Genomic DNA, 72,089 nt, shown 5'->3' with positions numbered 1-72,089 from the left:
GTCTAGGAAGACGTTTCAGACGCCGTCTATGTAAAAGTAGAGAAACCATCGGTCTGAGACTCCACTTATCTCCAGTTAACAATGCTGCCCTTTCATCCCTTCATTCAAAAATCTAACCTCAAAGAACAACTGTTCACAAATGTCCTCCTGTGACTCCAACGACGGTCGTTAAGACTCGATAGAGCACTAACAAAGTCCAGACCTACTTCCATCCAACAACTGGAACAGTACCAGGACCAGGACCAGGACCAGGCTGGGACTGGACCAGCACTAACGAAGTCCAAACCAACTTCCCACCAACGACTGGACCAGGACCAGGACCAGGAATAGACACATAACAATGACAAAAAGACAAAAAACGACACAAAAAGACACAAAGCGACACAAAAGACGACAAAAAGACACAAAACTACGACAAAAAGACACAAAACGGTGACAAAAAGACACAATAAGGCACAAAACGACGACAAAAAGACACAAAACAACGACAAAAAGACACAAAACGACGACAAAAAGACACTAAAGACACAAAACACAACAAAAAGACACTAAACGTCGACAAAAAGTCACAAAAGACAACAAAAAGACACAAAACGACGACCAAACGACGACAAAAAGACACAAAAGACGACAAAAAGACACAAAAGATGACAAAAAGACACAAAAAGACACTAAAGACAAAAACACACAAAACACGACAAAAAGACACAAAAAGACACAAAACGATGACAAAAAGACACAAAAGACATCAAGAAGACACAAAACGACGACAAAAAGACACAAAAGATGACAAAAAGACACAAAAAGACAACAAAGAGACACAAAAAGACACAAAACGACGACAAAAAGACACAAAACGACAACAAAAAGACACAAAACAACGACAAAACAACGACAAAAAGACACAAAAGACGACAAAAAGACACAAAAAGACACAAAGGACGACAAAAAGACACAAAACGATGACAATAAGACACAAAAGACGACAAAAAGACAATAAAGACACAAAAAGACACAAAACAACGACAGAAAATCACAAAACGGCAAAAAAAGACACAAAAGACACAAAGAGACACAAAACGATGACATAAAGACACAAAAGACGACAAAAAGACGACAAAAAGACACAAAACGCGACAAGAAGACACAAAAAGACTACAAAAAGACACAAAACGACGAAAAAAAGACAAAAGACGACAAAAAGACATAAAACAACGACAAAAAGACACAAACCGACGACAAAAAGACACAAAAAGACACAAAACGACGACAAAAAGACATAAAGCAGCGACAAAAAGACACAAAACGGCGACAAAAAGACACAAAACGGCGACAAGAAGACACAAAAAAGAGGTTTTTGTGCGTCTTGTTTGAATCTTTTCATCGACCAAATCTGCAGTAAACACTCCACCTCCGCATCACACCAACGTGAACTTTTCACCGCCATTGTTTTAAATGTCCGCGCATGGTCCCTCCTTCTTTTTTCTACGTCCCAACAGGCGCACAGGAAATGACCTCAGAACCGCCGTAGGCCTCGTACACGTGCGCACGCTCTTGCTTGTACACGTGCAAACGTGCTTTACAAAAGCCCACCTCTCCCAAACGGGCCGTGGACGTCCAGCTGGCCGCAGCTATGCGCGGAGCGGTTGCACTCACACTGGTCAAACGCACTAGGCTTTACCTGAAAAACCTGTTTCGGCCCGGTGCGGATATATATATATATATATATATATATATATATATTTACTTATCTTTCCTCATCTCATCTCATCGTCCTCAGTTCCCAAACACTAATTTAGTGTTGTTCACAGGAAAGGTGATGTAACAAAGTGGTAAACACGCCCCTGTCACAGCTTTTTAGAACGTGTTACAGGCATGCAATTCAAAATGAGTGGATTAAAAAAAAAAAAACAATAAAGTTTATCAGCTAGAAAATGAAATATCTAGTCTGTGTAGTGAATTCAATTGAATAAAGTTTGAAATAGATTTGCAAATCATTGTATTCTGTTTTTATAACGTCCCAACTTCATCTGCATTGGGGTTTGTACAGTCAAAGGTCGCCAACACAACGTGTGAGTGTAATAAGGGCTGTGCGATAATTCCGTAGAATCATTCAATATCTTGCTTTTAGGATGTTCTGCCATAGGTGCTGGCAGCACAGGCAGCCCACTGTCAGAGGAAGCAGGACCCACGTGTTAGGGTGCACTCACACTGTCCATCCGTACCGTGCCCCGTGCTTTAGGGTCCTTGTCCCCCCCTCCAGGCCGCCATTGTCTTAAATGTCAGTGCATGGTCCCTCCTTCTTTTTTTCTATGTCCCAACAGGCGCCTATAAATTGAACCGCCGTAGGCCTCGTGCTCCTACACGTGCGCAGGCTCGTGCTCGTACATGTGCAAACGTGCTTTAAAAAAGCCCACCTCTCCTAAACGGGCCGTGGACGGTTGCACACAAACTGGTCAAACGAACTAGACTTTACCTGTGAAACATGCTACGGCACGGTACGGACAGTGTGAGTGCGCCCTAAGTCACTGTGTCAGGCTTACTGAATGGACAAACTGGGCAGACATTTGGCATCAGACCATCATAGTTGAAGGGACTTTTCAAGGCGAGAGAGATTTCACACTTGTTATTTTAAGTGATCTCTAAAACAGTTAATTTGTCTGCAGGTCAAGGCAAACCTGAAACTCGCAGATTAGAGAAGATTGATTATTCCTACCAGAAGGCTCTGGAAATGTTTTTCAAGAACCCGCCGGAAAATCCTGTGCTGCAAAAAAAAACTTTGCACAGTGTGTAAACAGACCTCTTCATGCTCACAGAGTGCAACAACTTTAGGTTGAAAGATGGATTTGAAATAATTATGAATGTACATTACTTTTTATTTCTAAATCAACACCAATGCTATGAGCTGATCACAGGGAATTTAAATGACTCCTTTAATTATTGTAATTCCTCTTCTTAATGCTCATATTACATATTAGCTATTACTTCACTTAAATGTGGGATACTTAACCTTACACAAAATATGACACTTTTGTTTTCAGATCTTACCTCACGTGATATGTGAACGTGTGTGTGTGTGTGCGTGCGTGCGTGCGTGCGTGCGTGCGTGCGTGCGTGCGTGCGTGTGTGCGTGTGTGTCAAATTTAGGATGAACTCTTGGGTGAACAGTTCATTATTACTTGGACAAAGTTTGAATCTTAATAGCACATCTTTATTTGCAGTACAGTTAAGCACATGAACACAGCCTTGAATGGCATAAATCAGACAAATTCTAGTAAGGATTTACAGACAAACATTCCAGTAAATATGACCAAATCTAGAGTGAAGAAAAGAAAATCGATATAACGTGACCATTAAAAATGTTAATTGTATTTGAAATCTGAACTTACACACTCAATATCTGCTGTTGGTCATTCGAAAAAAATGCAATAAGAACACTAAATGGTAATGCGAGAGTATGATATGAGTGACTTAGCTTTACTAACATACAGAATGAAGCTCTACATCGACAAATAAAATCACCATTACCATCATTCACTCAGTTAATGTGGATGTGAATGAAATATAATATACTGTATATATGAATATGTGTGTGGTATATAAATATATATTCCTGTGTGCGGTTCCTCCGAAGTTTAACCACCTGAACCACTCAAAACATTCCACTGAAGAATCCCCTAATTGCCTTTCCCAGTTTTTTAACAGCCTTAACTGCTAGTTCACCAGCTTCTACCAGATGATGAAAAGGATTAGCGTCCTCAGCTTCCCCCCTGGCTTGACTTTCATGTCTGTTCTGCAACTTTTCTCTTTCCTCACTCAGTTCTCTCTGATGCTGTTGCTTTATTGTGTTCAACACGTTTGTCACCTCCCTCTCTTTCTCCTCTCTCTCTCGATTTCTCTCCGCATTCCTATATTCCATCTCCCTCTCCCTCTCCTCTTTCTTTGCTTTCCTCTCCTCTTCTCTCTCTTCCCTCTCCTCTTCCCTCGCCCTCTCCCTCTCCTCTTCTCTCTCCTTCATCTCCCTCTGTCTCTCAGCCTGGAATTTCTCATTCATTTTCTCCATCTGTTTTTCAAATTTCTTCTGTAATCGCCTCTCCATTTCCTCTCTTTCTTTGTGTATTTCTTCTTCTTTCTCTTTCAGGATGCGTTGTTTCTCTGCTTCGATTGCCCTCTCGGCCTCTTGGAACATCTCGTTGGTGTAGTGGCTTCCTCCGTTCTTCTGGGTTATATCTCTGATCTTCTGGAGCAGCTCAGTGACCTGAGAGCGATCCTTTGTCTTATTATTGAAGACATGGTACTGACCATTACATCTAGCTATGAGTTCTTGTAGTTCTGGGGAATCCATCAAGAAGTCCTCAATAGTTGTGTCCTCAAGAAGGTCACCATGAGTAAACAGAACCATGCTGTATCTGTCTGCAGCCTGGCCAAAGATTTCTTGAATCCTTTGCACCGTCTGCTTTTCCTCTTCAGTGTATCTGTTCAGCCTCATGACCACCAGGAACACATGGGGTCCAGGAGCAGTGTAAGAGATGCACTGGCATAGATCTTTAGTTGTTTTATCCAAGCCAAACCTGGTGTCAAACAGGCCCGGGGTGTCGATAACAGCAACCTGTTGCCCATCCACCACAGCTTTGCCCTTGGAACAGTCGACAGTCATAGACTTTGCACTGAACTTTGATATAAAGCACTGTCGTCCCAGAATGGAGTTTCCAGTGGCACTTTTCCCAATTCCAGTCTTCCCCACCATCACTATCCTCAGCTCCTCGTTATTGTGTGTGCTACATCCTGTGTAGAAGACAAATACAAAATTAGGAGAAAAGAAACATTTGTTGTACTGCTTAGAAACTGCCAAAACAGAGGTTTGTTTAGGGGTTTCCAATTACAAATGTAATGGACTTCACAAGATTTCTTTTGTAGATCCATTTAAGACCAGTACATTTACTCAGTAAATGGCTTTCTTTCCATGATCTTATATGGCTTCTGTATACTGTTCACATCTCAATTTACAGGAAATGCCAGCAGGTCTTTGAAACTACCTCCTCTGTCAGCTGAATGTGAAACTGTATTTTGGAAACCTGTCTACCTAGATTTTAAAAATGTGCCTTAACAAAATAATAATGTTACTAATACAACAATTTCTGTGATATCACCCAATACATCTGAAAAGATGTTCAGCTTAATGTTAAACCATATCCTCATATCCTGTCAACAGATTATGATTGTTGAGGTAAAAGTTTTTATGAGAAACAAAATCATGCATATTTGCAGTTCTACCAAGTACACGTCTATAGAAGTATTTGTCTGTAAGAGCCACAGAAGTGCATTAAATAAAATTATATTCAGCAGTGAGCACTGTTACACTACCATAAAATAACAGTTCTTTAAAACATGGATGCAGTAACATGACTTACCTAAGTTGCTGGCCATGTTTGGGTTACAGAGTACAGAGTAGATACCGCAGCTGAAGTGAAGACAGAGAACAGAGGGAGCTCCTTTATAATGGCCAGACCACACCCACACGCCGCTGCACACAGTTAAAGTGAAACTGAAGCTATACATGGTTGTTTCACTTATAGGGTTATTGATGGAGTAAATGATAACATATTTAAAGCACAACATGCGGCCCAATATTTTTTGAATCAGTACATCTAGCCTTGGCTTAAAAAAAGCGAACAGGAGACACATACTAGGCGGAGGCCAACCCCCACCAGGAACGAATCTGACTTTGTCCAATCTAATTAAGTGGCCTTTCTAGTATTCTGACTACTACTCAAGGCACTGTCACAGTTCACCCAGTCACTCACACTGATGGCAGTGCACATCTACATACCATCTACAACTCACTCTGCCACTGAACCACAGTCGCCCCTGGGAACTCCCTAGCTATGTCTCAAACTTCCCCTTCCCCTCCCAGACCATTTACAAGAAATGATAACACTTCTTCAAAACTGCAGACAATGCTGCACAAAAACATTGACATATGTCAGGGTACTCAGGGTAAAATATAATATGTTATAATATCTTTAATATGGGGGGTTACATGTGTCAGTGAGGTAGACTCTGAGGGTATGTTTTATTATGTTGGGGCCATAGGCAAGGCATGGCAAGTTTATTTGTATAGCACAATTCAACAACAAGGTAATTTGAAGTGCTTTACATAAAACATTAAAAGCATTGGAAAGAGAAAACACATAAAACATATAAAACATTTAAAACATTTAAAAGGTCATTTTTATAACATAGAAGATGGTTACAGCTACAGAAGTTACAGTGCAGTTTACTGAAAAGCAGCAGCAAATAGAAAAGTCTTCAGTCTTGATTTAAAAGAACTCAGAGTTGCAGCAGACCTGCAGTTTTCTGGGAGTTTGTTCCAGATATGTGGAGCATAAACACTGAATGCTGCCTCTCCATGTTTAGCCCTGACTCTGGGGACACAGAGCAGACATACCCCATGTTTAGTCCTGACTCTGGGGGACACAGAGCAGACCTGTCCCATGTTTAGTCCTGACTCTGGGGACACAGAGCAGACCTGTCTTATGTTTAGTCATGACTCTGGGGACACAGAGCAGACCTGTCCCATGTTTAGTCCTGACTCTGGGGACACAGAGCAGACCTGTCCCATGTTTAGTCCTGACTCTGGGGACACAGAGCAGACCTGTCCCATGTTTAGTCCTGACTCTGGGGACACAGAGCAGACATGTCCCATGTTTAGTCCTGACTCTGGGGGACACAGAGCAGACCTGTCTTATGTTTAGTCCTGTCTCTGGGGACACAGAGCAGACCTGTCCCATGTTTAGTCCTGACTCTGGGGACACAGAGCAGACCTGTCCCATGTTTAGTCCTGACTCTGGGGACACAGAGCAGACCTGTCCCATGTTTAGTCCTGACTCTGGGGACACAGAGCAGACCTGTCCCATGTTTAGTCATGACTCTGGGGACACAGAGCAGACCTGTCCCATGTTTAGTCCTTACTCTGGGGACACAGAGCAGATCTGTCCCATGTTTAGTCCTTACTCTGGGGACACAGAGCAGATCTGTCCCATGTTTAGTCCTGACTCTGGGGACACAGAGCAGACCTGTCTCATGTTTAGTCCTGACTCTGGGGACACAGAGCAGACTTGTCCCATGTTTAGCCCTGACTCTGGGGACACAGAGCAGATCTGTCTCATGTTTAGTCCTGACTCTGGGGACACAGAGCAGACCTGTCCCAAGTTTAGTCCTGAATCTGGGGACACAGAGCAGACCTGTCCAAAATTTAGTCCTGACTCTGGGGACACAGAGCAGACCTGTCCCATGTTTAGTCCTGACTCTGGGGACACAGAGCAGAACTGTCCCAAGTTTAGTCCTGACTCTGGGGACACAGAGCAGACCTGTCCCGTGTTTAGTCCTGACTCTTGGGACACAGAGCAGACCACTCCCATGTTTAGTCCTGACTCTGGGGACACAGAGCAGACCTGTCCCATGTTTAGTCCTGACTCTGGGGACACAGAGCAGACCTGTCCCGTGTTTAGTCCTGACTCTTGGGACACAGAGCAGACCACTCCCATGTTTAGTCCTGACTCTGGGGACACAGAGCAGAACTGTCCCAAGTTTAGTCCTGACTCTGGGGACACAGAGCAGACCTGTCCCGTGTTTAGTCCTGACTCTTGGGACACAGAGCAGACCACTCCCATGTTTAGTCCTGACTCTGGGGACACAGAGCAGACCTGTCCCATGTTTAGTCCTGACTCTGGGGACACAGAGCAGACCTGTCCCATGTTTAGTCCTGACACTGGGGACACAGAGTAGACCTGTCCCATGTTTAGTCCTGACTCTGGGGACACAGAAGACCTGTCCCATGTTTAGTCCTGACTCTGGGGACACAGAGCAGACCTGTCTCATGTTTAGTCCTGACTCTGGGGACACAGAGCAGACCTGTCCCATGTTTAGTCCTGACTCTGGGGACACAGAGCAGATCTGTCCCGTGTTTAGTCCTGACTCTTGGGACACAGAGCAGACCACTCCCATGTTTAGTCCTGACTCTGGGGACACCGAGCAGACCTGTCCCATGTTTAGTCCTGACTCTGGGGACACAGAGCAGACCTGTCCCATGTTTAGTCCTGTCACTGGGGACACAGAGTAGACCTGTCCCATGTTTAGTCCTGACTCTGGGGACACAGAAGACCTGTCCCATGTTTAGTCCTGACTCTGGGGACACAGAGCAGACCTGTCCCATGTTTAGTCCTGACTCTGGGGACACAGAGCAGACCTGTCCCATGTTTAGTCCTGACTCTGGGGACACAGAGCAGATCTGTCCCAAGTTTAGTCCTGACTCTGGGGACACGGAGCAGACCTGTTCCATAGGATCTGAGAGGTCTGGGTGGTTTTAGAAGAGCAGAAGATCTGAAATGTCTTTTGGTCCTGTAACATCTATCTATTAAAATTTAGTTTCGTTAATTTCGTTTATCTTGAACATGTAACTTTCTGCCTGACTTTATTTCAACAAAAATCAGTGATTTAATAAAAAATCCTGTAGATATTGTCGTGGTGCCCTTTTTCTACACCTGCATGTTTTAGGTTTCTCTCGGCTCAAACACACCTTATTCTAATGATGAGCTCGTTATCAAGCAGCTGAAGCTTATCACAGGTTTGCAAATCATTAGAACCAGGTGTGTTAGAGCAGGAAGAAACCTAAACTATAAAACACAGCCGTCCTCCAGGACCAGAATTGGGCACCCTTGATCTGGAAGGATCAAGATTCAATTCAGATTCAAAATTCAAGAAGCTTTATTTATCCCAAGGGATTTATCCCATGTTTTCTTCATCAATCAATCAAGCAATCAATATATATTTTTATATATATATATATATATATATATATATATACACTGTATATTGTAAACATTGATCTAAAATGTGATATATTTGCTTTCATTACGCACACCTGTAACAGGGAAAATGATAAATATCTACAGACTTCTGTCCCACTATATTAGAAATGCCCTAAATCCCATTTGCCTTCTTGATATATGGCAGATAAACAGAAAGAGAAAGAGCCTCAATGGCCAGTTGCTTTGAGAGTGTTGCATTCTGGGCCTGCTAGCTATGTTGGTGCTGGAGAATTAAAGCAAATAAGAATCACTCTCATATGTTAGCGCACTATTATTACAGTGAAATAGATCACTGTAAGTGAGCTCTCCAACATGTTAAATGCTTAGGGTACTGTGGAGGTTTTTAAACATGAAGTGTTTATTTTTGTCACAATATAATTAAAGTTGTGTTATACTTATTGTGCACATACAGTATAGAATTAATAGAAAATTAATTAAGCATGCTTTCACGTAATTAGTAATCTAACACAGACGGCACAATGAAGGAATGTTGCAGTCAACATCAGGATAGGCAAAAAAACAATAGTATTGGGAGTAGAAATCTGATACTGAAGGAATAGGTGTGCTTCCATTTTGGTCGACTACCCTGAGTAGTCGATCAGTAGTAATGAAACGCCCCAAATTTGCATGTGACTCGCTCAGGAGGTCATTTGACCAAGTAGAAAACGGCCCTATTGGAGAACAGGGCCTCTTTTCTCCCCTGAGATATACCTGATCGCTGATTGGATAACGCTAAGCAGGTTGTGATGTGTTGTCGTACAGACACCACAACAACACGGCAAAGTAGAGTAGACACTTTTATACAGTGGTGTAGAGGAACACAGCACAGAAAATGATCTGTGCATGCACTGGTGCAACACTTTGCTGCATGCTCCCTCCCCGTGTGAATCATACGGGCCACCTTAAATCAAACTATTCTGTGTTCATCACTTTGAGAAAGTGGGGTGCAGCGCTGCATCACTGATCAGCTGATCTTTGCTGTTTTTATAATGAAATTATATATCATATGAAGTAGTATGGCTTTCCTTATAAAAATGAACACAATAGTAACATACATAATTACTTAATTATATATAAACATAAATAAAATTGGCATGTCATTTATGAAGTAATTAATTGCTTGCCACACAAGTAGTTCATTGTTTGTGATCTGATATGAGGACATAAAATAATAAAAGGTATTGAACCTGGATTTTAAAGGTACTCAGTGATTTGATCGGATCTAATTTGCAGCACAAAGTGCAAATTCTCCCTCTTATGAATTGAAATAGTTTGATAGTTCACTTCAGCACAGTGACATACAAATACAAAGAACAAATTAGAGAATTGTACAATCATTATCACTCTCACGTTGGTATTGTTGCCTTGTCAAAGATTCTCTTTGCTCTTCCAGTTGTCTTTGACGCTCTTCTTCTAAACGTTTCCTCTCCACTGCCTCCCTCTCCCTCCTCATAACCCATTCCCTCCTCTCCCATTCCTCTCTCTTCCTTGCTGCTTCTTTTTCCTCCCTCTCCCTCCTCATAACCCACTCCCTCCTCTCCCATTCCCTCTGTCTCTCCTCTTCCTCTCTCTTCCTTTCTGCTTTTCTTTCCTTCCTCTCCCTCCTCATCTCCCTCTCCTCTTCTCTCTCTTCCCTCTCCCTCGCCCTCTCCTCTTCTCTCTCCTTCCTCTCCCTCTGTCTCTCAGCCTGGAATTGTTCATTCTTTTTCTTTAGCCATTTTTCATATTTTTCCTGTAATTTCCTCTCTTTCTCGTGTATTTCTTCTTCTTTCTCTTTCAGGATGCGTTGTTTCTCTGCTTTCTCTGCCTCTTGGAACATCTCGTTGGTGTAGTGGCTTCCTCCGTTCTTCTGGGTTATATCTCTGATCTTCTGGAGCAGCTCAGTGACCTGAGAGCGATCCTTCGTCTTATTATTGAAGACATGGTACTGACCATTACATCTAGCTATGAGTTCTTGTAGTTCTGGGGAATCCATCAAGAAGTCCTCAATAGTTGTGTCCTCAAGAAGGTCACCATGAGTAAACAGAACCATGCTGTATCTGTCTGCAGCCTGGCCAAAGATTTCTTGAATCCTTTGCACCGTCTGCTTTTCCTCTTCAGTGTATCTGTCCAGCCTCATGACCACCAGGAACACATGGGGTCCAGGAGCAGTGTAAGAGATGCACTGGCATAGATCTTTAGTTGTTTTATCCAAGCCAAACCTGGTGTCAAACAGGCCCGGGGTGTCGATAACAGCAACCTGTTGCCCATCCACCACAGCTTTGCCCTTGGAACAGTCGACAGTCATAGACTTTGCACTGAACTTTGATATAAAGCACTGTCGTCCCAGAATGGTGTTTCCAGTGGAACTTTTCCCAATTCCAGTCTTCCCCACCATCACTATCCTCAGCTCCTCGTTATTTTGTTCTGTATGAAAGAATAAATAACATTAGAATAGGAATGAATGCTCATCACCTCAATGTGACAAATGTAAATCTGCACTCTGTTACACAGTTTGTTCAGCTGTTCAAAATTGACGACATATTGGGAAGATGTTTTCTACATGGTGACCGGTAGAACGTCTGAATGCGCAGTTGATCATTGATGACATCACACCGCAACGGTGTTTACAGAAGCAAACATGGCAATGGCAACCGGTATTGTAGGACCTTATGGCTTAATGCCAAAATCTGTCTAACCCCTCAATTCTAGCTTGCACTCAAGTGTCCCCCTAAATACTAATGAGGCCTAAAACTTCACTCTCCTTCCACTGGCCCCCTGCTTCACTGCTGTCCTCCGTGTTTGTTTGGATTCTGTTCCTGGCTCCCGCCTGTGGCACACTTTTATTTTTTCAATCAACTTTATTTCTCATTAATTTTCAAACCAGTGCAGCACGGGTAAAAGTGACGTCCAAATCAAATTAAATGCGACCTGGCTGCTCAGATTGCGGTCGCATTCAAAAAAATGCAATACGTATCTGATTCAGTAGCACACCTAAAAGTGGCCTGATTCTGATTTGGAAATGTAAGTTTCAATGCGACTTGTTCTGTTCACACTGTCAAAAGCAAATCAGATATGGGTCACATATGAGGGGAAAAATCAGATTCAGGTCATTTGGAACTGCAGTGTGAACAGAGCCTTAGTTTTCAATTTGTAAGAGAGCTGATAACGTATCCACCAACTTGTGGTTACCCCGGCTGGACCTTTGTGAAAACGGCCGCTGCTTCCAGAAAGAAAACCAAAGTAAAAAAAAAAAGAAAACAAGAGAAACAACATAGTCATCCCTTATGTGGCTGGAGTATCAGAGAAACTCAGGAGGATCTTCAACAAACACTGCATCCCTGTGTATTTCAAACCCAGTAACACACTCAGACAGAGACTAGTTCATCCCAAGGACAGAACACCACACACCCACAAAAGCAACCTGGTTTATGCTGTCCAATGCAATGAGGAATGCAAAGATCTCTACATTGGCGAGACATAAGTGATCACCTCTTATCAGCTTTTAGGGCCGATACTTTCATTTTGAGTCTGATTTAGATTTTTTTAAAGCACCTTAAACTGTTCATTAGCACATGTATGCATTTATTTTCCCAGGAGCAGCAACAGGCTGCATATTTAAATTACATCTCTGTATACATACATAGCCTACATATTGCTACCATACATAAACAGATCTAGATTATAACACACGTGGATTTATTTGATCCTGTATATTTAAGTATGTGGTTCCAGCACAGACGTTATGAGGAAAATAAAGTAATTTGAACATCAATGCATGTAAATGTGTTTCAGTAGAAACCCAAAATAAAAGAATGAACCTGAAAATTGGCATTTCAAGATTACATTAGTATCTTGACTTACCGTGGTATTTGCTGGCCATGTTTGGGTTGCAGAGTGCAGGTGCTGGTGAAGATGTAGAGTTCAGAGTGTTTCTTCTGCTGATCCTCTTTGCCAGCCTGCTGCATACCACATCTACAAATAGTTTCCCTTCGGACATCAAAGTGAAACTGAAACTTCAGTTGCAGCAGGGAGTTTCCTCCTGTTGTATCACCATGTTTTACTGGTAACAGACTTTGATTGTGCACAGACTTTGGGACAGTGACCTTGGACAATGTTTAGAACCCCCTGTGGCCTCAAAGACACTATTTTAACTTCACTATCCCTTTACATTAGTAACAAAATATAGTCATTTCTACAAAACGCTTTGGAAAGGACTAGGAAATGATTTTTAAAAATGACAAGCCTGTAAATAAAGCATGAGTGAACAACCAGTCTCACAAAATGTAGAATAACTACATTAGTCCATAGTGGGAAAACAGCTCTAGAATAGAGATCTTTACATATTTGTTCCTATCCTTGCATAAGTGCCAAGCATCGCTGTGGAAAAACAAACAACATGGCTGACTTTTGTTTGATTATCACTGGAAAATACTATTCGAGATGGTTTCAGCATTAAAATGTGTTTTGAGGACAATTCTAGTGGGGGGATTTTATTTTCTTAATCTACTTGGCTGAATGTATATGATCTTAAGTTTATAGACTATTTCAGGTAACTCTAGACTCAGAAAATCCTTGTATGCTATGTCTCTATGGTGGGTTGCTATGGCCGCTGTGCTGACAACATGAACAGTCGATTGCATGCTGTTTTGAATTGTTGTCTTTGCGTTGTGTCACCACATTTCTCAACACAAAAACACTAAAATGTCCTTGCTAACTCAACAATACCATGTGTTAAGACCATCAGTTTTGATGATTTCCTCCTCAATTCAGAGAAATGAAAGAAAAAAATAACTTTGCTTGGCAATCCTGTGACCTGCACACAGGCCTATGGAAAAGAATAGCGAAATAATACGTAAATATCTTACTGGCTCCTTTGTGTTGGAAGAGGTGGTTCTGGCATCTAGTAAGGATTTCCCCTGGGCGCCTTCTAGGGGAGATGTTCCAGGCACGTCCAGCTTGGAGGACCCAGGAACCAGGTGGAGAGATTAGATCTCCACAGAGGCCTGGGAACGCCTCAGGATCCCCCAGTTAGAGCTGGTTAATGTGGCCTGGGAAAGGGAAGTTTGGGGTCCCCTGCTAGAGCTGCTAAACCCGCGACCCGACCCCGGACATTCTTATCTTTCTATGAGCCACCTGTCAGTCGGAGTAGCATCCAGCTGCAGACCCGGAGCACAAGCCCCTCACTTGACACAAGCCCCTCACTTGACACAAGTCCCTCACATGACAAAGCCCCTTGCTTGACGGAAGTGACGTATGAGATCGGTAAGTGGGCGGGAATTTTAGCGAACTCGCTGTCGCGGCTGAACATGATGAAGATAATGGAGACGTTTAAAAACAACGTAAGCTTTGCTATGTTGATAATGTTGCTAACTACGAGCTAACTAGCAATCTTTGATGCGCGGGAATTTGAGGATAGTGCTGTCACTCTGTGGCAAATACGTTTCTGATAAAGTTTTTTTGAAACCTGTGAGATGTGTACGGGATTTTCCTGCGCTGAGATTGTTGTGTCGGCCGCTAGAGGCTTATTAAACTGCCAGTGCTAATGGAAACCATGAGCACCACAATGATGAAAAGACAAGCTAGCCTCGGCATATTTCTCTTTAACCCGTATATGGATGCACCATTTGACTTCACTGTTGTAAGCAGACATTATCAAACAGAAATAATATCTCTCTGGAATCATGAGGTTACCGTACAACAGAAAAATACAAACATGCACTTTGTATTTGTGGCAATGTTCTTCCTTTAGGATGACATGGCAGCTCTGTGGAGATGGTGGTGTGCAGTGCTAGTGGAAAACCTGCACCTGGAGGGGTCTGTGTCTGTTTTTGTCTGTGTCATATTTTGACTATTTGTTTGTTCTACAGACATGGCAGAAGGTTTGACCATTTTTCCAAGGAGGCAGAAAGCATGCTGCATGGTCTTCTTCCACCAGTCTTTAGACTAAAACGAAAGAGAGGTGAATTAAGGGTCCAATATTATAAAAGGCTATGTATGTTAATCACCATAACTGATTGATTTCTAACAGTTTGACATGGTAAAAAAAATTAATACTTTTCTCAAAAAGACACAGCTGTTTTTAATGTCCAGGAGGAGGTGACAAGCCAAGGGGAGGACAAAAATGGAAAGGTTTGAGACATTATTTGTATAAGAAACTAATTTGTTTTTTTTACTATTTTAAATAGTAGTAGTAGTAATGTACATTTTCATGACATTACTATAAGTTCATTATATTATAAATGTGGCCAACAGGAGCCAACACAGGATGATCACGTCATCAGGGAGCACAGTGACTTAAAGAGGCCATGCACAATCAACCTGGCATGCTATCTAGTCTCCCTAATTTATATCAAGCATTTACTAAACATAACTAAATTTTAAAATGTTTACTTTTAGGACAATGGATCTAAAGGAGCATGAAAAGACTAGAGGTCAGTAAAAAGCCATCTAACTGCGCTTAGTATAATTTTAATATTTGCTCTATGAAATTACAGGAAATGGTAGAAGAGGCACAGGAGAAGCGGAAACAGCAGTGTTCAGTACTGATTGACTTCATAACAGGGAAGACTAAACTAAGATAACACCTTGAGGAATCTATATGGCACTAAATTCATTAGCAGTTATGGCATTCATTGGATGCCCATCTTAAAGCATTTATCAGAAGATGATCAATGCCATGTCATTTTAAAGTGATGTTTATTTGTAGGCCATCACCACCGGCTATCTGCATTCGCTGTGGGAAGGAAAAAAGCAAACGGCCACCATCTGCTTTGATGACACGCAGCTTGATGAAGTTGTCTCTTTTCTTTTTGGAATCCTTAAAGACACACCAGGAGCGAGACAACCCATAGATTCTGTTGCCTTTGTCTTTAACGTGCTTTTGCCTGAGGTAAAATGTCAGTGTTCATCATTCAGATCCAGATTGGTAGAAACTGGTATATTGCCTTACCATACATGACTATTGGTGTTAAAGATTTGAACGGTGTAGATGTGAACCCAGTGCAGGACACCCCTGTGGCCTCCAGAAAGGAAGACGCCTACATTCACTCCAGTGTGACGTGGAGATCCAGAGACATGTGGAGAAGTTACCAGAAGGAGCAGCTATCTTCTTTGAATTCAAGCACTACAAACCTAAAAAGAGGTTCACTGGCACTAAATGTTTTACCTTGGGCCCCATTGTCATGGAACTGTACAAGAAGCCCACAGACTTCAAGAGGAAGAAACTGCAGCTTCTAACAAAGAAACAACTCTATGTCCATCTTCACAGCCACTGCCTTAATAAATGACACGCAAAGGGCAGCATGTTTTCATCCATCCTCCGCAAAAAAGTCCCAGAATTCTGTCCAGGATGGTTTCAGTGTGCCATAAAGACTTTTTTGATGTTTAATTATTACCATTTAAATAGATTAAATAAAAAAAGCTAGATCGGCTCCAGCCCCCCCGCACCCCGACAGGGACAAGCGGTTGAAGATGAATGAATGATTACAAACTGGTTAACTTTGCCTCATTAAGATCGAAGTAAAAAGTGACAAAATAACTTTTATGTATTGTTGCCTAGATGATTATTGATGATTGAATTCTAAAATTGGATCATGAAATCAATATTGAAAGGCTATTAAACTAAACTTTGTTAATCCATACTCGTGTCTGCTGGTCAAACTCTGCACCATCTCACAATTTGTCTGCTTTAACATTTACACTTTCCATTTTGTGATTTCTTTAAAATTAACTGACCTTTCACATTACATATAGTCATTTATTAATATAAATTAATATATTTTTCAATTGTATTAATATGTATTGGCAGCCACAGGACTGTTGTGCTCGTGGACTGACTAAGTATCGTCCTTTTCTACAGCCCACTACTTTTATTTTGAAATTTCATGTCACCCTTTTATAAAGGGCTTTTAAATTTTTGTTTATTAAAATTGCATTTAATTTTCGTTTCCATTAAAACTTTGCAGATGCTTATCTTCACTAAAACATCCAATATTTGATTTTTAATTTTATCTTTTTAATGTCAAAATATTCAGGACTAAATTAACTGTAAGATACACTAACTGTGTATAAAGGACTGAGACCTGACTGAGGGGAATTGTATGTTCTTTTTCAAAAAAACGAAAACTTATTTTTTCAATAAAGTTAAAAAAAACGATTTCCTTTAACTTGCTATGTTTTGTGCTTTTTCAAAAAAACATTTAAATATCCTATTAAAAAAACTTATTTTTTCAATAAAGTTAAAAAAAATGATTTCCTTTAACTGTTGCTATGTTTTGTGCTTTTTCAAAAAAGATTAAATAACCTATTAAAAAAACTATTGCGTGACTTTCAATAAAGTAAAAAAAAAATACATATGCGTCACTTCCGTCAAGCAAGGACCTGTGTCAAGTGAGGGGCGTGTGCTCCGGGTCTGCAGCTGGATACTATTGGTCAGTCGAGCTAGGCCGTCACATGAGAGCCAATCAAATCGCGTATCGCTACCATGAAGTCTACCAAGAATTGACCAATCAGATGTCGCCCTACTACCAAGAATTGCGAGAGCCAATCACCTGTCCCCGTTGGCTACCAAGATATGAACAATCGCAAGCTGTATCGCTACCAAGATTTGTAAAGAAGCCCACCGCCATCTTTGAAAGTCAAGGATTTCGAGCGCTGCTACTACGTTCGGAACGACATCTTTTGCACTATCTATTGTAAGTTCCTTGCCACTCGTAGGCTCATGTTAATATCATATCGTTATGTGGAGTTAAGATGTGGTATACTGACGATGCTTGCTGCCGAACACCCTAACGTTAATTCTGAACATTTCATTCATTCGCGTTGTATGTAACCTAGCGGACATTAACTATAAACTAAAGACTGTAACATTAACAGACGGACAATTCTCCATGTATTAGCTAGCCGTTCATGACGACGCTTTATTTAAGCCCGCTTACGTTACGTTGTAAGCTTGTTTGCATAGGAAATGATACTGTACTAAACGGGCTGGCGACTTGTTTACACTGTAGCTATACAGTACTACCGTTAACGTCGGTATAACAAGATGGCCGTGTCATAGAGACACAGTTTACCAACGTAACATTTGCTTTTATTTTTTATTTAGATAAGTCGATATATTTTGATTGTTTGATGAATATGCTAATTTATTCTATTCTGTAGTGAAGTATACAAACGCTAAGAATTTAACGATGACATTAAAAAGAAGATATAAGCATATTAAACAAATACATACAGAATAGATACATATTATAGTATATAACAGAATACAGAAAAATATATTTGTAAGGCAGATACAATGTTAAAGTTGAAATCATTTTGTGTTTAGACTCATTGATCTTATGATATATTATATTATGATATATTGGATATTTTAATTTTGTTTATATGTGCTTTCATTTTCACTGTGATAGGTTTGCAACTTTGGAAAAGAATTACTCACATTGTCACAGTAATTTCACGAGAAAAGGTAATAAAATATTTTATTACAACTCTATGGGTAACAGTGTATATACAAACATACATACATACCTCCACACATGCATGCATCCATACATTACTGAGATAGGCTATGAGTGAGAATTCTACCAATACATTGTTTGCAGTAAGAGATCAGACCAAGCATATTTTAACTGTTTATGTTTGTTTTTCCAACCATGCAGAATGGATCCTAAATTTAGAAAGAGAGGTAATGGTCTTGCCAGCCTCTTTGATTCTGAGGATGCCAAGAGAGTCAAAGGGGAGCAAAGGCCATGGGCCCGAGCTCTGTCTCCAGATCAAGTCAAGGAGTCAGCCAGGCTGGCTGTTCTGAGTCATGGTGGAGACCCACAAAATGAGCAGCATCTTCTGGGCCAACATCAGCTGCAATTTGGAATTTTCAGGGGGCAAACATTTCAGTGGTTGGCTGAGAATGCACTGGGGTATGCTGGGTATGGGCTGGCATCAATGTCAGAGGAATCGGGAGACTCTGATTCACATAACCTCATCCTCAACAAAAGAGCCTTGTCAAGGTACATTTCTTACTATCCTGAGGGACGTTATGCCATTCAGGTAAAGGTGGAGGCGAGATCCTCCAAAAGTCAGGGCAAACCAGCCAGCTCCACACAGTCTACCTTATCGCAGCCATCCACCTTATCGCAGCCATCCACCTCATCGCAACCATCCACCTCATCGCAATCTTCCACCTCATTTTGTCCGTCCTCGGTGCCTGTAGCCTCCCTGCGGTCATTGTCAACAGGGAAAGGTGTGTCTCAGCAGAGCATCCACAAGTCTGTCACAAGGCTGTTTGTGACACCAAAGTTTCAGCCATGTAAGTATACAATCAGAAAAAGGATTTTGTGTAACATGGAGTTGTAGATGTTTTCATATCTGTAATGTATTGTGTTTGGATGTCATTCTTTTTAGCTGTTCCTGCTCTGTCCCCTGCTGGATCCACCAAGGACACAGTGCCCACAATTCCAGTTCCCAGTAAGCAAAAGCCCACTAACAGCGAGCTTCTGCTGATGGTTCAAGAGGTGGAGTCACACATGCCACGTATGTATTTTTTATGAAATATTTGCACACAATTTTGTCTTTATGTTTATCTATTATACTTGTTTTTAAATCAATGCTAAGTGTGTCAATACGTGAAGACATGATTACAGCCATGTATATAATCTGAATTTAGCATACATACATACAAACATATTTGGTTTTTTTTCTATCCATTTAAAAAAATTATGGCTGTGTCTTTTGGAACTACTTTTTTGTAATTAATTTAAGAGCCATCACTCCTAATATTCTTAAATGTTTTTAGTCTCTTTAATCCACAAATTCTCTTGGCATTTTCATAAAATGTAAAGAATTAAAACCATTAACTATATGGTTATAATACTAAATATCTTTATAGATGTCTTCTTAAAAAGTTCTTCTCTTCAAAATTAGGAGACTCTGGTTATATAAATTAATTTATTCCTTCATTCTCTCATATCTGTATAATAGAGAACCAAATTTGCCTGCCTGCTGGTTGGATCCCTGCCTTGCTAGAGGTTGATCAGCGCTGGATTGCCAAGGCCTTGTTCCGATGGTCACGTTCAAATCAACCTGAGCTGAACACTGAAAAGGCAAGCAAAATGTGGTGGTATCCACCTCGGCCATCACTGACCTCTGGTGCTATACCAGCATTGGAGCAGTTCTTTGGTCACCCCCTTTTCCTGTGGATGCCGAGGAAGTTTTGGCGTGTGCGCCTGCTCTGTCCACACCCAGACTGTGGCAAGTCAGAGCTTACCTCTGCTGGATTACATCAGAGAGTAAGGCGGGTGATTGGTGTAAGCAGCTCTTACTTCTTGGCATCTGAATATCTTGCCTGTAAGAGCTGCAAAAGAAGGGTGATCAGTTGGAGCCATGCCATCATCTCCCAGCTAGATATAGGCCACCGCATCCAGTTCCCATGTCTACTGACGCACAAGCTAGGATGTGACATGCAGGTAGTGCGCCTCATGCGCCAGCGGGGTTTAGGCAACAGAAGCAGCCAGCTTCAGAAGCAGCTGGAGGAGCAGCATGCGGAGAGCTGGCTTGGGAAACAAATTCAGTTTCTCACTGAGTACAGGGGAGTTGCCCATGCTATCTCCTCTAGCCTGATTTCACCAGTCGTGCTGGGGGACTTGCCAGCTATGCCTGCAGTGGCTAAACATCGCTGGCTGATGCAGGTGTATGCCCAGGATGTCCTCAGCCGGCTGGATGAAGTGAAGGCCTCTATCACATCACTCTTTGGCCAGGTACTGAAGATGAACTCTGGAAAAATTGTGAGGAAGCTGGCAGGTCAGGCCCGGTCTACAGCTGCTTGGGCCACCAACATTGGCAACGAACATGGGCATGTGATCATGTCCGTTCTCACAGCCAGTGAGGGCTGGGGCCTGATGAAGATGGCAGAGGGTCTTGTGACGCGCTACAAGGACGCAGGGGTGCCACCTCCAGAGATCCTATATGTGGACCGTGACTGCTGTGGGAACTCACACCTTCTCAAAATCTTTGGGGCATGGCCGGCCATGAGGATTCAGTTGGATGTATGGCACTTTATGAGGAGGCTTGCCACCGGATGCACAACTGATTCCCATGCGCTTTACACCAGCTTCATGGCCCAGCTAACCCGATGCATTTTTGTGTGGGATGACGGTGACCTGCAGCGACTCAGGGCAGCCAAGCGGGCAGAGCTGGAGGCAAGTCACATGCGTCCCACAGAAGGAGATGTGACACGTATTATCACCAAGGCAGAGATGCAGCTTCATTGCAGGAGGACCGTACGTGAAAGCAGGGAGATGGAAGCCATGCTTAAGGAGTTAATCGAGGCATATGATGGAGAGAGAGGCTGCAACACTCTCGGTGTGCCTCTGATCAACTCCGCAAGGATGGCAGAAATCTGGAAGGCCCAGCGTAAGCACATCCCCTGCCTCCAGGACCCTCCAGGTTTCCAGCTGTACACACAGACTGGGACACTGAAGAAGGGTGGTCACGTGCTTCCAACGTACCGCTGTGCCAGAGGTTCGACTTCACTGGAGAATTTTCATCTGCACATGAACAGATTTATCCCAGGTAAACAGTGCACACTGTTAGGTTTCCATGTTAGGTGTAAAATAATATTCATTAAATTGTTTAATATGTTTGCATGCATGAAATCACAATGTAAATATTTCACATTTTTTAAAGGAACCCTGGCAAGTGACACCTTTTTCCAGGCCTATCTGGTTGATGGTCTTGCCAGGTGGAACGAGGACAGGACCATGACCGCAGAGGGGATCGGAGGGCCACACTCCTACAGCGGCCTTCTTAAGCATGCAGCCAACCAGCTGTCAGAGGAGGTGCTTGGTCGAAAACTGGTGGAGTACAAAGTCCCACGGAAATACACCGGTATGCACATAATTCATTATTAGTAATAGATTTAAGGCAGGTAAATATCTTTGTAATGAGGCTTATTTTATTGTTTCAGGAGAGCTTATAGGTATTGAATACCTATACAGCCAAAACAATGTTGTCATGGAGGACTACAAGTTGGCCCTGACAACTCTTGAGACAGAGGACATCACTGTGGCAGAGGGAGACTCTCTTTTGGAGCCATTTAGTATGGAGGATCCAACTGTACCCACCCTGGACACAATTTGGCCCCCACGGCAATGCACTCCATCAGCTCCTTCTCCATCTAATACACCTCTAGCTGCTGCAGCTGTTCGCAGTAGCACTACACTACCTGCATCTACTGCAACTGCGACCGCACTGCCTAGAGCACCACTGGAGGAACCTTCCGGTTCCTTCAGTGGTGCCACTAGTGGTAAGTTTTTATTGAATGTTTAAAGGTTCCAATAATAATGATTTATGTAAAACATATTTAGTTTGCCCGCTGTCTTTTTATAGAGGCGACAACACTATTCATCTCATTTGCTGACCAGCTGTTTATCTGGTGTCCTTCCCAAAGCAGCTGTTCCTGTGTGCCCCAGAGTTCGTGAGGACAGTGGGAGACCTGCTGGATCTGATCCCAGCCTTGGTCCCCAGCTCCAAACCGACACTCAAACTTCCCGGGATGGAGCAATGCTCGGCACTCATCAAGGTCAGAGGTCAAAGCATGTCCTCATCAGACAGATGCATAGCAGTCTAAAACATATTGTTAGTGCATTCTTGTATTATCCATTATGAAAATATATTAACATTACTGATGACTTAAACTGGAATCTCTCTTTGCTTAAATTGTGTTCTAATTTAGCTCCCCAGCAAGACACTCCCAGCGTGGCAGAGGAACAGCCCTCAACATCATCGTGCTCCACCAGTCATGATGTAGGTTTACATCTTTGATGATGTTTTTAACCTCTGTTAAGTTGCATCTGTAATAACATCAAATTGACCTAATATTTGCAAATACACTTTTTTAATCACTATTTTGTTAAATGTAGGATTCTGTTGGACCAGACAATATTGAGGGCTTCCAAGCTGTCCAGGACTTGATGAGTTATCTCTTCAAATTAAAAGACCACAGTCTTGCCCTGTCAAGATCGGAGGCTGCTGAAATCATTGCCCTATGGGAGCAATTTTTAGAATATGACAAGAGACGTACAGTGTACCCTCCACGCCATCAAGACACAGTCTCTAAAGGGAGATTCAGGGCCACAAAAAAAATTGTTGCACCTGGTGTGGAGAGTACAAAGCGGTATGTATGCTTTTTTTGAGCAAGTATGACAATGCTACATGCTATAATATAATGTCTTTTATGAACACTAATGCTGCCAATACCTTTGCAGATGCTTTGCTGGAGGGAGGAGCCCAGCGCAGTGGCCTGACTGCAATCGTGTGTGTGAGGCACTTTTTGTTCAGCTCTGCGAGGAGTATAGAGGACCGAGGCGCATTGATGGAGTCAGGCACGAGCGTTGGAGCCTTGTCATCAGAGCATACCTTCACATCCGCCAGGTCATATTGAACAATGCCCTGGTGATGGAGAAGACCACCATCCAGCTCCCTGTCATGAACACTGCAACCATTGCCAGTTGGTGAGTAACCAAATGTCTTTGCTATGTTCTGTGTTGATATATTGCATTCGTATAATACACCATGGTATAAAAACACATGTATACTTATACTTAATATACTTATATTTTAGGTACTGTAAACTTCAAAAGAAACAGGAGAAGAGTGTACTGGAGCAGGGCATATGTACTCCAAAGACCACCAACGTGAGCCCAGAGAGCTTGCCTCTTGCTGTTGAGAGGAAAGACAGACCCTGTGTCCCTACCAGCAGTGTCGCTAATCCCCATGTCTTTGTCCTGCCCGCTAACACTGCAGGGACAGCACAGCTTAAAAAGCGACTAAACCTGCCAGTGGCTCCATCTGCTGGTCTTTGGCCACCTTTCCTTGCAGGTCTCGAGCCACGTCTTCAACCAGCTCCACAACCTCCCCGGGCTGTGCCACGACCTCTCTGGCCTGTGCCACAACCTCTCCGGCCTGTGTGGCAATCTCCCCAGCCTGTCCCACAACCTCTCTGGCCTGTGTCACAATCTTTCCAGTCCGTGCCACAATCTCAGCAGCCTGTGCCACAAGCTCTCTGGCCTGTGCCACAAGCTCTCTGGCCTGTGCTGCAATCTCCCCAGCCTGTGGCACAATCTCCCCAGCCTGTGGCACAATCTCCCCAGCCTGTGGCACAATCTCCCCAGCCTGTGGGACAATCTCAGCAGCCTGTGGGACAATCTCAGCAGCCTGTGGGACAATCTCAGCAGCCTGTGGGACAATCTCAGCAGCCTGTGGGACAATCTCAGCAGCCTGTGGCACAATCTCAGCAGCCTGTGGCACAACTCTTCTGGCCTGTGGCACAATCTCCCCAGCCTGTGGCACAATCTCCCCAGCCTGTGGCACAATCTCCCCAGCCTGTGGCACAATCTCCCCAGCCTGTGGCACAATCTCCCCAGCCTGTGGCACAATCTCCCCAGCCTGTGGCACAATCTCCCCAGCCTGTGGCACAACTCTTCTGGCCTGTGCCACAATCTCCCCAGCCTGTGTCACAACCTCTCCTGCATGCACCACAACCTTTTCTCCCTCTGGTTCTTTCCAAACCTACGGCTGATGTTCCTTACACCACACAGCAGTACCAAAAGAAAAAGAGACTGGAAGAGGAGAGAGGCAATAGGAAGAGGCAGTACACTAAAAAGAGCGACACCATCACCTGCAAACAGTGTCAGAAGGAGCGGGACCCTGCCACCCACCAGCAGTACTTTGGTAACTGGTACTGCCAAGCCACAGCCACTATGACTCTGGCAGAGTGGAGGGCTTCACTTGAAGCCCGCGGTTATGGCAAGAAGAAAGATGCTCCACCTTGATATTATCACTAATTGTATAACCATTATATATTTTTATATATATTTTATTATAGTAATATTAGTATTAATTATTTTCGGGGATTCGAAACGGTTACAGCAAAGGCATGTCATGGTAAGCGTTACTATTTATAGCAATAGTAGCTCGAAGAATAGGTTATTTCTTTGGTGCAGACGGTAGAGCATCAGACTCTTAATATGAGGGTCCATGGTTCAAGTCCCTGTTTGGGCGATGGTGCCAGTTCATCTCCTGGGCACTGCTGAGGTGCTGTTGAGCAAGGCACCAAACCCCCTACTGCTCGAGGTGCCATTGGCAGGCCCCTTGCTCTGACATCTCCTCATTAATTGCATGTGTATAGGTCCTGTTTGTGCATTGGTGTATATTTTGGGTCTGTGTAACATGAAGTGAGAAAATTGAATTTCCCCTTTTCATTCATCCATCCATCTTCAACCACTTGTCTGCGAGGGGGGGTCCAGTCTATCACAGGGCACATGAAGACAAACCGAGACAGACAACCATTCACATTCATATTCACACCTACGGGCAATTTAGAGCCATGAAGTAACCTAACACATGAATGTCCCTTTGCGGGATGAATAAAGGCATTCTTTCTTTGTTCTTTCTTATGTGAACCTGGGGTGGAGTGAAACATTTATTCAGTTATTTAAAACTAAGTCAAGCATGATCCTCCGTATCAGGAAAAGAGTTAGTGGGACTGATATTTATCAGACTTGAGCTTCTGTGCCCGCCCCTCCTGCGTAGCCAGGAAGCTCCTCTAATACATCTCACACACAGCTTACCCCTCCCTCCACCATTTACAAGAAATGGCAGTAGGAAACAGTGCCCACATCAGTTCCCCCTAGTAAATGAAAGTGGAACTACATCTGTTTGAAATGTTCTGTGGTGCAAAACTGAAACATACAGTGTTTGTGGTCGGCCTCCGTTGGTGTTACGTGATGATGAGGTTTCATGACTGGGCTCCAGGCCAGGGTGCAGCCCACCATTACTCCTGTGGACCCATTTCTTCATTATTGCTATTATTATTATTATCAGCAGAGCAAAACTGTTCAAAACACAACATTTAACCAAAGAATCAAACATGCACTACAAACATAGATCACATCAGATATTGCAAGTGTCTCCCTGTGACATTCAGTGTTATCCACTGAAGCCTTCTCATACCTCCCAAACTGAGGAACAAAAGTGTTCACTGGAACCTATGGGACTCCAAATCTTCTGTGTGATATTCTTCCAATAAAAAATGTAAATGACCAACCAGAGACAACATTCTTTACATATACACAGTTTGAACGCTGGACTCAACATTTTGACCCCCAATCTTTGAGCAGATCCAGAGCATGAGTGAGATGTAGAGACACAACAAGTGTTATATATTGTGGTTGGATTCTCAATATCTGCAGTTTATAGGGATTTCTGAGATTTTCACAGGAACCTGCTTGATTCCCAAGAGGTTTAACTCAATGGGCCGGTCATGAACATCACACGGCTGGGCAGGGCAGTCTGCTGGCCGTGTCACTTGAGTTTATTGGCCACCCGCCGACCGGGAAATCTCCCGGTTGTCCTGATGGCCACTCCGCCCCTGGGTGTTGCTGTACTTTACTGCAGCTATAATCTAGAAAAGTTAAAGCAGCGGCCATATAGATGCCTCAACATTTATGGGAGACTGCTTCAATCTGTGTGTTATGGGCTCCCTCCTTTGGGATTGACTTTGGTAATCCACTTGAAAGGACTTTACTATGAGAGGAGCTGGTACAGGGGCCAGTAGGTAAGTCTTTAAAACACTCTTTAATAAACTCTGGGTTCACTAACTACGTTGTTGGTGCTTTTTTTTCTGTGTAGGGACTCTTCCCATGCTACTGCAGAGGTTTGCTGTTATTTTCAGCAGCATTAGTGGTTAAAAAAGAGGTTTTAATGCCTTCACCGTGCTGCCCCGAGCTCATCAGTGTTAGCCACATCTGACTGTTAGCGCCTCTCCCGGATTTCTCCGTTACTAGTTTGTACAGAAACAAACTGTCTCGATAGATTATTTGACGTGTGTAAGTGCCGAAAAAGACCATGGGATGATTTGACGCCGGAATTACACTTTAACAGTTTAAAGCTATAGTTACTTACTTAAAGGCCCTGGATACCCAAATCCACAATGTCCCTCTAAATATGAAATGTACGGTGTTGTGTACACACAGTAAGCTTATAAAAAGTAAAAACAATTAGTTTAAATCCAAATTCAAAATATTGTCATTTAAGTGTTTAATATTCAGAGATATATTACGTCATAAAAGATGACACAATAAATTCCATGAACCAATCATAAAGGAACAAAACCTCTCTGCTCCTGCCTCTTTCTGAGTCAACTTATCTCTCTTCCTCGCTCAACTTTAGAAAGTATAGCTTGTTATAAATTGCCGATATTTGATCTAGCTATCTTGCTATCGTCAGCTATATATAGTTGTCTAGCTATCGGTGTAGCCATCGTTAGCTATCTGTTATTTATCTAACAGTTATCAAAAATATTGATCCGTAATGGAGAACGGCAAATATAGTTTTTAATGTTGCCATCTCTAGATCACTAATTAACACGAGAAAAAAACGTTTTTCTTATTTTAGACTGGTATTTAGTGTTAGAACATCTCTACAAGACATGAATGAATTGCATTCACACAGGGTTATGCACAACCATATTTGTTTATTACCAGATTATTGCACGCAGCTGTAAAGAAGAGAACATAGAAATGAACCATGGTTTAACATCAGAAATGAAGGGATCAAAGTTATCCTGCGAGTATCCATCGCTCTACTCTTCGCTCAAAAGCACATACACACACAGTGTGTGGAATTATCTGTACAATAAATATGCATATCTGCTTCACACACCACTTCTAAGTTACAACAGTGTCATCAACATTCACATGTACACACAAGATACATGTGAGGGTGGGGGAGGTGTGTAGTTTGTTGGGCCAGAAGCGCGCACACACACACACACACACACACACACAGACAAATGCAGGTCAACTGCTATTAAAAATGTAGGAAGTAAATCATCTATTAATTGAATGAATAGTCCCCCTGTAGCTACTGTAAATAAATGAAATAGAATTAAAAACATGTATGGGTATGTGTCATTTCCTGGGCCTGACAGTGGCAGTGTGCCCGTGTTTCCATCAGCAGAGGGACACTGTCAGTGCTGACATGTAAAAAAATGGAGTTTTGTATTTCTCCTAAACATCCTCCATAAAGGGAGAGACAATGAATTACAAAATGTCCTTCCCCACCACCGCTACCAAAAAGTACTGTACAAATTGAAGGATAATCCGGCCTTATTTTTTCAGTTCAGGTCCAGTGGAAACATCCGTCACAGTTTACAGACGGCATGGCTCTTTGTTTCAGGGTATCCTGTCTGATCAGACTTCTTTTTAATTGCGTCACAGTGAGTCGCAGTTTAAGCTGCTGAATACAATATTATTACTGAAAGAAGAGACAGCCACACCTATGGAAATCAGACCAGAGTTGTTATAAACAAGTATATTTGTTGAATCAGCCGCACGCTTTTCCCCAGGACAGCATCAGAACTGAAGCCAGCACAGTGGACACAGTGCTGACTCTGTGCTCCGCCGTCAATCCCGTGGGCAATCCCCAGCCGCTCTGTCGGTGGTCCGCAGCGGTGTGGCCATGATGGACAGCTACAGTCAAGAGGACCCACAAATTCTCACAAATTCACGTCTGATCGTGCGATATAACCAAACTACAAGACCAACAACCGTTTGTTTCCATCCAGAGGGGTAGAAAAGAAACAACTGAGCTCCCTTTTTTGTGGAGATTATTGTGATTCTACTATGGTTAAGTACAATATTGTGAGCACGGTTTGAAAAATAAATGTCTTACTCTGTTTTTGTGCTCCTCTTCCTGTCTCGCACGATCTGCTCTGTGCTGAATTGCTGTGCGTGCATCCGGCAAAGCTGTGACGGAGTCAGAACAACGCCGTTTGACAGTTTGTGGAAATTATAACTAATGGTGAGTGGAGCAGCAACTAAGCTGCCATGTTTGGATCAGCGCCACTGTGGCAGCAGGAATGTGTTGTGGACTGTTCAGTGCTCGGCCCACCTGCCATCTCACCACCACGTTCTTCTATCGCACTGACTTCAGTCCACCAGGCGGCACTCTAATCACTAACTCCTACTGTTTGCTGTGACTGTGTCAGATGCTATGGTCAGTACCGGGTTCTCAGTATTAGCATAACAACATAAAGCAATGTCCACTAACATTTAGTGCTGGTGCGTGTCACCTGTTCAAAACCCAGTCCCCCCTCAGCATGTTTATGTCTGGGCCTCTGGCAGGGATCGCCCAGGCTCGCATGGCACCGAGGGCCCGCCCACTATGAGTCCATTTGTGCTGCGACACAGCAGAGCTTTGGTTGCTGTGGTGGCTGTCGTTGGCGAGGAAGCGCTGCCACCAGTTATGGTACCGTTGAGGTTCCGGTAGGGTTGCTGCCTCGGTAACGAAGCTCTTCGGCGGGGGGCAGGCACGGCAGCTGAAACACGGAGGCACACAGATGGGAAACTCAGACCCACCAGACAGCAGCCTGGACAGGAAATGACCTCATCCTGCTCAGAAGGGCCGCTAGGGTCAGAGGACTGGACCTGGGCTCCGCTGCAACCATTAGCACGCCTTCCACCACCCCACTGCACCTGCTGGCCAATCACAGGGGCTGAGCCGTTGTTATTGTCCAGTCGCGGCAGAGCAGGCAAGGAGGGCGGTCCATTTGAGATGGGAAGCCGCCAACCATTGGTCTGTAGGGAGGAGGAGGAAGTGGAGGTGAGCAGGGGTCGTCCGGGTGTGGAGTCCATGACTCCCTCCGCTGGCTCAGGAGACTTGCTACAGTCCATTGGTTCTGTTAGACACGCGCTCTCCTCCCCCACCTCCTCCTCCTCCTCCTCTTCTAACCGCTCCAGAGACACCATCTCCAGCTCCACAGGAAGACCTGAATCCTCTCCCATCCCATCCTCCTTCTTTATCTCTCTCTTCTCACTTATCTCCATTTTCTTTACCTGCAACTTTTCATCTGCATTCTCTGACAGCCCTGTCTTCCTCCTCATGTCGTCCTTTACATTCTCCCATAGCCCTCTTCTAGACGCCGCTCTGACATCTTCTTCCTTTGCCTCTTCCTTCCCCTGCGTGTCTCTTGACAGGGCTACAGTCCGGCTGAGCTCTGGAGTACAGGGGAGTGACTGGCATCTCCTCGGCAGTGCTCGTGTCCCTCTGAGAAGGTGGGGGGAGGAACAGGGGTCACGAAGCGCCGGGAGGGTGAAGGTTAGGGAGATGACAGACTTGCTGGGTGTGTCCAAGAGTTTACACCGTCCCCCATTCAGGTCCTGTCTAAGAGAGAAGGGGTTGACCCGTGCAGGGGTCCAGAGGAGAGGAGGGTTCAGGGTTGTCGGGGGTAACATGTCCGACTGACTCCTGGCCAAGCCTTGTCGTTGCAGGCTGCGGTCACCGGGGTGACACGGAGAGCTGCGGCGCCGGTACGGGCTGACATCTACCGCCACTGGCTCTGAGTAAGGGAAGGAGGGAGGGAGAAATGTAAGTGAAAATGGAAATGAAATCTGGAGTTTTTCATCATACCAGTGTCTTACCAGTTTGAATCAATAGACTGGAGAAATTGAGTACTAAAAGAAAGCAGATTTTGGTGATGAATTCCTATGAAATACCAGGATCACATTTCCCAGGATTCAACCCTAGTCTGGATGTGAGTCAGCCTTGAAGTAAACTAAGGGCGCACCTACACTATCCATCCGTACCATGCCCAAACACGTTTCACAGCTAAAGTCTAGTTCCTTTGACCAGTGTGAGTGCAACCATAACGCGCCTAGGAGCGGTACGCCTTCCGTCCACGGACCGTCTGGGAGAGGTGGGCTTTTGTAAAGCACGTTTGCACATGTACGAGCACAAGTGTGCGCATGTGTACGAGCTGGAGCACGAGGCGGTTCTGGCATCATTTTATGTGCGCCTGTTCGGACATAGAAAAAAAAAAAAGACGGACCAAGCGCGGACATTTAAAACAATGGCGGTGAAAGGTTCACGTTGGTGTGATGCGGAGGTGGAGTGTTTACTGCAGATTTGGTCGATGAAAATATTCAAAAACAGTCGACAAGACGCACAAAAACTCCGAGGTCTACGGAAAGATTTGTAAACAAAGCGACGCATTGCAATGACGTCAATCAATGCGTGTGACGTGTTACGGCGTGATGACGTATAGGCAGCAAGAAGCATTCGCCGAGGCCCAGGTAGTGTGAGTACAAAAGGGCCTGGCCCGCGGGGGGGGAGGAAGGTGGGGACAAATACCCTAAAGCACGGGGCACAGGACGGACGGAAGACGATCTAGAAAGGAAATGCAAAAGTGGCGTTGCGTTCTCACTTTTTATTCCGCATTTAGACGAGCATCTTTGGGGCAAATCTGCATGCATACGGTGAGGCAAAAGTGTGTGAAATTCAATGTAGTGTGCACGTCAGGTGTGTAGGTGGAGCTGTGTAGCACTGCCACACAACAGCACCCAGAGCTGGTGCATGCGTAGAAAAGTCCTTCTACTTCTCTCCCTAAAAGCGGAGAAGCAGGACGCCGTACAGTGTGACAGGGATCTGCAGCACGGTCTGCTGTTGTTAACCTGTACTCTGCACATGGATATTACGTAAACATGTACGCCAGTGTGAGCAGATCAGACCACACTTTAGGGTTCCTTTACACGCAAACACAACAGGTAAGCGTTATTAAGATATACACTCTGGAGGGTTGTTTTCACTTTTTTGCATTTTAAAGCCCAAAAAACACTGTCGCCGTCAAAACATAAGCTACATCTGATCAAATATTTAGTTGTTTTCACCGGCGGGTGTATCCATATTGTGTATGACAAGTGTTACAGGTTGTTGCTACTACTTTAGAATTCTGTGTCAAATGGTGCGTGCTACTTTGATTAGAAATATGCACCACTTAACTATATCAGCTGACACACTAAGGGCCTTAAATGGGTCATGCTTTATAACCTGGACCTAAGGTTCTGTCTGAAGATGGTCCCTGCATCAAATATCCCTAAATGAATGTTGAATATGCGAAGGGAACGGTGGTTAACAGGGGTTCAGTAGCCCCCAGCCGGTTCATACAGTTATGGCTGTAGTGTTTTCAAAAACAACCAGTCCTTCTCTACGAATGGAACACACATATCAACAGTGCTGTAAAACACGTCTTTATATGTAATGAAGATATATAGAGAAGATATATATCTTTGGTTCTTTTACCCAGTGCGATGGGCTGCTCTCTCTCTTCTTCTCTCTCCATGCCCTCCAATGTGAAGACAATGTCAGAGAACGAGGGACGCCTCTCTGCACTCATCTGAAAACAACACGAGGACAAAGATCCACATAAAGAGCGACATTAGTGACAGAGTATCTGAACAGCAATCAAACATTCATTTAGAGAAACATGCTGTCAATAAAAAGCTCAGAGGACTAGCATCGCCAGAAAAAAATGGGTGTGCCACATCCAATAAGCCTGATACATTTTGAGTCTAGAAGAGCTGCACGATTAAATCATTTAATCTCCATTCAAGTTAGTGCAGCACTGAACTGGAAACGGTCAGCTCAGCCGGCCGAGGTCTCCAGTGCGCCTTATGGTCAAAACGTGGCCTTTAGCTAACACTGATTAGCAGAAATCTGATGTGCGTGTGTACTTACATTACAGCAGGAGACAGCGAGGCTCAAGAATGCAGCGGGACAATCCCCAACCATGTTCTCAAATGCATCCACGTCCAGACCAAAGTCCTATATATACACACACACACACACACACACACACACACACACACACACACACACACACACACACACACACACACACACACACACACACACACACACACACACAATATTAAATCAAGCATAGTGGCTGCAAATACAGCTCATATAAAACAGTATCATCCCAATTAGAATTACACTTTACACAAAGAGCCCCCTCAGCCCTCTCACTGCAGGCTGCAGTTAGTTCTAGTTGGATCAATATTAAAGGTTGAATATGGAGAATTAGCATAGCAACAACATCTACTGTCTCAAGATCAAAAAATAATTCCAGCAGTCAGGTTGCCAGGTTGGTCAGACCCGGCCCAGTAGCCTACACGAGACCAGAGTCAGTTTGAGTCTGTTTGAACCAATCCCCTCCAGCAAATCACATCGTTGACTTAACTGACTGTTACTGTTGCTTAATGATAGCCGTTAGCATTAGCCGTCACAGCTAAGTAAAGATGAAAGTGATGTTAGCGAGCAAGGAGAACCGTAGCCATTTGGGCGTGCGTTTTGATGGCGTTCCTCTCCTTTCTCTCAGTCCATGGAGTGAATGCTCGGCCTATAGTGACTCTGGTTTTTGCCCGTCTCCGCTCACTCAGCTGCTGGGACAAATAAGCAGCTGCAGGATTGGCAAACTCCATTTCACCCAGTGCCAGCCTACAGTAGCTGCACCCAACAACAGACAACCCTGGCAACCAGCAACGCCCGACACTATTGGCTGCTACCATGGAAACAGAACGGGATGGAAAGTCTTTTTAAAGTTTTTTAAATATTTATTCAGACTAAATATATTTTTTAATGGAAAAGCAAAACTTTCATTCTGCGCCCCTCAAAACGCCCCGTGGGTGTATTCTTGTTTTAAAAATATGGCTTTTAATAAAGATTCTACAGATTCAACCTTTAACATTAGTTTCCATGGCTCTCTACTGAAACCTTTTTTTCTGAAAGAACCATTTGGAACATTGAAATGGAAAATATTATTCTTCCAACCATGAAATACATAAGCTGCATCCTCAGACTGTAGGGCTTGACAGCTCCTTGTAAGTGAAGCCAAAACATCTGGATCGCCCCCTGACGGCTGGCTGCAGTATAGGTCAGTAAAGTCCTGCGTAAAATGACTACATGGCAGCACCAGTATCCGGGATATTATTATATTTACTTTTGTACAGTGGGAGGACGTGCACAGTCTATGGTCAAAGGTAGCAACGTGTTTGTGTCTGTGAGGGAGCGACACATCACTCCTCTACATCACTGCATAGCTGGAATAAATGAGAGGCCTGGAGGCTACCTCTGTCCTTGGTAAGAAGTCAGGATCGGCTTCGATCCGGGCGATGATCTCACACAGGATGATGCCGTACGCAAACACATCCACCTGAGCAGAGGAGAGGAAGAGCATGTTAGTTGTGAGTGTGCAGGGCTCACACTAGATTTCTACAGTGGTAAACTACAGCCTTTAGGGTAGAGGACTGATACCAATGGTAATAGTTTGGGCTTAGAGTTTCTGGTATTTGCGCTGATACAAAAACATCTTAAATCATCTATTCATTTCAGCCGACTTGAATGTGCATCCCATTGCTTTGAGCATTTCACTAAAAAAAAGGGGAAATATTTCTTCTTCGTTTAAATCAGAAAGGGAAGACTACTGCACTACGTACAATGTATAACTCCAAGGCTGTGTTTTAGCACTGTCGCCTCACAGTAAGAGGGTTCCAAATCCTGGCTGGGGCCCTTTTGTGTGGAGTTTGCATGTTCTCGGGTTCTCCGGGTTCTTCCTCCCACAGTCCAAAGATATGCTCTTGTTAGGTTCATTGATGACTCTAAATTGCCCATAGGTGTGAATGGTTGTTTGTCTCTATGTACCCTGTGATGGACTGGCGTCCTGTCCAGGGTGGACCCCGCCTTACGCCCGATGTCAGCTGGGATCAGCTCCAGCCCCCAGCGACCGACAGGGACAAGTGGTTGAAGATGAATGAATTAATTAATAATTGGATTGTAGATATCGGAAATGGGAGTTTTTCCTACTCAGAATGGCATCATAGATATCCATAATGCCCATGCTAGATATCTAAAATATAAATGTGGATATCTAGAATTGAAAGCAATAAACATGAATGGCAAAAGTAACGTCATTTGTACTGGTAAGGATGTTATTGTGGATATATCTGAAATTTTCTTTTTGAGTAGGAAGAATTGAATTACAGATATCTGCCCCTTGTAAAGAGGCTGAAGGTCGTCGAGGCAGTGGCCACGGGTTCGACTCCCAACTATAATAATAAAGCCTGGAAAACTGCCCAAAAAAATAATCTAAAAAAAACGCTGTAGATAAGACTATGTTATGTAGTGCTTTGGCAGTGCACTGGTGTTGCGTTTACCTTCTCATCGTACAGCTCTCCTCTCAGGACTTCAGGGGCCATCCAGTAGGGGGAGCCCACAATGGCCAGAGGCTGCTTCCCCGCACCATCACTGCGGAGGAAGCAAGGCTTCATTCAGAGTCACTACACTCGTGGGAGTTTGCTGTGAGCCAGTGCTATGATTTTAATTAGAATGTTCTGGATATACACTATGCTGTAAAGCTAGACGGCACTGTGCACACGATGCAACATGTCTTTATTGAGCTTGCATTGTTCAGTTCTGTTAAAATGAGCAATATAGGATTTGGAGACTGATGCAGAACTTAGAGGGGAAGCTCACAGAATACCAATATGGATTTGTGGATTGTGCACCGATATGACTCTGCAAAGGTGCTTAGAAGGCTGCTTTCCTAAACAAATAACTTTGTTAAAGAATATTTAACATTATTATACAATATACATAATGTGTTACATTGTCAACCAATTCTAGAAATGAACACTGAAAATACAATTAAATAAATAGCTAAATAGTACTGTACGTAAGGTATCAGTCAATTGTTGACCATTTAAATAAAGAATAAAAATAAATATTTATTTACATAATTTCTAAACCACCCCAAACATCTTTCTCTGCATTATATCTTCAAACACGATTGGGATACTTATCTTCCATTAGCGTGAGGCTTACCGTTGTGCAGTTTAAAATGTTCCAGTTGACCAAATTTGACCAATTCACACCACAATATATATGTGTAAATCTTGTGTTTTGGGATTGTCCTAAGTTATTGAATTTTTGGTAATTATGGATTAAGGACATGTTGTATTTGATCAAACTGGAGAAGATTAGGTATACTATTAACAGTCAGCTGACAAGTTAGAATTGATATGGCAACCTTTCCCTGGTTTTATTGTTTATCACACTATCAGTCCAAACTTATTCATGCATTGAATTGTCAAAGCTGTATTAAAAAAAACTTCAGAAATAAACTCACACTTTTTATCTTTTTTTCACAAGTTTTTCTATTAGCGCATATCAGAAAACATACACACTGATACCAATAGATACTGATAAGTCTGTGATAGGCCGATATCTGCTGATATTATCAGCCAAATGATATATGGGTCTGGCTCTAATTGGTTCAAACAGGGAACAAAACATTAGTGCCAATAATGACTTCATAAATTAAGGAATTATTAAAAAAAATGACTGACACTTCCCTTTGCCCTTTTGAGGTAGACCTCATCTCCTATTGACAAATAACTAACAATTCCTCCTCTATTAAAGTCACTTCATACTGTTAGGCTCAATGACATCAGAATGACACTAGACTATTGCTGACTACAGTTCTTTCATGAAGGGTTTGTGATTAGCCTGCAGCAGAGGAAAAGACCTTTCACCGCACTCACCTGTAATCGGGAATCTTCTCTGCCAGGCCGAAGTCTCCCACCACAGCCGTGAACATTCCGTTATCACAGCGAACCAGACAGTTCTGCGCAGAAAGAGTCAGGAGGTGACGTCTACAACTACTGCTGAAGTAGGAGGAACCCGCCCGAGTAAAGAACGGCCTATTCTTTCATTTAAATGTACACTAAACATTTTCTCCCTGACCTCTGGTCTAGCCAAGCACATAGATTTAGTATTTGTATGTGTATATATTTGCATATCACTCTGTTCTGAACTACAGTTGGAAGCTGTAAACTTTCCGTTACACCTGGAGCTTCATCGAAACCAGGACCTGTTTACAAGATGACATCATTTACCAAGTGACTGTGCTCCATAACTCTACATTCTTCTCTACATAGAGCCTGCCCAACATGAAGTGAAGGAAATGTGTGTGGAGCTTTACTAAGCTCAGCCTTAACACAGAGCAAGGTGCTGTGTTGGTGGGGAGGGCTATTGTTTCGAGACATCCAACATAGAGCATAGAGCAGCCTGTCTGTCTGTTTGTTCCTCACATCTCGAGAACTGTCCATCCAAGATACTTCACACTTGGCAGGTGTGTCAAATTTGGTGCAATTTGGCCACATGGTGGAACTATAACAACAAACTTTACATTTTGCCTGTAACTTTTGAGCCTCAGAAAACTAGAATCTGTGGGTCCAGACCTAGCCCCCACCACAGCGACTTCCTGGTTGATCCAATAAGAATCAACCAGAACCAGTTCTCTGAGTTTCCGATAGGGGCATAATATAGAAGTTTGTCATTGACCCCCATGTTAAACAGGCCGTTTTCACACCGTTATTAAACCTGCTTAAGGCCTGGTACAAAAAACATTCTACTCTGTATGTTTAGGTCATATCTCCATGACAACACTGAGGGGGGTAAATATTTTTGTACCAAGTTTATAAATAATTAGGGGCGTGGCCTCTTGAGTGACAGCTAGCCTCTGGCCCTCACTTCTCCTCTGAGGTAAACGTCAGCCAGATGGACGTATCTCCCTAACCCAAAGTCACATACATGCCCCTTTTTGGTCAGAGGAAATGAGGCGAAGTCTGAATGGCGACTCCTGTAGGCGAGGACCACTGGATCAAGTTGAGAGAACGGACATCGACGGAGAGGCTACATCCATTTTTTTGAAAAGTCTATGGACCAGACGAATGTATCCATATAAGCCACGCCCATTTGCATTTTTCAATTTTCTGCCACTTTGAATTATGTCCAAATCTGTTTTTTCACTACTCCTCTTACACATTTTAAGAACTCATCACTAACTTTGGTACAGAACATCATAAGCTGGAAAAAGTTTTTTGACGTTCCAAACAGTTTTGCTGTAGTTGGTCCTCAAAAGTTTGCTCAAATGCTGTGGCTTATATTACAAAAAGTGTCAAATGTCATATCTCCTGAACGCTTTGTACTATTGCAACCACATTTGGTGGGCATGTGTAGATATGATGTCTAAAAGGACGACAAATCTGGGGCCATTTGTTCAATAGCTGGCGCGGTAGCAGCATAAGCTAACTATATAGTGTATGTATGCATGTATGACTTTCATATGTCAAGAAACCTTCATCCCATCAACCTCCCACACTTGGCAGGTGTATTACTGAGGACCCAAATGATAGTAAAGTTGATCGGATGTGCGGTTCTCGAGAACACTGCAAGCAGCACTTTTGGGGGCAAAGTAATCGACACGGCCACTGCACTAGTAAAATACAATCCAGGAAGTCCAGTTGGAGCGACAGATAGGCCCTGCTGGATTACATGAGGCTGGGTTAAGCCAGATCCCCCCCCCCAACCACACTGCCAGACTGCTTTCACCGAAAAGAATAAGTGAGCTATGATTTAACACACAGTGCTAATGTCAGTCTGAATGCTTAAGGTCACATTAGAACTGAAACTGCCATGGCTACAGAGACTTCAACATGGGAAACATTTGTTTTCTGTCATTAGTTTACTTTCAGTCTTTCTTTGGAGAGATATTCACACATCTCCTAACAAGAGTAGGGGATTCAGGATTCCTCTCGGCTTCACTCTAGAACTTCAGCATCATGGTGGTTCTGTGAAGTGTGCTGTCTCCAGGTTAAGTTAGCTGATGTAGCTGTCATGATGGATGAAATGCATGGTATTCATGTATGCTGTACCTTGGAGGTGAGGTCTCTGTGGAATATGCCCTTGTTGTGCAGGTACTGCAGCCCTCTGGCGATATCCTGAGACAGATCGATCCTGACGCACCACGACAGGTACAGGTCACTGTCCAACAGCTGCTCCAGGTTGCCTCCATTTATATACTACAGAGAGAAACCGCAACATGGCTTTAGTTGAACTGCTGAGAGTGGGATGCCCAGTCAGCACACACACAGATACAGTATGTATGTGTGTAATGTGTCATGCATGAATCAGCGACAATTCAATATGATCTCTTATCGTCTTTCAATGGAGTTGTATTGGGATGAAATCATATAGATATCTTGATATATAATTACTTAATCTAAATTGATAATAACAAGCACATCAACTCAAATTTCTCTGGTAATATGATGTGAAATATTTTGAGCGAATATCATTTGAATATTGCTGTTTTGTTTTTACATCACACACATCACCACTCAGTTCACAGTGATTAACAAACTGGACTCAACTGGAACCTTTCCAGTCACAAGCTTCTCCAACCTTTAAACTCCACTACCCACAATACAACCGTGCATGCAGCTCAGGACTGGATTATTTGCATAATCAGAGTGGAGAATATTGAGTAAAGGTCAACTAAAGCTAAAGGTTGGGTAAATACATTGTGAGTAGTGATTTCGACTCTAGTGTACAGGATTTGTGATCATAAATTCTCTGTTGCCTTTGTCCCTGTGATGTGTTTTACAGTCTTTTCTATTGACAGAAGTCTACATGGTTTATGGCGAGATGCTAATATTTGAGTCCTCGGGTTCGTTGATGTTACACTGGCTCATACTTATAGGTTATACCAGTTTTACTCGAAACACTACAACACAGAGTCTGATGAAACAGTTGAGGGCAGTTTACATCTATAAAACTGATGTTTACATGGTGTGCAGTGGTTACCTTGGTTTCCATGTATAGCTGAACATACCTGTCCTCTCCACCAGAGGAGCTTCCTGCTACGAGATGCATGTTCCTGCTGCTATTATAATCTATCACCTTAGCTGTGCTTGTTTCTACTATTCTGCTGTATTAACTGCCATAACATATAAGTCATTATTACATTACTATAGATATTATTATAGTTACTGGAAGTGTGTCCGTCTCTATCTTTGTAAATGGTAAATGGACTTGTACTTATATAGCGCCTTTCTAGTCTTCTGACTACTCAAGGCGCTTTCACAGTGTTTGTAACATTCACCCATTCACACAGGCATTCACACTGATGGCAGTGGACATCTACATACCATCTAATCTAATGTAACCATTCACACCACACTATTACACACCCATGCGCAGCATGGAGAGCAATTCGGGGTTCAGTGTCTTGCCCAAGGACACTTCGACATGTGGACCGGGGGAGGCGGGGATCCAACCACCAATCTTTCGAATGGAGGACGACCCACTCTTTCACTGAACCACATTCGCCCCGTGTCTGTCTTTGTCTCTCTCTGTCCATCTGTCTGTCTTTTCTCTCTTTCTTTCTCCTTTTCTTCCTCCCCATCCATTGCAGACAGATGTCCGTCCTCCACAGAGGTGGGTCTGTCCCACGTTCCTGCCTGTTATTTTTTTTCAACACCACCATACTCTACGTGGGAGTTGTTGGGTCTATGTCAATCATAAATAAGTCATAGAGTGTGGTCTTTACCTACTCTGTAAAGTGTCCTGAGATAACTTTGGTTATGATTTGGCACTATAAATAAAACTGAATGGAATTAAATTTAATTTACAGTAAACAGAGTCCTCTGGTGGAGAGAACAGGTATGTTCAGCTATACCTCTGTGGTAACCATGGTAACCACTGCACACCATAGCAGCTGTGTGATTGTGTTTACTTGCAGATGTATGAAAGTATGTATCTACATGAATGAAGGAGGGTGAAGGAAAACTGGACAGGCCACAGAGAATAGAAAAGGGGGACTCAAAGTGAGAACAAAGAGATACAACACTATAGACATTTTTAGACGCTAATGGAACCGGAAAATATGAAAAAAGAGAGACAAGTGATGCTTTACCTCAGTCAGAGCGTGGAGTTGACCTTCGTGCACACAAACCCCAAGAAACCTAATGAAGGGGGAGAAATAAGATTTATACTGGGGTCCTCCGTATTTCCATATGCTTCATATATAGTTTTCCCGTTCAAATCGGTGATATGAAGATGACATTTAGCATTCCATTTATTACTCCTAATTTTATGTTCTTGGTTATGTTTTGTACGCATGGCATAGAGTATGGTGTAGTGTACACCGCAGTGTATGGTGAAGTGTACGGCGTAGTGTATGCTGTGGTGTACGGTGTAGTGTACGGCACAGTGTATCATGTAGTGTATGTTGTAGTGTATATTGTAGTTTATGGTGAAGTGTACAGCGTAGTGTACGGTGCAGGTGTAGTGTACGGTGCAGGTGTAGTGTGTGTATATGGTTTTTACCTACCGGAGTATGTTGGGGTGGCAAAGCCTGTTCATGAGCTGCACTTCTCGCAGCATGTTAGCTTTGTTGCTAGCCAGCGTGTTCATTTTAAGTGCCATCACCTGCCCTGTGATCCGATGCTGGACCTGGAAAACAACAGAGAAGGTTTATAGTGTGAGAGCAAAGCTCAAAGAGCTACTGTACATGTAAACACTATAGTCCCACACACTTAGCTCAGACTTGTGTGTATTTATCAAACAGAAAACAGGCTGCAGTTGAAGTGACTCATTTTAGTGAACGTATGCACCTCTCTCCTTTTTGCACATGTATTTAGGGGAGGTTTAAGGACATAGAAGCAGAGGTTGCTTTGTCCTCCACTAGATACTAAGGTCACGCAAAAGGCTGCAGTCAGCGGGTAAATTATCCACCCCTGAAGATGGTGTAAACATAATGTAAATTGGCTTTGCTATGATTTACAGCAAAGGTTGTAGTGGGGAAAGAAACAGAAATCTCAATGATATACATAGGCTGTGTTTGAAATTGTTCCCTGTGATAGAATTGGTGCACTACATAGTGTGTACGACATTTTGTAGTGGTGTTTGAATTCTCCGTGGTTAATTTCATTCACTATATAGTCCACTGTAAAATACCCACAATGCACAAGTAATTTGAGTGTACATACAATGTACCCTACATTTTACTCCTGTATACCACAATGCAATGCGGTCGTGTTTTACTGGAGGAGAAGAAGAAGCAGAAGAGGTGCTAACGGTAGCCAGGTGTCTGAGAGCTAACTACAGTTACCAACAACTGTAAAGGTATTAATTCAATTCATGCTTTGATTTTACGCTCAAGTCAAAAATTGGCCACAATGACCAAATTTGATAAACTTGCAGCAAAAACACTTGGGTGACGGCTGTACCTCACTTAATGTAATAACAACATATCAAACTTTTTTCTCTCTCGACTGAATATGTAAAGAACAATTGATACACAGATTCAATGTGCATAAAGTTGTGTTGTTGATTGCCATTACTTACGTTCACAGAGACAAGAGTAAAAAAAGCTTGACTTGACCCAAACTAAGTGAAGAAAAGTTGATCGTCAATGAAAGTGAATAAATGATAATAATAAAGGCAGTGATCATAGGTTTTATATTAAAACCCTCAGACTGTTTACAATGTTAGTGTAGCAGTTATAAGAATATACTATATAGTTATATTCTACAGTTGAGAAGCACAGTGGCCTGTCACATGACATGAACATTACTATAGACATTATTATAGTTACTGGAAGTGTGTCTGTCTCTGTCTTTGTGTCTGCCTTTGTCTCTCTCTGTCCATCTGTCCGTCTTTACTCTCTTTCTCTCTTCTTTTCTTCCTCCACAACCGGTGCAGACAGATGTCCGTCCTCCATAGAGCTGGGTCTTGGTAAATCATAAATAAGTCATAGAGTGTGGTCTTTACCTAGTCTGTAAAGTGTCCTGAGATAACTTTTGTTATGATTTGGCACTATAAATAAAATTGAATTGAATGAACACGTGGAGAAGCTGCAGCTCCAGTGGCTCTGTGCCCAGGTGTGTGACTGGATGGCTCATTGACTGCTTACTTGTGCCTGCAAGGTTGTCTGGATCTGCAAGTGCACAGTCTGTGTGTGTGTGTGTGTGTGTGTGTGTGTATATTAATAGCACAGCACTAATAGGCTTTCAGGATTTCCCATCACCCTACTAATGTGCACAAATCCACGCTGAGGCCTGGTCCAGTAGCGGACAGGACGCACGCACGCACGTACTACCAGAGTGCGCTTATTTTGTGGACGCACAAAATGATACACCCTTTCTAAGGTTGTGTAACTGAAAACAATATATTTCTCCACTTCAACCGGGACAAAAGCATGTTTTAGGTTTCTCTCTGCTCTAACACACCTGATTCTAACGATTTTCAAACCTGTGATGAGCTTCAGCTGCTTGATAACGAGCACATCATTAGAATCAGGTGTGTTTGAGCAGAGAGAAACCTAAAACATGCAGGACAGTGGCTCTCTAGGGCGGGGATTGGGCACCCCCGCTCTAGACACACACACACACACCCATTAGTAGTTAACTGTTTACCAGAGGAAACTCAAATTCATTCAGAGCATTTCTCTAAAAGGAAATTCAGTTAAATATGTGACAGTAGCTCAGTTTGAGCTTGTCCTGCTTCAGCTTTCTGACTGTTCAGAAATCACAGGAAGAGGCGCTTTTATTTTGTCTCCTGGCCGGAGTCTCTGGAGTGAACTGCTGTCACTGCCCTCAGCAGCTCCTGAGCTGCCTTGGATATTCAAACCTTTTATGTGGCACTGCTGCCGGTGTGAATAGTGCCGCTGTCTCTATCGTTCAGTCTTTTACCGCTCTTTGACTGCTACCAGAAATTTTAAGGTGGAGTGTTTTGCAACAATCTGCAACTATTCCATTTTTGGCACTTGGAGAAAACCACTACACACTCTGGATGTCTGGTACTCTCTCACTGTATAATCTCATCTGTAAATTACACTCTATTTCTAAAGTTTCACCACAGTTTTTCTCATCTGGTGCGTTTGCCACCTATTTATCTTCTTCGTGTGTAGCCCTACAGTACACAGTATTTGTTCTTCTTCTAAGTCTGGAGGTGACAGTGCATGACCAGGATTTCCCAGGACAAGAACATGTTTGCTACAGCATTGACACTGCAGAATCTGGGGACCAAAGGGGGGGGGTGTGCATGCGTGTGTGAGTGTTTGAATATTAACCGGTGTTTGCTGCACCTTCTTTGCCTGGTTGCTCACTCACAGTCTGTGCTTGTGATGTTTGGCCCCTGTGGTTGAAATGAACCACCACAGAGAGTATTAGCAATGTTGCACACTTGTACTGCAGGTGGAGCCTGTCTTTCTGCGTTATACACGAGTGCATTAGGCCTTTTGGAATAATTATCTTTCCCATCCAACAGGAGGAGATGTCTTTGAGTTAGCTGCCTCTAGATGCTTTGAAGGAACACTCAAGACATTTTGGGTAACACCCTTGTTTTCTCTTCCTCAAACACAGAAGAACACCATTAGTTTGAATCTTAGAACATAAAACCATGGACTGTTTGATAGCTCCCCCAAAGTGTAACCACAACATCTGGATCACCCCCTGAGGGCTGTCTGCAGTATAGGTCATAAGTCCCACCCCCTTCATGTCAGGGCGCACTCCCACTGTCCGTCCGTACCTTGCCCCGTGCTTTAGGGTACTTGTCCCCCCCTCCCTCTCCCCCCGCGCCGCAGGCCCGTTTGTACTCACACTACCTGGGCCTCGGCGAATGCTTCTTGCTGCCTATACGTCATCACGCAATGACACGTCACACGCATTAATTGACGTCATCGCGATGCGTTGCTTTGTTTACAAATCTTTCCATAGACCTCAGAGTTTTTGTGCGTCTTGTCGACTGTTTTTGAATATTTTCATCGACCAAATCTGCATTAAACACTCCACCTCCGCATCACACCAACGTGAACCTTATGCCGCCATTGTTTTAAATGTCCTCTCCAAAACGGCCCGTGGCCGGCAAGCATACAGCTAGGCGCGGTACGGTTGCAACGAACTAAACTTTAGCCATGAAACGTGCTTGGGCAATGACAGTTTGAGTGCGACCTTCTACCGTATAACCATGGACTGTTTGATAGCTCCCCCAAAGTGAAACCACAACATCTGGATCAACCCCTGAGGGCTGTCTGCAGTATAGGTCATAAGTCCCACCCCCTTAATGTTAGTGGATGGGACATGAGCGAAACTAAGAAAAAAACCCAAAATAAATTGTTCCTAAAGATGATTTCTATCGATGTAGGTAGTTTAAATCACACCGATGTTTGTTCGAGTGTTTTACTTTATTTATTTGATGCTATAAAACCAGGTGATATTTTGGCTTCCCTTTTGTAGTGGGAGGAAGAGGGGCGATGTCGTCCATCTTTATATACTGTCTGTGGTTTGAATTCAGGTTTTGCAGCAGTGCTCTGAGCTAAATGCTACAATGTAACAATTAAGGTTAGGGTTGGGTCACATACTGTAGCTCTCTTATCTACAATGTCATTAACACAATAAAGAGAATGAAGTGTTCTTGAAATGTTCTTGAAGTGGTTGGGTTAGTGTGCAGTCTGTGGACACATCCACATGGAAAAAGAAAACACAAAGAAACTTTCTAAAACAGAGCATGGATTTTACCAGAAGTATCCATATATTTAATTTAAAGCATACTGAATCATTTAAAGGACGAAGTTTTATATAATATGTTCCTCAAACTACTTCAAGCCTAAAACGGTCTTATTCTACGCCAAGCACCGATGTCTCTGTGTGTGTTGTGTGTAAAGCTTTGGGAGGTTTCGATAAGAGCAGAGGAATGTGCACTTTGATAAACCCTCACTCTGAGCAAACACTCAACTCCACCACTAATGTACACGCCTTTAATGTGCACTGCACATGCTCAGGATGGTACCTGTGGCTGCTGCATGTGTGAACTCTTGATAAGTTGGGCAGGAGGTGATAATTTACATCCAGCTATTTAGCAAGACATCTCTGTGTGCCTGTGTGTGTGTTCTTCACATATTTTGGAAACAGTCCATCTGATCTACTTCACACATGGCGGGTGTATTGCCGGGGACCCTGTGGCATGCATTGTACGGAGGATGGTGTAATTTATACACATGACACATTGAATTTAAATAAACTTTGATTAAATGAGAGACCGGAAGCATCTTCAACTGGCTGTCTTCTGTGATTTTGACTTTACTGTAGGAGCAGGCGGTCAAAAAATTAAAATAATAATCAACAAACGAAGTTCAATAGAGAGGAAAATCAAGTCGTGAACAGCTCGCCGCCTGTACAGTCCCGCTCTGAGTTAGTGTCTTTATCAGCAGAGCTCTATTTAAAAGCACAAGGAAATAACATGGCTCGAATGAACTACCAGATGTACCAATAAATTTAGATTCACTATCTTTGACATGGAAAAGAACAGAGAAGAAAGGGAGACAGTGACATGCCATTTGACACAACACAGCGCTTTCTATAGCTACTGTTGTGTCTTCCTGATTTTAGCGAGAAAGCTCTAGCTAGCTGCAGAGCTGCAAAGCTGCAGAGCTCCAGGCTCAGGCCTGCCTCCTCGGACAGCCCATAGACTGTATAAAAATTAACGTAGCATAGTGGTCAGGATCCGTTCTCCCAACTTGATCCAATCATATTCACCTACGGGAGTCACCATTTTGTCAGACTTTGACTCCGCCTCATTTCCTCTTACCAAAAAAGGGCATGTATGTGACGTTGTGGGGAGGGAGATACGTCCATCTGGTTGACGTTTACCTCCGAGGAGAAGTGAGGACCAGTGGCTAGCTGTCACTCAAGAGGCCTCGCCCCTAATATTCATAAACTTTAACCTCCAATACAATAAAAACTAGCCTAATTCACCCCCCTCAGTGTTGTCATGGAGATATGTCTTAAACATACAGACTAGAATGTTTTTTTGCAAAGTCCTAAACAGGATTAATTATGCTGTGAAAACAGTCTGTTTAACATGGGGATCAGTGAGAAACTGCTCTATTGTGCAAACTGCAGTTTTTGGCACTTCCTGATTGGATCAACCAGGAAAAAACTGTCTCAATGACCAATGAATGACTCAATGAAAAAGACCATGGGATGATTTTATACCTTGAAGACTTCAGAGAAGAAGCCTGAACCTATCTTCTCGCAGAAGAAGTCATCGATGCGGGCCAGACTGGACACAGCGCTCCTCAGGGCTCGGTACGAGGACGGGCGGATCCGGTTGGGTGCGTGGATACTGTGGAGCGGCGGATCGTCCGGGCCGCCGTAACCCTCGTCGGCATCACAGAAGCAGAACTCGGCATGGTAGTCCATGGTGCTGGCGAACCACCAAGCTCCAGATATTCTGTTCTTTCCCAAGATGTGTTAGACTGCAGCAGTCCTGAGACACGCGGTGACGGTGGCTCCCACCATCATGTCCCAATGATCAAAGGGTTGTATGGATGTTTCACACAATACTGCCAATCTGATTACACCTGCTTTCCAGGGTCCACCTGAAAAAGGCTGCAGCAGCACAGATATTATTCTATTTCTACTTTCTCATGAGTTCAGCATCCCTCTCATTCTTCTCATCTGAGGTCAAGGATAAAATGAGTACCCCTGAGCAGGAGTCCGCCAGCTCCGGTCTTCTCCCTCTGACGGCCCAGGAAAGGTGGAAAAGCGTCACCAGCGAAAAGTTAAGACCTTTCTAATCTCCGAGTCGCTTAGGTTTTAGGAATTCCTGCAGCCCCTGAACGTCGCCTCGCCGTGCCGGTACGTGAGGAGGCTCGGTTTCCTCCATCATCCCGTTAGTGTTGCGGCTGAGATGACGGATGCTGCAGCTGCCCGGTGCCGGGAGAGAGTGGGAGGGCCGAGCAGCCGGCTGCCATGTAAAGGTCCCTGTGGAGGGGTTGTAAAGATGATATACAGATATTATAGGAAACAATATTTAGGAGCATCACCACAGCTTTGCGTTAGAGCAGCTACAATAACGTTATATTACAGGAATGACAGAACGGTCGATGATTTAGTGATTGAGAGCCTCTGAAGGCCACCGGGGCCGGGCCTTGCTGTCTGCCCGCCGGCTGTACGTGGTGTGTACGGTAACGGTAACGGTAGCCATGAGACTGGTAGCCACAGAAAATCTCCGCTAGCGGTACGATAAGCACCAACCTGCCCCGCTGAATAACATCCACCTGCACAGCTCAGACGGTCCGTTAAAGTCATTCAGGCCTTTAATCTTTCTTTTTTTTTTAAAGACTACGTAGTAAATAATAATTTCACCGAGGCTAAATAAACCGGAGAATGTAGCATAACGTTGGCGTTATCCCATATCTGTCACGGCCAATACAAAGCCAAGTTACTGTCGATAACGGGAGCTGTCAATGACAAGCGGGCTGAGGAGGCACAGCCGACGGCTTACCTCGCAACTCACGTCGGTCTGGAGGGAAATGTCGGCGCGGTCCGGGCTCTGGCGGTCAACTAAACGCACAAATGTCGCCCGGCAGCTCGGCTGTCCGCTGTTGATAATCCGGTGTGAATTCCTGCTTCACGAGCCGTTCGCTGAGGAGACGACTACCGTCATGAAACAGCGGCGTCAAGCTAGCGACAGTGACACAGAGCACTACCGCTCATTTCACAATAAAAGCGTTGAAACCTAAACAGGCGTTATAGTATCCAGTATGCAGTCATATATACAGTTATAACAATGTAATATGTAAGAGCCTAACATTTCAGCAGGATATGACCAAGCAGACTTAATGTAGTGAAAATTGCACGAAAATATAGAAAAGAGTCAGGAGATACGTGCTGATACAGATACTGTAATAAGTATTTTTAAGAAAATGGAAATGGTCTTTCTGTTATATTGATTATTTTTTCCCGACAGACGTAGTTATCATAGTTTGTGTTGAGGACGGAATTGAACTGTTGTTTTTTTGTTTTTGTTTTTTACTGTGTCGAGTTTGACACCTTGGGCTCACACACACACACGCACATGCACACGCACACACACACGCGCGCACACACACTGGGCGGCTGTGATTGGAGCAGATGAGAAGGCAGTCAAACCCTAACAGCTGATTCCGAATCGGTTTCCGACCCCGGAAATGACGCACAATTTGTTCAATATAAATTCATAAGAACGTAATGATATTTAGAAAGAATAATGACAACAACGATGATGATAAGGAGAGGAAAGAGATACTTTGTCGGTAATAATAATAACCACAACAAACATCATTTTAGAGAAGCATTTCCAAATCATCGTCATCTGTCCCCTCCCTCTTCCTCCTCCTCCTTTGTGTGACTTCCTGTTCACGCAGGAGGAAGTGATGAGGGAACTCTCATGTACTCAGGCTTTGGTTTAACCAGTGGAATGATACTATTGCACCATCCTCAGTGCATATTGTGGCCTACTGCATACTAGAATATGGAATATGTATGGTGATATATTTGATATAGCGCTGTATTTTATCAGCGGAAAATGCCACAATTACTTTATTTGGTGCCATGGAACAGTGGCATGCACAAACGTTTTGAAGGGCAGGGGCGAAAATAGGGAAAAAAGGACACATATAGCACATCCTCGCCACTGAAAGGGCACTTTAGCACGAGTTTTGGCTCACAAGAGGGCACTTTAGCACGCATTTTGGCTCACAAGAGGGCACTTTAGCACACATTTTAGCTCACATGAGGGCACTTTAGCACACGTTTTAGCACACGTTTTAGCTCACATGAGGGCACTTTAGCACACGTTTTAGCTCACAAGAGAGCACTTTAGCACACATTTTAGCTCACATGAGGGCACTTTAGCACACGTTTTAGCTCACAAGAGAGCACTTTAGCATACATTTTAGCTCACATGAGGGCACTTTAGCACACGTTTTAGCTCACATGAGGGCACTTTAGCACACGTTTTGGCTGCTGTGAGGGCACTTTAGCATGCGGTTTGGCTGCCGTGAGGGCACTTTAGCATGCGTTTTGGCTGCCGTGAGGGCACTTTAGCACACGTTTTGGCGGCTGTGAGGGCACTTTAGCATGTGTTTTGGCTGCCGTGAGGGCACTTTAGCACACGTTTTGGCGGCTGTGAGGGCACTTTAGCATGTGTTTTGGCTGTCGTGAGGGCACTTTAGCACACGTTTTGGCGGCTGTGAGGGCACTTTAGCATGTGTTTTGGCTGCCGTGAGGGCACTTTAGCGCACGTTTTGGCTGCTGTGAGGGCACTTTAGCATGTGTTTTGGCTGCCGTGAGGACACTTTAGCATGCATTTTGGCTCTCGGGGCACTTTAGCACACATTTTAGCTCAGAAGAGGGCACTTAAGCGCACACTTCAGTGTGATAAAAGTGGCAAAAAATAAGGCAATAAGGCCCTGCTCTCTGATAGGGCCTCTTTCTACTCGGTCAAACGACCTCCTGACCAACTCACATGCAAATTAGGGGCGTATTTGCGAGATTCAATTCAATTCAATTCAATTTTATTTATAGTGCCAAATCATAATAGAAGTTATCTTAGGACACTTTACAAACTAGGTAAAGACCGCACTCTATGATAAACATAGACCCAACAATTCCCCCGTAGAGTACGGTGGCAACGAAAACCTTCCCTATTACAGGCAGGAACGTCAGACAGACCCAGCTCTGTGGAGGACGGACATCTGTCTTGACCGGTTGGGGAGTAAGAAAAGGAGAGAGAAAGAGAGAAAAGACAGACAGATGGACAGAGAGAGACAAAGACAGACACACTTACAGTAACTATAATAATATCTATAGTAATGTGAATATGACTCATATGTTATGGCAGTTAATACAGCATAATAGTAGAAACAAGCACAGCTAAGGTTATAGATTATAATAGTAGCAGGAAGCGTCATGCAGGACCACGGCAGCAGGCACCACCACGATCAGCAGAGACCTGCGAGAAGAAGCTGAATTATAACATGCATTGATGAGACATGAATGATACAGGCAGAGAGGAGAGAAGCTCAGAGTATCTTGAAAAGTATTATCCCCCGGCAGACTAGGCCTATAGCAGCATAATTAAGCAGAACAAAATCAGCTAAAAAATAACAACATTGCTAAGGGCTCGTAAGCCCTGGCTGTAAGATTTATCAAAGAGGAAAGTTTTAAGTTTACTCTTAAATATGGGGACAGTGTCTGCCTCCCGAATAACACTTGGGAGTCGGTTCCACAGGAGAGGAGCTTGGTAGCTGGAGGCTCTGCCTCCCATTCTACTTTTGGAGACTCCAGGAACGACAAGTAGCCCTGCATTCTCAGAGCGTAGAGATCTAGTTGGGTGATACGGTACTATGAGCTCTTTAATATATGACGGAGCCTGACCAATAAGAGCTTTGTAGGTAAGGAGAAGGATTTTAAATTCTATTCTAGATTTTACAGGTAGCCAGTGCAAAGAAGCTAATACAGGATAAATATGTTCTCTTCGATTTGTTTTAGTCAGTACACGAGCTGCAGCATTTTGGACCAACTGGAGACTCTTAACAGACTTATTGGAGCAGCTTGATAGTAGTTTTTCTGCATCTTTCTGAGACACAATGTTCCTAATTTTCGCAATAATACGCAGGTGAAAATATGCATTTCTTGTCGTAAATTTTATGTGAGAATCGAAGGACATATCCTGATCAAAAATAACACCAAGATAGAGATAGATCCACCTTATTCAGGGTATTCGACCATAGTGGAAACGCACCTTATAGGTTACAAGCTTTTATAGAAAACGGTCTGATGTTCCCCGGTCACATTCAAAGCGGGGAACACAGGTATGCTCCCCCCGTGAGGAGCGGGGCATTGCTTGGACCCCGGGAATGCCGCTTACAGCTTTCTCCAAAACTGCTCATCCGTTCAACACTGCACACCCTTGGGTCTTCAGCAACACACCTGCCCAGTGTGAAGTTGATTGGATGATTATTTTCTCAAGATATGTGAAGGACAGTCGGAAATGCAGGGATTTCTTTATAGTTAACCTACCACCTATTAGCCAAACGGTCCCAAATTTGTCATGTCCATTCCGACATCATGTCTACACATGTCCACCAAATGTGGTTGCAATAGCAATAGTAATATTAGCACTGCACACATCATGTGAGCAAACTTTGAGGGCCCGCTCTAGATAAACTGTGAACATCATCAGAAATCTGAAAAGGTCACTTTTTCTGGCTTGGTTCACAGATGTTCTGTAACAAATTTGGTGACGATTGCTCAAAATTTGTAGGAGAAGTAGCAAAACAGCAGATCTGTACAGAGTGGTGGAAAATCAATCCAGACGCAAATTCCCTACATGCTGTATGTTCCAGTGAGGTGGGTTAGGGTTAGGGTTAGGGTTAGGGTTAGGGTTAGTGAGTGAGTTCTGACATTCCTGAGAAGTACACACAATAGATACGTAGACATATGCATCCAGGCTTGTGAGGGCTTGGGAAGAGGCTCTCTTGCGAGATGGTAATAACCTTGAATATATAAGGTTAGAAGGTTAAGGTTAGGCATTCAAATGTATGGTTAAAGGTTGAATATGTAGAATCTTTATTAAAAGCTATATTTCGAGGGGTACAGAGTGAACGTATTGCTTTTCAATAAATAAATATATATATATAAATATATATAAATATATATAGTCTGAATTAATATTTAAAAAATGTTTTGACGGGTTTCATAATGACTTTCTGTCCCGTTGTGTTTCCATTGTAGCAGCAATGGCATTGGGCGTTGCGGGTTGCCAGGGTTGTTTGTTGTTGGGTGCAGCTACTGTATGCTGAGTCAATATAGGCCAAGCATTCACTCCATGGACTGAGATAAAGGAGTTCAACGGCATTAAAATGCACGACCAAATGGCTACGGCTCCTTGATCGCTAACATCACTTTCATCTTTACTTAGCTGGAACGGCTAACGCTAACGGCCTTCAGCCTCACTGTCACGGCTGCAGAAGCTGTTGCTCAGCTCACGCCGATCAGGCTCCATAAACAATGAATCATTTAGAGTTGAGAGCTAGCTAATTGATTACACACTGCTTAACGTTAAATACTGTTGTCAAATGAATGGATTAGTCCAAATGAGTGGTTCCCCTGTTCGATTCATCACTGACATGGAGCAGGCTGATCACTGACACACACTGCAACAAACCTGGCAACCCGACTCCTGGAATTCTTTTTTGTTGTTGCGACTACGATCTTGAGACACTAGATGGAGGTGTTCTGCACATTCTCCATATTCAACCTTTAAGGTTTGTTTAGGTCAGGGTTTGGGCAATTCTGGTCCTAGAGAGCCACTGTCCTGCATGTTTTAGGTTTCTCTCTGCTCAAACACACCTGATTCTAATGATGTGCTTGTTATCAAGCAGCTGATGCTTGTCACAGTTTGATTATTGTTAGACTCAGGTGTGTTAGGGCAGGGAGAAACCTAAAACATGCAGCACATTGGCACTCCAGGACCGGAATTGTTCACCCCTGGTCGACTCAGGAAGCATGTCTCTTTAGAGTTTTCGCAAATCTAGGGGTACCATCTAGACTTGAAGAGTACTTTTCTACCTCTTCCCCACTTTCTACCCCTCTACTTCTGGCCCCTTACTCAGATTACATCCATTTACAAACTCAGCATTCATGTTGATCTCACAAGGTACAAACATTACCCTTGTCACTGTCACAGCTATACATGGCCGACTTAATGCACAATCCCTTTATGAAAGTGTGTATCAGCAGAACACTATAGGGAGGAGAGGGGCCATATCAGTACCACAGACCAGTACAGAGCATAGCATTAAACAGTGGTACAGAGGCATGTGTCTCTTCTTTAGCCTTCCCTTATTGATTGAAATGGGGTGGAACACAACATTTCAGCTGCCAGTATAGTGTATTACTTCCAAGTTCACAAAGCCCTGATGTAAAATTAGAATCACCCTTCCAATATCACAATGAACCAATCACCGGTGACCTGTTCTCTGGCCTGACCAATCAGCGCCTGCTGTGACACATTCGTCCTGATTGACCTCCGTAGTTCGCCCATCTTTCCGCCCCTTTAAATCAGGATTTCTATACTATTCTGCCGACAGCAAACTGCAAAGCCAAAGCAAGCTACCGAGAGTTAACCACAGTAATACAGGAAGTCAGGTTTCCCACCTTCATATTAAAAACGACTATATGTTAAAATGGGTGAGAAAACGCGCCAATGAGTGTAAGATCTAAAAATGTATATATTTATACACATTTATACGTCATGTTTACTTTTTTTTAACAATAAAATCCGTTTTAGGGTCAAACTGTGCATGCACGTTACTACACATTATTTTATTTTTAACATCCTAACCGGAAGTTGCTACCTTCGCACTGTATCGCGCGCAGACAGCTGGCGTTAGCGTGGAGCCATTCATATTGAGCTAACGGCTTCGTCACTGGCTGCCTCGGTATTTTCGGGGTTCTTTACCAGTGTTAGGTATAGTAAAAACAGTTTAATAGAAAATGGCGCTGCTAACACCGCTATTTGCTTTCCTGTACCACCTGCCGCAGGTGTACAAGTGGCTGCTAAAGCCCTACTACATAGCCTCTCTCTTCATGTCGATAGCATTTGTAGCTGTCCGCAAGACGCCTGGCATCTGCGACCATCTGTCCACACAGCGAGAGGACGGCAACTCCTGCGACTTCGACTGGGTCCGTACTAAATGCTATAAAGTCACACATTGCTTTTCAAGAATTGGTATGAGCTAACGTTCGTCGGCCATTGGGACAGAGCTGTGGACAGAGCTGAGGGCTAGCGTTAGCTGGTCGTAGCTATGGAGACAGCGACAGGCCAAACTGCGGTCACACAACTGCAAATCCATTGGCAGAGATGCTTGTGTCATAAAATTTCAATTGTTACTCAATAGAATGAGATGAGGGTGATATATTATATACGGCACATATAGATTGCAGGTCAGCGTTTATTTATGTACAAAAATAACTGTCAATAATGGAGTATCATTATAAGGAGGATCGATGCAGGAGACTAGAATCAAGGCTTTCATAAAAACACAAGACAAATCGTGTGTTAACTTCCCGATTCCACAGTGTTTCCTTACTAAACTGTTACAAGACGTGTTCATTGGGATCATTTATTGTCTTTCAATGGAATCGCGTGGGGGTTCTGTCATATATTGAGATATCGTGATACACAATTAGGTCAAATTGATCGTAATAAAAAGCATAGTAACTAAAACATTTTCGAGTTTAATTTTTTTTAAATGGGAAAATATTCCGTGTGTTTTCGTTTGTAAGGTATCCAGGTCACACAGGTGTATACAACCATATTATTTACACTGTGGTGACTGTTTATTTATTGAATTGCCAGAGAACATGCTATGCTATGCATCAGTATACAGATTTTTTTTTCTAAAGCACACAATCCACAGCTAAGATATACAGCATTTTTTCAGTTAGTAATTTAAAAAAATCAGCAAGAAAATATTGTGTACGTACCCTTTGGCTTTTACCATTATTTACTGACACTGCCTCCAGTCCCTTTACTGACACATTATACAATTATTCTCTCACAAAATGTTGTCAGGTAGTCTGACATTGTGGTGTCCCACAATGACCTGAATGCTTTCAATATAAACAGACTGTTTAACATGACCGCTGGCCACAGTTAAAGGCTGAATATAGAGAGTGAGCAGAACAGCGCCATCTAGTGTCTCAAGATTGTAGTGGCAACAACAAAAAATAACTCCATCACTCGGGTTGCCAGGTTGGTCAGACCTGGCCCAGTAGCCTACAGGAGACCAGAGTCTGTTTGAACCCATCCCCTCCAGAAAATCACACCATAAAAACAAGGATTAGAGGAGTTTGATTGACTGTTAGCACTAGCTGTTAGCATTAGCTGTTACAGCTAAGAAAAACGAAAGTGATGTTAGCGATCAAGGAGAGACGTAGCCATTTGGGCGTGCGTTTTAATGCCGTTTCTCTCCTTTCTCTCAGTTCATGGAGTGAATGCTTGGCCTATATTGACACAGTCTACAGTAGCTGCACCCAACAACAGACAACCCTGGCAACCAGCAACGCTCAACAAAAAAATATAGCTTTTAATAAAGATTCTCCATATTCAACCTTTAAGACATGTCACGTTTGTGTTCTCAGAGGGAGGTGGAGATCCTCATGTTCCTCAGTGCCATAGTCATGATGAAGAACAGACGAGCGAGTGAGTAAATGTCTTCTCTTCTACTTTGTTATGAAATATGATGATATGTCACGTTATTATCTGGTTCCTTGCTGAGTAAAGAACCAGTCACAGGAACTGTAATGATACAAGTGAGAGTAAACCGATGCACTGGGCCACACATTATTTGTTAATCTGTCTTTCCATGTCATCCTCCACTGTGACCAGAATTTAATTAACACAGAAAGTAGCACATTAAATCTCTTGGTTTTGACATTTTAAGGATACTGAATATTAGAAAATAATGGCATCATCCCCCAAAAGCCATTCTGGTTGAATGTTAGAAACAGCACTGCTCAGGACTTGTTGATTCCTTTTCTGGATTTTGGACAAAAGCATGGACCGTGTCTCTGTATCTGTTCACGTCAGTAACGGTGGAGCAGCACGTGGGAAACATCATCCTGTTCAGCAAAGTGGCCAATGTGATCCTGTTCTTCAGACTGGACATCAGGATGGGACTGCTCTACCTGACACTCTGCATAGGTCAGTCCAGCCTTTACACATCTATGTTTCCTGTCTTATCAACCTTATGTTTAACAGATTTTTGGGGATGTTTGTCTTTGCTAGGAACCAACGGGCTTGGAGCTGAGAGCCACAGACAGGTTAGGGAAGTCAAAGTATTGAGAGACGTATTGAAATGGCTCCTGGTTGATTCCATCAGGAAGTGCCAAAAATGTCAGTTCTGAGTGTCCACTAGGGCAGGTTTCATAATGGAGCAGTTTCTCATTGATCCCCATGTTAAACAGACTGTTTTCACAGCATCATTAAATCTGTTTAAGACCTGGGACAGAAAAACATCCTAGTCTGTATGTTTAGGTCATATCTCCATGGCAGCGCTGAGGGGGCTGAATTATTTTGTACCAGGCTAGTTTTAATTTTATTGGAGGTTAAAGTTTATGAATAATTAGGGGCGTGGCCTCTTGAGTGACAGTTAGCCTCTGGCCCTCACTTCTCCTCAGAGGTATACTTCAGCTAGATGGACATATCTCCCTCCCCCCAACGTCACATACATGCCCCTTTTTGGTCAGAGAAAATGAGGCGGAGTCAAAGTCTGACAAGATGGAGAATCCCGTATGTGAGGACGATTGGATCAAGTTGAGAGAACGGACCCCGACGTCCATTTTTTTTATAGTCTATGGTCTGCACATGGATTATCATATCATAGTTTATTTACAGTGCCAAATCATAACAAAAGTTATCTCAAGACACTCTATGACTTATTCATTATTTACTGAGACCCAGCAAAATTCCTGAAAAAAACCCGATATTGAGTTCAGATATTGAGAACGAGATGGTATATTGACACTGTTTTTAGTATTTTCGTTACAGGAGCGGTTGATGTTAGCAGAGAGTTGTGGTCGTGCTGCAGGCGTCTTTGGATAGTTCTCACGTTAGCCACGGTGTAGCCTTTGGTACTCATGCTGAGTATATGTGTTTTGAACATATGAACCATATCTACATTGACTGATCAGCTCAGTCTTGGTGTTTCTGTGTCACAGACTTCCCCTCACTTGCTGCGCTGGGTGGGGAAATAAAGTCATGAATCAGTTAAACACTGTTCCCATGGAGCCGACATGAAACTATTTTAGTACTTTAGTAAATGTCTGTCAGTCAGCTGGTGAAGGCAGGTTATCCAGCCGCTGTCACTTGGCTAGGGAGGAGATGGGGACTCAAGTTTGAGACTCTGACTTGAGTTGCTCTTAAGTCGCACACAAATGTGACTTGACACTTGACGTGGACTCGAGATTTGAGACTTGTCATTTTATTTCTGTACATTTTGGAGCATTAACATCAGGAGCAGAAAGTCCTTCTCCCCCACAGAGATGTGTGAGCGGCCACACTCCACAGATGACACAGAGCACATCACCTGCTTCTGCTGCTGTAGTTTCATTACCGTTATATTGTTTGTCATATTAGCTTTAATAACCTCAGGCACAGCCGGAACAAAAGAATCACAGAATACAACATCTGTGTTAAGATCAGCTGCATAAACTGTCAACGTTAGTTTTTTATTAATGTCAGCTAAAGGCAAGTTTATGTTACAGGTTTATTTTTGACCACATAACATTAATGTTACTGCGTTATTAGCTTTAGCCATTACACTGCATTTGAGAGGCTGGAGGATTTTTTATTTATTTAACCTTTATTATTCAGGAAAAGCTCTCTGACATTAAACATCTTTTCTCAGAGTGTCCTGAGACAGACCGCAGCAGGACTGACAACGTTTCTGACAAACATAACAGCAGCCAATACAAAATGCATGACTATAACACAATACAAATATAGCAAATAACAAGTAAAACAGCAAATCTACATCAGAATTGCTCATATTCATGAATATATCAGTCAGAATATGTCTGCCTCCAAGTTATTATCAAATGTCTTCAAATCCTCCAATGAGAGCAGGACCTGGAGCAGCTAATTAGTTCAGGTAAACTTTGTTTATTTACACTAGATTATAAACTGTCATTAGTTGGAACCTTGAGTAATTATACAATACAGTTGCACTTCAACTCTATTATTATTTATTAAAACAATAAGAGTAGGACTTGCAGAGACTTGACTCAGACAGGCAAAAAGTGGCTTATGACCATCTCTGCTTCTGACAGACAGCAGAGACCCAACCGTTCTCCTAACTTCACCCGTACGTAGGCTTCGTGTTCGTCAGGTCCCGACACTGTGACTATAACTTGTAGCCTGATGTTAAAGAAGCTGTGGGGCTCACATGTTAGGTGTCTGTGTTACGCGGCACTATCTTCTTACAGTGTTTACATATTGTTCGTGTCTTATCTGTCCCTCTGTTGCTGTTTAGTCATTTACACATTGATATTGCGAGACACCTTTTTTAGCTTGATGAGAAATATCGTCACATTTAAATATTGTGGGATCTCGTGGGATGATACCTCGTCACACCCCTACATAATTCACAAAAATAGTAGAGTGTGGAACCAATGCTTTGTAAATGACTTCTACAAAACAATTATCCAATTTTGTGTCTATTGATGTTCTGTGAGTCAACTAATCAGTTTATCATGGGCCCCAATTCTGCAGATATAAAGTGCTAACGTCCTCCTGTTGTGTTGGTTCTCTGTGTTCAGTGTTCCTGATGACCTGTAAGCCCCCTCTTTACATGGGACCGGAGTACATCAAATACTTCAGCGACAAAACCATCGATGTGAGTCAAAATGGCTGACTTGTTTCTAGAGTCAGTTTGTCCCTTACCAAGAGAAAAGACCTGTACATGTTGTTTGTAATTATAAATCCAAATGTGTGTGTGTCCAGGATGAGCTGGACGGAGACACTCGTGTGACGTGGATTGTTGAGTTTTTCGCTAACTGGTCTCCAGAGTGCCAGTCCTTTGCATCGGTCTATGCCGATCTCTCTCTCAAGTAAGACTCCTTCTGCCCACTCAGTGAAAGTCCAAAGTCCCCTCAGTGTCTTTAACAAGGGTCAGCTGAGTTCATTTTGGCTTCCTGTGTTTCAGGTATAACTGTGCTGGTCTCAAGTTTGGTAAAGTGGACATTGGACGTTATGGAGAGGTTTCCAAAAAGTAAGACTTCTCTTTTCTCTTTTGTTTTGAAGACGTTTGTGTCATTAGGTGCGATTCCTTCAGGGTAAAATGTGGCCACTCGGAAAGTTTCAGGCCACGCCCTCTCAAATGGCCGTTCACTCGCCGTGTTTCCATTACAAAAAAAGGACCAGAGGGTTTTACGAGAGGCTGGGGGTGACGTATCACTCTCAATGGGTTTAGATCGCCACATGCAGCAAAGGACCACAGGTCAGAATCCAACCCGGCCGCTGCAGCACTAATTTAACAAGCCCGTGCAAAGATGTGCATGCACAGAACATTTTCTGCGCTGTGTTCTTCTACACAACTGGATAAAAGTGTCTACCTTATTTTCACGACCATAAGGCGCACCGTACTAAAAGGCGCAGTCTCAGTTATGTGTGCCATTACTGTATTTAACACACACATACGGCGCACCGGATTATAGGGCGCAAGTTTTATATACCGGTACATATTCTCTACTACGTTTAAATACCTCTACTGCGTATTTAAAAATAGAGCGGGAGCAAAACTGAGTATGTATTTCATGTATTTATTACATGTATTTATTACAAAGTATTTAATCAAAGCCATCAAAGTCATCATCCTCTGTTTTCTGAATTAAACAGCTGCGCTAAATCAGACATGCCAGTTTCCCCTTCTTCGCTGTCAGAGTCACTTTCCGTGCCGTGCGGCTCCTCGGAAATGATGCCGGCTTTTGCGAAAGCTCGAACAACAGTGCCAGCAGACACGTTAGCCCAAGCATCTACAATCCATCCGCAAACTGTGGCGTAACTTGCCCGGCGCTGCCTTCCACTTTTTGTGAAACTGATCTCCGTCGGTCATCCATCGCTCCCACGCCGCTCGCAGCCTTACTTTAGACGGCCGGTTCACACCGATGTCGAGCGGTTGAAGTTCCTTTGTCAGACCTCCCGGAATAACAGCAAGCACAGCGTTCATTTGTTTCACCTTGTTTTTCACATCGGCTGTGAGATGGGCACGCATGGAGTCACAGATTAACAGCGATGGTGATGCACGGAAAAAACCACCTGGTCTCCTTACATACACCTCCCTCAGCCACTCTTTCATCATCTCCTCATCCATCCAGCCCTTTTCATTTGCCTTAATAACGACTCCAGCTGGAAAAGTCTCTTTAGGCAAAGTCTTCCTCTTAAAAATCACCATAGGCGGCAGTTTCTGTCCATTTGCGTGGCAGCCAAGCACAACAGTAAACGAAGCTTTTTCATACCCCGTTGTGCGTATCGCTACCGTTCTTGTCCCCTTCTCCACCGTGTGACTCACCGGGATGTCAAAAGTGAGCGGCACCTCGTCCATGTTGGTGATGTGGCTTGGCTGGATGCTTTTGTCGGCGATGTGTTCGCTGCAGAAGGAGTGGAAGCTCGCCAGCTTTTTATTATAATCCGCCGGACGTTGCTGCGCTACTGTAGTCCTGGTCCGGATAACGAAAGCACCACGACGGACCTCCTTGAAAATGTTCAATTTTCATTTCTTCCGCTAGCGTTACTGCTTTTAGTTCGAACAGTGACCGTCGAAACGCTCGCCCCACTCGTTCTTTGCTCAATGATCCACCGCTCAAGTCTTTCCTCCAACTCGGGCCACCTCGCCTTATGTCCGCGGAAACTCAGCAGCGTCTTCTTTACCTGTCGGAGTTCGTTTTCCATCTTCCTCCACTTGCGAACCATCGATTCATTAATCTTGAATTCTCTCGCGGCTGCTCGATTTCCATGTTCCTCTGCGTAGCTGATAGCCTTCAGTTTAAACTGTGCTTCATAGGCGTGTCTCTTTGCCATTCTCAGGGTTGTTATCACAACAATGTTCTGCATAAAGCACATACCTGTTCTTTTATACACAATCCACGCCCACTATCCCCCTTGTACGTTCTCACGGTGGTCTCAACAACGTCCGCAGTAACACACATAGGGCGCACCGCACTATAGGGCGCGGCGCACATTTTGAGGAAAAAAAAAGATGTTTATTTGCGCCTTATAGTCGCGAAAATACGGTACTCTACTTCACCATGTTGTTGTGGCGTCTGTTCTACCACACGTCACATCCTGCTGAGAGTTACATCTAATCAGCAACCACCAATCAGCAAAACAGCCCTGCTCTGCGAGAGGGCCAAGAAACGGCCACTCAAACGGCCGCTCGAGCGACTCATATGTAAATTAGGGGCGTTTAGGCGAGATAGACCCTCCTTATTCCGGGTATTCGACCCTAATGGAAACGCACCTATATTTAGATGTGAGAGAGGACTGACCATATGTGTCAACATGTTGTTCTGCTCTGTATAGGTACAGGGTGTCCACATCTCCGCTGTCCAAGCAGCTTCCCTCCTTGGTGTTGTTTCAGGGAGGGAAGGAGGTGATGCGGCGCCCCCAGGTGGACAAGAAGGGCAGAGCCGTATCCTGGAGCTTCACTGAGGTCAGACTGGGACCATTAATTAGTGATGAGCAAATGAGGCTTCATGGACGCCTTTCTATGCCGTCGAGTGGGCTCAGAAAATGAAGAAAATGGTTCATATAGGTTAATGGAGCCCCGTTTGCCCAACACTGCTGTTAATAAGAACCTGCATAATATTATCAAATGTGTTTTTTAACTAGTAACAAGTCAGAGAAAGTCTTGTGGAGTCCTGGAAAAGGATTTGAGCATTCTCCGACTTTCCTTTAACTGAGAATGAACTACTGATGTGTCCGAGCCCAAACAGAAAACACGCTGAGTTCTGTGCAGGATCATATTAACCTTCAAATGGTTACGTTAAGTTTTATCAAGGAGAGTATTTTGAATATGTTATGTTTTGGAAACTTGCTGAAGTGATTTTTGGGGAAATTTAATCTTTTTGAAAGTACTTTGAGTTGATTTTTTTGGGGGGGGCTAAATTGTGTGATGTCGATTGTTGGATGGACTCATGTACTCGCAAATACCCAATCCAGCATTTTATGCAGCAACTCTAGCCAACACCTCCCACAAACAGTGCCCATCAAATTAGTCTATTTATTTTTTTAGTAAGGCAGATCTTCTAGATCATCAAAAATATCTCTAAATAAGCATGGAAACACTGAGTATGGACAGGGTTATTACAACAACCAATAATCCTTTCACTGTACATATAGGTGTGTAATAATCCATCCAACCATCAGTCAATCAGCCATTATAGTCAGTAATCAATAGGCCTTAGAAATGTTTGGATATTGGTGCCAGTATGATACTGAGTCACACTTTCCCCCATTACTTTAGTCTGAGGAACAAAACATGATTTGAATGCTGTTTTCTATAAAAATATGCCAAACTTCTCGAACCCACCGTGAAGTGAACTTATATAATAGTAAAGAGCTGCGCTTACAGGGTTAAAACATTTATTATCGCTTAAAGTCTAGTACGCACATAAGCACAGGGTTGATACCCAATAAAACACTACTATTTAACCACTTTACATTGCTTTTCTCCGGGCTCTCGGATTAAAAAATGAACAGGAAGTGTAGAGGCCACAGCTTTGAATGACTTCAGCACATCTGCACCCACAGGACATCACTAGTTTCTCACACTGCTCTGGTTTGACCTTAGTCCATTCTGACTCAGTCTCTTCCACAGTTCACTAACTGGAGTGGGTTTCATACAAATTACTTTGTCACAGAGGATTTTCCAGAAATTTTAGTTTGTGATGTTGAAGGTCAAACAACTTCATTTGCTTCACCGTTGTCTCCAGAAAACGCATGTGTGCACTCGAGTAAATGCACCAACGCATGTGCAGCGTTGTCACATGCAGTTTTCTGGTTCTAGTTTTCAGTTTTCTATTAAAACATCACCCATCCAACAGATATCTATTTAGGGGTACAGGTTTTGCTGTTTGCTGTCCCTATTTTCTTTTTTTTTAAATGTTAAAACGGCCAAGAATTGGTTGCCAATTTCTCAAAATAGTTGATAGTATATAAATGGCAACCTGTCACCGTGGATACATAGGTAATCGGTAAACAAACTATTTCAGCGATCAAAAGTAGTTGGTGAATAACTCGTCAGTAGTTGGGTGGACAGTATATGTATGCCACAGAGTGTCCATGTCTATGTAGTGTGTTCCTCCGGGACATTTCTGACCTGCAGCACGGGACTATTTACTTCCAGGTTCGAAGAAAACTGAGTTTACTTCAAAGCTGAGTATCTTTTGGGTTGCACCTTCTTTCATGTAGCACAGGTCCAAACAGGTGTGGGTCATTGTGGGTTCCTGAAAGCTGTATCCAAGAATAACATTCCATCCCACATAGTGAATAGTGGAGGTGTTTTTTTAGATTGAAATGAACTCTCATAAATACCAGCCTGTCTCTCCCCACCAGGAGAACATCATCCGAGAGTTCAACCTGAACGAACTCTATCAGAAATCCAAGAAGCTCAACAAGACCAAAGAAGACAAGGTCAGCCTGTCCCAGTTCCCCCCGGTCCCCGAGGAGGACGAGCCAGAGCAGCAAGGAGCCCCAGCAGAGGCTCCGGAGTCTGAATCCAAGAAGGACAAATAAGAACGCTTGTATCACTCAGCTTTCACTCGTGGATGGAACTTGTGGGTCCAGGTCAGCCCCCCAACCCCCCCTCAAAGTGTTCAGGTTGTTCCCCGGCTGTGGATCACAGTACTTCAACATCTCCAACACCATAACCCCCCCCCCCCCCCCCCCCCCTTTAAACCCAATCTTTCCCTCAATAAAGAGCAAAGAGAACAAGTGGACACTTTAGCGGAGGAGCTAACTGGGACACAGTAGAGCAGCTGGAGTGATGCTGAAGCCTGGCCCAGTGTGTCACTGTAAGGCCTGTGATGTGCAGTACACCACACATTCTGATGGTTAAAGCTGTGAAGTCTGAGTGACTGCTGATTAACAGTAAGGGAGCAGTGAATGTGATGCTACTTTGTTGTTTTACATTTCTTATGCCACTAATTTAAGTAGATTAGAGTAGATTTTTTTTAACGTCATTCTATGAGTAAGTGTTTATTTATGTTCTAACTCAGCGGTACACAGAGTCTGACTGACAGTTCCTCTGCAGTGTTAAACAGTGGATTCAGGTTCCTGGTGGTGTTGGTTTGAATTGAAAGATAACATATGGGAGCACTTGTTTAAAGTGAAATTCCGGCGTAAAATCATCCCATGTTCTTTTTCAACACTTGCATACATCAAATAAGCCATCAAGACAGTTTTTTAGTGTATAAACTATTAATGGAGAAATCCAGGAGAGTCGCTAGCAGCGGGACGTGGCTAACACTGATTAGCTCGGGGCAGTACGAATACTGCTGAAAATAACAGCAAACCTCTGCAGCAGCATGAGAAGAGTCCCTACACAGAAAAAGCACCAACAACGTAGTTGGTGAACCCAGAGTTTATTAAAAGAGTGTTTTAAAGACTTACCTACTGGCCCCTGTACCAGCTCCTCTCATAGTAAAGTCCATTACAGTGGATTACCAAAGTCAATCCAAAAGGAAAGAGCCCATTGGTGCTTTGTTTTCTGTGTACGGACTCTTCTCATGCTGCTGCAGAGGTTTGGTGTTATTTTCAGTAGTATTAGAGGTTAAAAAAGACGATTGAATGCCTTCACCGTGCTGCCCCGAGCTAATCAGTGTTAGCCACATCCGGCTGTTACCAAATCTACAGGATTTCTCCGTTAATAGTTCATATACGAACAAAACTGTCTTGATGGTTTATTTGATGTATGATGTATCATTAGACACAACGGCAACCCTCGCCCCCCTTGAATTTCAAGTAAATTTTCTTTAATTGTATTTTCTGAATAGTGTCAGATCCCAACAGGAGTCATTTAAGGATCCCTTTCCTATAGAACAAATCTGTCCTTTTAGTAAACAAACTAAACAGACTTAAGTTATTTATCTTATTTACACGACAGCATGTGAATTCTCTACACGGTCGCGTGTTTACAATTCTCAGAAAACTCCGACAGCGTTGGAGATTCACTTCAAGGATTGTTTGGGAAGAGGCTCCAGAATTACATTACTATACGCCGGAATTACACTTTTAACATAAACACATCTGCATGGGTGGTGTTAAAGGCCATCCACACCAACAACTGTAACTATAATGATAACTATAAAGAGCATCCACACTGCTCAACGATAACGCACTGTAAGCAGTGACACCAAGCACGTGCTGGTGTGCTGCACGCTCCAGTGCATGCCCCTCCTCTTCTGCATTATTGTTTCCTAAATACATCAATTATATAAAAGAAGTCAAATAGCAGATTCAACATTCATAATGCACTTGACTTAGCTTTTATTTGTCATCATTATAAGAATATGATTATTAAGAGGAGAACCGTTGAAGAGTGGCCGCTGCGGTGCATCTTTCAGCAGCACAGAGGCAAGGAGCAAGAGCGACGGTGTTTCAGTAAGTGCACTTTATTTACTACGTAGAGTTTGAACCTCATGCACTGTAAAATCACATGGAGACTGACTAGCTGTCAGTCTTGGACCAAGGTGTCAAACAAGGTCATGCCGTTTCAAAATCTACCAAGATTCAGCTGTGGCATTGCTTATTTCTTGCCTAAATTTCAGCAATAGATTTGGTGGAGTGTTAGAGAATAACAGTTTATGAGCTCCTTCTTTGGAAAAACCTAGTTCCATCAACGGCTTATTGAGTGGAGCCAGAGTCCTCTAGCACCGTCAACGCCTCTGGTGGAAACACCCCATTAGAACATTTTTAAAAACAGTATAGTTCTAGTTCTTGTTGTATACTAAAGAGTTTGTGTCCCTATTCCTCCCTGGGGACTTGAACCCGCACTAATGTGGACAGACTAAGCTCATCTCTACTGTCAGTTTCATCCTATTTTATCGACACATTCCACCTCATCTGTGTGTGTTCTACATTCAGTGTCTCTCAGAGAGATAGCCTGACTTCATGTCTTCATTCAGGCTGGGCGTTCATGGCTAACTTGCAAGATATTATCTTCTTTGACAACACTTTCAGGTTGTATACTGATCGGGTTGCACTTTTTTTTAACTGTGTTGCCAACAAGATGACCAGTGTTTTAATGTTTTCAAAAACAAGCAGTGCTCGAGCTTCAGCATCCACCGGCTTCTCAACCCCCAGTCGGTTTTGTTACTTTGGCAGCAGTCTCAGTCAAAAAGTACTGTAAAATACCACTCCAATTATTATTATTACTAAAAACAAGCAACGACCGATCTGGCAGATATTCGTCTCGATTCTAAAATGAGTCAGGAGCGACCAGTGTTGGGATTAAATCATAAACTGTAAAAAGTAATGGCCGTAGCCACTGTGATGTCAACCATTGGTTTATGGAATACGGTTTGAAGCCAGGAGTTTGGCATTTGGCCGTCGTCATCTTGGTATTTTGGAGCCAGAAGTGACCATATTTGGAGGTCAGAGCTGAGGAAGAGTGCTAACTTTCAATGTTGCTGCACTAAGCTAATCGTCAAAGAGAGAAACTTGACTAATATTAAACCTGCTGCTGGACTTTTGCCAGCAGGTAAGCAGGAAACACTGGCACTGGTGCTGTTCATCTGCTTGTACTGAAGGGGCACAGTGCTGGTTGAAAATCAATAGTTTCCCTCAAGTTACCAGCTAATGCTAGCACTATCTAGCTAGCTTGGTTAGCAAGCTACAACCACTGCACACTGATCAAGTTATTTTTAGGTGCCCAAGGTCTTACAATTAACTTTGAAGTGAAACACACAGTGACAGGGTCAAAGTCCTGAGACTTTAACACATAGATGCCTCAAGCCTGACTAACAGGTGGCCGTGTAGCCCCGCCCTAAAACAACCCCTGCTTTTTCGTCTAATTGACTCTAAATGTGACCGCAATTTACAAAAAACATCATGATGTATTGAAGAAGACTTGAAACATTCAAAAGAAGGGTCCACTTCTCATTGACTTCTATAAAATCTGACTTCATTTTGGAGCCAGGGGAGTCGTCCCCTGCTGGACATTAGAAAGAATGCAGGTTAAAGGCACTTCTAGTGATGTCCAAATAAAGCATTAGTCGTATTCTTTGAGTCCACTGGATGGAGCTCTTGGTTTAAAGAAAAGGACTCAATGAATGGTGATTCAGTGTGTTTTTAAGCCTTTGTTGAGCAGAGAGCTCCATCTAGTGGACTTTAGTGAAAATAAAGAAAATGTTTCAAGAAGCTTCATTCGGAAATCACCAGGCATTTCCACATTGGCGCCAGTTTTCAGGCTTGGAAGCTACGTCCATTACTTTTTATAGTCTATGCTTGAAACTGGGCTCAATCTATCTTGTGTTTCCTAGCAAAGAAGTCCTGAATCGTACTTTAAAGATGCTCGAGCACTGTTATTAGCTCAACATTAAAATGATTGCAGGACTTTGGTTTAAAACTATACCTGCAGAAATAATGAAATTCTCATCAGCTGTTTTTCCTGCTAATTAGTTAGTTAGCATGCACTAAACTATGCTAGTGGTAAACATCATACCTGCTAAACATTAGCATGCTGATGTTAACCACTTTTAGTCGATTTTTCTCTTGCAACTGATATTTAACGATTATCATCATCTTAGGAATCCTACTTCATATCGAGTGACCTGCATTAGGCCCCGAGCCTGGGGTTGAGAAACTGGTTCACCCATTGGATGCCATTTAATGACATGAAACAGTGGCATGTTGCACAGTTCTATCAGTACAGTGCCATGATACCGGTACATGTGGCGGTCCTCACTGGATCTTTTAGACTTTCCACTCAGAGTCTGAAGTGATGGTGGCCAATCAGATGTCAAACCCTCATTCTGCTCACCTGTGATTGGCCTAATGATGAGGTGAGAGCACGTCTGCAGCGTCCGACTGAAGTCTGGTCTCGATGACACCACGTCACGTTCCAGGATTGTGTAATTGTGTTAACACATCCACTTTTGTTTTGATTTGATTTGTTTTTAATAAACTGCTGCTTCTTCTGGTATTAGGAACTGATAACTAGAGCTTTTGAGGCATTCCGTTGAAATTTCCAGCATTATTTCCTCCTTTCTTGCTAACATTCCTAATCAGTTTTGAGCTGGTTTCCCTGTAGGAAACATGTGCACACATACTGTTTCATCCGCTTTCTGAAGAATGTGACTTTATTCCTTAATTATTCTTTTATTACTAAAACGGTTTTTGTATTGTACACATCTTGTGGGATTGATTTGACCTTTTTGTCATATTGCATTTTATTCCAAGGCTTGTATGTATATTTGCTCCTGTACATGAAGTCTGGCCTGTTTTTATTATTCATGCAATAAAACCATGTGCACATGAAGTATTTCAATGCAGCCTTCCTTCTTCAGATAAATGCTAGTTTGTTTCTGTGCTGCGTTGACTCTCCAGTGTTCCTCTGAAGCCCTCAGCAGCTTTTATTTCCACATTAAACTGAGCGACCAGAGAAACAGAACATGCAATATAACTAAACATAGATACTAAATACTACAAATAGTTTTTAAACATATAGCCTATCATCACTGTTTATATAAATATAAGCATGTATGTGGTATATAGGCTTTTGTCTTATAAATCATAGGCCTAAAGCCACCTGTTAGTTAAGTTCCAAGTCATCTTTTATCAGTCAGGTCGGGGTCACTGACCTGCAGTATCCAGTCTAAAAGAGAAAAGACAAGTTCCTGTCTCAAAAAAGTATTGGCCAGTTTATCTAACCTGTTAGACCCTAGCTCCTGGTAGTGTCTCCCATGGCAGAATGGTCTCAGGCGAGGGGCCGGACTAAGAATGGTTCACAAAGACTCAATGGACAATCGAGGAAGAGGAAGAGAGACCCTGCCCGGAGAAAGCTCGGGGCCCCCGTCTGGAGCCAGGCCCAGAGGGAGGGCTCGCCGGCCAGCGTCTGGTGGCCTGGTTTGCCACGGAGCCCGGCCAGGCACAGCCGAAAAAGTGACGTGGCACCTCCCTCCTCTCCATCCTGTGGGCCCACCGCCTCGCAGAATGTCACCTCTCTGTAGGGGAAGGAGCCAGAGCTTGTGCGGGAGGTGGAGCGCTACCAGTTAGATCTGGTGGGGCTTACCTCCACACACAGTCTCGGTTCTGGAACCGTACTCCTGGATAGGGGTTGGACCCTATTCTTCTCTGGAGTTCCCCAAGGGTGTGAGGCGCCGAGCGGGTGTGGGGATACTCGCAAACCCCCTGCTGAGCGCCGTGGTGTTGGAGTTCACCCCGGTGGACGAGAGGGTCGCCTCCTTACGCCTGCGGGTGGTAGGGGGGGGAAAAACTCTGACTGTTGTTTGTGCATATGCACCAAACAGCAGCTCAGAGTATTCTGCCTTCTTGGAGACCCTGAATGGAGTCCTGCATTGGGCTCCAGTAGGGGACTCAATAGTTCTGCTGGGAGACTTCAACGCCCACGTGGGCAATGATGGAGACACCTGGAGAGGCGTGATTGGGAGCAACGGCCTCCCTGATCTAAATCCGAGTGGTCGTCTGTTATTAGACTTCTGTGCTCGTCATGGATTGTGTATAACTAACACCATGTTCGGACATAAGGATGCTCATAAGTGTACATGGTACCAGAGCACCCTAGGCCAAAGGTCAATGATCAATTTGTGGTCAGGGAAGCTGTCCGAATGAAGAAGGAGGCCTTCCGGGATATGTTATCCCAGAAGACTCCGGAGGCAGTTGCAAGGTACCGACAGGCCAGAAGGGCTGCAGCCTCTGCTGTGTCAGAGGCAAAGCAGCGGGTGTGGGAGGAGTTCGGAGAAACCATGGAGAAGGACTTTCGGGCGGCACCAAGGTGCTTCTGGAAAACCATTCGACATCTCAGGAGGGGGAAACGGGGAACCGTCCAAGCTGTTTACAGTAAGGACGGGACACTGGTGACCTCAGCTGACGAGGTCATAGGGCGGTGGAAGAGGCACTTTGAGGAACTCCTTAATCCGACTAACACGCCCTCTTTTGTAGAGGCAGAGCTGGAGGCTGATGGAGAATCATTGTCAATATCCCTGGCGGAAGTCACTGAGGTAGTCAAACAACTCCACAGTGGCAAAGCCCCAGGGGATGATGAGATTCGTCCAGAAATGCTGAAAGCTTTGGGTTTGGAGGGGCTGCCTTGGTTGACACCTCTCTTCAACATTGCGTGGAAGTCTGGGACAGTGCCAAGGGTGTGGCAGACCGGGGTGGTGGTTCCCCTATTTAAAAAGGGGGACCAGAGGGTGTGTGCCAACTACAGGGTTATCACACTACTCAGCCTCCCTGGTAAAGTCTACTCCAAGGTGCTGGAAAGGAGGGTTCGTCCTATAGTCGAACCTCAGATTGAAGAGGAATAATGTGGATTCCGTCCTGGACGTGGAACAACGGACCAACTCTTCACTCTCCAAAGGATCCTGGAGGGGGCCGGGGAGTATGCCCATCCAGTCTACATGTGTTTTGTGGATCTGGATAAGGCATATGACTGGGTCCCTCGGGTGATACTGTGGGAGGTGCTGCGGGAACATGGGGTGAGGGGACACTTCTGTGGGCCATCCAATCTCTGTACACCTAAAGTAAGAGCTGTGTCCAGATCCTCGACAGTAAGTCGGATTTGTTCCCGGTGGGGGTTGGCCTCCGCCAGGGGTGCGTTTTGTCACCAATCCTGTTTGTGATTTTCATGGACAAGAGAATGCTTCATGAAGCTTCATTTGCTCATCACTTATCATTTTAATGATTCTCTTATGGGCTAAATATCCTTTAAACAGGGTAGAGCACTGACTATTGTTGGAGAATGCCTGGCATTCTTCAATCAACTCGGAAAAATATACGCAAATGTATGCTTTTATTTATGCTTATGTCTATTTTACAAATATTAGTTATGCTTTCTGTGTTTGATGCTGATCAGTGATGGAATGTGTCTATGAGTGGCTCATCAGGACAGGGACATCAACTCACCAATCTTCTGCCGACTCTGCTACCTGACCAGTTTTCAAATGTTAACATCAGTGAAGAAGACTGAAGGCTGTCAGTTAAGGTCTACAAACCAGACTACTTGGACAAGTAAGACCAGCTCTGCATCTATCTCCATCAGGCACAGAGACCATTTAAAACCTCTGCTGTGTCCCAAATCCCGCATTACAGTGAGTGTACTGACATTCGTGCACGTTGTGCCCTCTGTACTGACACAAACAGTTCACTCAATTCCCCAGTGAATGCTGTCTGAAATCACACACTTCTGCCCCCCACTTACCGGAAATGACGATCGTATTTTTTCTTCTGTTTATTTTTCCAAAAGCTTTTTTAACAACTCTTCTGACTCAGCACAACGTCAAAAATCCCCGTGATCCTCCTTTTACATTTTAAAGTGAATTTAGCTGTTTCCGCTCGGTTGCGCTGTTTCGACATTTTCCAGTTTGACTTAAGCCCCGCCTTTTCCGCTAGTAGACAAAATGGCGGCGATTGAGGATGTTGAGTGTACGATGATCCACTCAACGGTTTGGTTTTTGAGTGTGCGACTTCCTCAAAAAAGCCAGTTTTACCCCTTTTCGACCAACCCAGACCTGGTTCTAGTTCTGTTGCTGGTTCACTGTAGGTTCAACTTGGGAACCTTCTCAGAACCTGCTAGAGAGCCCAGAGAACCACGTCATTACGTCCCTGTATATGTCTGAGGTTTCCCCAGAAATGAAAACGCCCACAAGCACAACACCACCAACAACAACAACAATGGTGGACTCCAACACATTAGTGCTGCTCGTCTTGAATGCAATGGTTGATTTCGTTTGAGAAGAAATGTAATTGTCTAACACACTGTGATTCTTATTAACACTGGATGTAGATGTTAACGTTAGCCTTTGTTGGAAGCTAATGTAGCTAGCCTTACCTAGCACATACTACCTGCAATTGATCACATTGCAGCTAAAATGAACGATCCATTCATGTCTTTACGATTCGTGTCTTTACAGGCAACGTCAGAATCAA

At 43.5% G+C, this 72,089-nt stretch overlaps 3 protein-coding genes across 3 annotated transcripts in view; 1 reads left to right on the top strand and 2 right to left on the bottom strand.

Annotated features, from left to right (window-relative positions):
• LOC310956695 (GTPase IMAP family member 8-like) overlaps positions 1 to 12,732 on the bottom strand; it is a gene marked incomplete at both ends in the record, with an annotated part of 18,263 nt that extends 5,531 nt beyond the window's left edge. The window contains 5 exons of the mRNA XM_083927030.1: positions 3,866 to 4,785; positions 5,412 to 5,461; positions 8,703 to 8,722; positions 10,420 to 11,276; positions 12,714 to 12,732. Coding sequence (XP_083783156.1) covers positions 3,866 to 4,785; positions 5,412 to 5,461; positions 8,703 to 8,722; positions 10,420 to 11,276; positions 12,714 to 12,732 — 1,866 coding nt within the window. The remainder of the gene's footprint in view (positions 1 to 3,865; positions 4,786 to 5,411; positions 5,462 to 8,702; positions 8,723 to 10,419; positions 11,277 to 12,713) is intronic.
• A 16,279-nt stretch (positions 12,733 to 29,011) lies between these two features.
• On the bottom strand, positions 29,012 to 46,789 carry tesk1a (testis associated actin remodelling kinase 1a; the record flags this gene model as incomplete). Its single annotated transcript, XM_083921895.1, has 11 exons — positions 29,012 to 29,743; positions 29,840 to 30,246; positions 31,986 to 32,079; positions 32,421 to 32,507; positions 33,814 to 33,897; positions 34,898 to 34,988; positions 36,284 to 36,366; positions 38,459 to 38,605; positions 40,501 to 40,549; positions 40,918 to 41,039; positions 46,583 to 46,789. The coding sequence occupies 11 exons, from the start codon at positions 46,787 to 46,789 to the stop codon at positions 29,012 to 29,014; spliced, it is 2,103 nt and encodes a 700-aa protein (XP_083778021.1).
• A 7,051-nt stretch (positions 46,790 to 53,840) lies between these two features.
• Positions 53,841 to 68,345, top strand: tmx2b (thioredoxin-related transmembrane protein 2b). Its single transcript, XM_083934279.1, has 8 exons — positions 53,841 to 54,103; positions 55,565 to 55,625; positions 56,013 to 56,126; positions 58,742 to 58,818; positions 58,926 to 59,032; positions 59,128 to 59,193; positions 61,503 to 61,632; positions 63,537 to 68,345. Exons 1-8 carry the CDS (start codon positions 53,915 to 53,917, stop codon positions 63,714 to 63,716), a joined length of 924 nt encoding a protein of 307 aa, XP_083790405.1. The 5' UTR covers positions 53,841 to 53,914; the 3' UTR covers positions 63,717 to 68,345.
• The last annotated feature ends 3,744 nt before the right edge of the window (positions 68,346 to 72,089 follow it).

The sequence above is a fragment of the Echiichthys vipera genome (genome assembly GCF_963691815.1).
Source record: "Echiichthys vipera genome assembly, chromosome: 2".
Lineage (NCBI taxonomy): Eukaryota > Metazoa > Chordata > Actinopteri > Perciformes > Trachinidae > Echiichthys > Echiichthys vipera.
Note: the sequence above shows the minus strand (reverse complement) of the source record. Positions and strands in the feature narration are given on the sequence as shown.

Coding starts and splice junctions, on each gene's coding strand:
- tmx2b (XM_083934279.1), top strand. CDS start 53,915: ATGGCGCTGCTAACACCGCTATTTGCTTTCCTGTACCACCTGCCGCAG. Junction 54,104..55,564: donor ACTCCTGCGACTTCGACTGG/GTCCGTACTAAA, acceptor TTGTGTTCTCAG/AGGGAGGTGGAGATCCTCAT. Junction 55,626..56,012: donor GATGAAGAACAGACGAGCGA/GTGAGTAAATGT, acceptor TGTTCACGTCAG/TAACGGTGGAGCAGCACGTG.